This window comes from Salvelinus fontinalis, chromosome 34, assembly GCF_029448725.1.
Source record: "Salvelinus fontinalis isolate EN_2023a chromosome 34, ASM2944872v1, whole genome shotgun sequence".
Lineage (NCBI taxonomy): Eukaryota > Metazoa > Chordata > Actinopteri > Salmoniformes > Salmonidae > Salvelinus > Salvelinus fontinalis.
Genome location: NC_074698.1, coordinates 12,853,373 through 12,924,881, shown reverse-complemented (window position 1 = coordinate 12,924,881; position 71,509 = coordinate 12,853,373). Strand labels below are relative to the sequence as shown.

The 71,509-nt window shown below is 42.0% G+C and overlaps 4 protein-coding genes across 9 annotated transcripts; 1 reads left to right on the top strand and 3 right to left on the bottom strand.

The window, feature by feature from the left end:
- Positions 1-27,781: 27,781 nt before the first annotated feature.
- LOC129833168 (ADP-ribosylation factor-like protein 4D) lies at positions 27,782-30,010 on the bottom strand. The gene is made up of 2 exons (XM_055897529.1): positions 29,865-30,010; positions 27,782-29,103 (listed from the first exon to the last, which is right to left on the bottom strand). The coding sequence occupies exon 2, from the start codon at positions 28,958-28,960 to the stop codon at positions 28,355-28,357; it is 606 nt and encodes a 201-aa protein (XP_055753504.1). The 5' UTR covers positions 28,961-29,103; positions 29,865-30,010; the 3' UTR covers positions 27,782-28,354.
- Positions 30,011-34,859: 4,849 nt separating this feature from the next.
- On the bottom strand, positions 34,860-42,800 carry LOC129833167 (transmembrane protein 106B-like). 5 transcript variants are annotated; one of them, XM_055897526.1, is made up of 7 exons: positions 42,713-42,800; positions 41,346-41,556; positions 40,472-40,625; positions 40,185-40,325; positions 40,036-40,079; positions 36,623-36,676; positions 34,860-36,173 (listed from the first exon to the last, which is right to left on the bottom strand). In XM_055897526.1, exons 2-7 carry the CDS (start codon positions 41,552-41,554, stop codon positions 36,056-36,058), a joined length of 720 nt encoding a protein of 239 aa, XP_055753501.1. In that variant the 5' UTR covers positions 41,555-41,556; positions 42,713-42,800; the 3' UTR covers positions 34,860-36,055. The 5 variants fall into 5 exon arrangements, with proteins under 5 accessions (XP_055753501.1, XP_055753502.1, XP_055753499.1 ...); XM_055897527.1 differs by having other exon boundaries at positions 41,346-41,559; positions 42,713-42,765; XM_055897524.1 differs by lacking the exon at positions 42,713-42,800 and adding an exon at positions 42,579-42,706 and having other exon boundaries at positions 41,346-41,559.
- Positions 42,801-43,240: 440 nt separating this feature from the next.
- On the bottom strand, positions 43,241-56,113 carry LOC129833147 (next to BRCA1 gene 1 protein-like). 2 transcript variants are annotated; one of them, XM_055897479.1, is made up of 19 exons: positions 55,862-56,113; positions 52,676-52,738; positions 52,559-52,577; positions 52,442-52,464; positions 52,112-52,297; positions 50,861-50,938; positions 50,512-50,708; positions 50,056-50,181; positions 49,572-49,775; positions 49,197-49,356; positions 48,771-49,040; positions 48,411-48,618; positions 47,999-48,286; positions 47,737-47,904; positions 47,195-47,612; positions 46,991-47,073; positions 46,524-46,599; positions 46,246-46,342; positions 43,241-46,027 (listed from the first exon to the last, which is right to left on the bottom strand). In XM_055897479.1, exons 1-19 carry the CDS (start codon positions 55,961-55,963, stop codon positions 45,854-45,856), a joined length of 2,940 nt encoding a protein of 979 aa, XP_055753454.1. In that variant the 5' UTR covers positions 55,964-56,113; the 3' UTR covers positions 43,241-45,853. The 2 variants fall into 2 exon arrangements, 1 of the variants encoding a protein (XP_055753454.1); XR_008756043.1 differs by having other exon boundaries at positions 45,942-46,027; positions 46,501-46,599.
- An 84-nt stretch (positions 56,114-56,197) lies between these two features.
- Positions 56,198-65,572, top strand: LOC129833164 (proteasome activator complex subunit 3-like). Its single transcript, XM_055897519.1, has 11 exons — positions 56,198-56,459; positions 57,029-57,061; positions 57,276-57,338; positions 59,637-59,741; positions 63,042-63,093; positions 63,340-63,455; positions 63,584-63,652; positions 63,820-63,887; positions 63,994-64,048; positions 64,124-64,210; positions 64,331-65,572. Exons 1-11 carry the CDS (start codon positions 56,415-56,417, stop codon positions 64,409-64,411), a joined length of 774 nt encoding a protein of 257 aa, XP_055753494.1. The 5' UTR covers positions 56,198-56,414; the 3' UTR covers positions 64,412-65,572.
- Positions 65,573-71,509: the final 5,937 nt, after the last annotated feature.

The following is a 71,509-nucleotide window of genomic DNA, read 5'->3' as shown; positions in this document are numbered from 1 at the left end:
ACAAGGCACTGCATCACAGTGCAAGAGACATCACTACAGTCCTTGGTTCAAATCCTGTCACGTTCCTGACCTATTTATGTTAGTTGTTAATTGTGTTAGTTGGTCAGGACGTGAGGTTGGGTGGGCATTCTATGTTTTCTGTTTCTGTGTTGGTTTTGGGTTACCTGGTATGGCTCTTAATTAGAGGCAGGTGTTTGGCGTTCCTCTAATTAAGAGTCATATTTAGGTAGGCGTTGTCACAGTGTTCGTTGTGGGTGATTGTCTTCCGTGTCAGTATGTATGTTCGTACCACACTGGACTGTAGCGTTTGTTTGTTTCGTTTTCGATGTCGTCTGTTTCCTGTACGTAAGTTTATGTTTAGTTATGTAAGTTTATGTTCAGGTTTCGTCAACGTCGTTTTCTTATTTTGTAGTTTTGGAAAGTGTTTTGTGTTTTCGTGTTGCCATCGTGTTATAAATAAAAGATGGCTTATTTCCCGCAAGCTGCGTTTTGGTCTGAAGATCCTTCTCTCCTCACCTCGTCCGAGGATGAGGAGAGCAACAGCCGTTACAAATCCAGAATGTAACACATCTGGTTGTGATTGGGAGTGCCATAGGGCTGGGCACAATTGGCCCAGGGTAGGCCGTCATTGTAAATAAGAATTTATTCTTAACTGACTTGCCTAGTTAAATAAAGATTACATTTTTTTTATTACGTAGGCCTAGTTGTTTGTCAAGGATCAGTTGGAAAACATGTAATTTACCGTGTTGTATGTTGCGTTTAGTTGACCAACTTCAACAGGAAGTCATATCATCAACATACAATTATGTGTTTGCTTGGGTGTTCAGGCAGACCAGGGGCTGTGGTTTGTGGTGGCACAGAGGAAAAGGACAGTCTATCACTGAGACAGACAGGCAGGAGACATGCAAATCAGATGACCTTTAAATGGACCATGATCATATCAAAGATCGAAATGACGTAAATGTTTTTCTCTCTCCACTGGAACTTCTAACAAGCTTCCGTTGTTGATGTGTGACTTAAATACAGATTTCCATAAAAGGGAAAAACATTATAGATTAACTAGAGCACTGTACATGAATAACAGGTACTGTATACCATGAACATTTGCACAGATATGGCAGTTGATAAGCAGGAGCCAAAAATGTGCATTGTAACAATCAGTTTCAAATGTTGGATATTGACTTGTGGTGAGTTTAAACTAAATCAATGGGATTACCAATGGTTCAACTGTGACTGTGAGCATACACCACAAACTTTATCTTCCTCGTACTCCCTAGGGTCAAATCAGTTCAACTCCCCCGGGCACCCATCGCCACCTTCCAAAAAAAGACATTCCCTTCCACTTCCCTCTATTTCATTCTCTTGGCGGTTGCTCCCTTATTGCAGTATTAGCTATATTTAGCCCTGGCTGTCCCCCCAGCATTTAATCTGCCCGTTTCTCTCTCCCTCCCTCCCTCTCTCCGTTGGCTAATTGTGGAGTGGGGATCTGCATGTGGCCTGACTGTGGCGTGATCCTTTGAGCTCTGTCATGGCTGAGACGGAGTTGGTACTCAGAACCTTTAATCAGACTTGTCATGCCAGAGGCTTGGAACTGGAAGGAGCAGTCCAGAAAGTGATGAGGGACTCTTTCTGCAGAGACTTGTTAGAAGGGGTCAAGAAGGGAGTGGAGTGAGTGGTCAATTGGAGGGCGGGGGCACCCCTAATAATAATATAAATAAATCAATTAAAAATTAAGGAAACATTAAGAGCTATATTTGTCAAAAATACGACATATTGGAAAAACATCCCATGGTGTATTGTGCACCAATCAAATTTCGATGGGCTCTATATATAAGGCTCAGCCCCAACTCCCCAGCCTCCAGTCATGTTTTCCTTCCATGACAATGTACATTCTTAATTGACTCCTACACAGTGTCCCTATGACATGTATTCCTTGAGCCCTTTCTGTCCTTGTCCTCCCGGCTCTATGTTTTCCTCCTATCAGGTGCCAGGATTCAGGTGGGGACCCAGGTGACATGTGGTGCTGTGTAGGGTTTAGCTCTGTGATGTCAGAAGCTCAATATGTCAGAAGAAAAGGAGCCCAGGTTGGCTGCAGACAGACCTGCTCTAAATAAAGCTCAGGTCGACCTGCCTGCACGTAGCATTGGTGCTCACATGGTGTCCTTGACAAGTGAAAGGTTGGCATACTGCCTTTAGAGGTATCTTCTTGGCTAATTGGAATGTTCGCTGTATATTTTGCGAATTTTCCACGCGCACGCACGCACGCACGCACGCACGCACGCACACACACACACACACACACACACACACACACACACACACACACACACAGCTTCAATTTGGGTCCTTTTCATTCTAAATATACAGGTCTGAGACTGAGATCCATCAAAAGAGCTTCTTCCTCATCACATTCCATTGTGTGATGCAAACCACAAACGCAAAGAACACCTCGACACCGAGCACACTACACTAACAACATAATTACAGGGTCGTTAATTTGGGTCGCTCGGGTGCGTATACGAAAGACTTTGATAATTGGGCCTTGCGAGCCTGGGATGCTACAGTGGAAGAGTGGAAGACAATGAGGATAGTGTGTGGCCATGTGGGATGGAGAGAAGGAGAGAAAGAGACAGACAGGCGAGTGGGTGACAGACCTGTGGATTCCCTCCCCCCAGGTGACACACAAAGAGGCTGTTGTGGAGGAGTACAAGAGCTCTGTAGTAGGCTGCAATTACATGGAGGACAGAGAGAGACAAAGGAGAGAGAGAGAAGAGGGAGAGAGACAGGGAGAGAGAGAGACAGAGAGAGTGAGAAGGGAGTGAGGGAGTGAGAGAAGGGAGATGTAGAGACAGAGAAGGAGATAGATATTGAGGGGGAGACAGGGACAAGGGGGAGAGGAGGGAAGCAGAGGTGATTGAGAGATAGGATAGGAGAGGTAGAGGGAGAGAGAGAGAAAAGGAGGAGAGGAACAGAGCAATGTAGTGCAGGCTCAGAGATAGAGAGACACAGCTAGGCAGTGAAAGAGACAAATAGGAGAAAATGGTTGAGATGGGAAAATAGCTTTTCAAAGATTTGGAGAGATAAGAAGATGAGGAATAGGGGTATATGGGAGAGAAGACAGAGAGACAGTCCAGTAGCAGACAAATACTAGGCAGCAGGGGACAATCTTCAGCCAAATGCATAGGACCGGGGACAAACACTGTCAAAAATGAAAAGCTTTGTCTTTGTCAATATTAATGATGTTTACCATTTCTTTGATAAATCATTTATCCCTTGTGCTTATGGAATGTGTACAAAATGCATTCTCATTTAAAAAAAAATGTATTTATTGTTTAACAAATATTTTGCTTATTTGACACATTGACAGAGAGAACACATACAAGGCGACATCTGACAAGTACACAGTGAGAAATAGGAGTTACTGTTGACTCAGGCTGTGGTTGTATTTACCCCAGATAAGGGGACATGTATGCACTGGTCCAGACAGTACAAAGACTGAGCACAAACACGTCAGCTGTTGGCTTATAGGTCCATACTGTAAGTCCATACTGTAACAATTGTTTTTTTCTCAGATGAGTCAAGATGATAATGTGATACACAGTAACTAACTGCACATATATAATTTGTCTCAAGTGTCTGTTTATAACCACAGTGTAATCAATACTTAGCTATCTTACTTACCTCTGTTTTTTCTGATAAACCCAGTGCTACTGGATACATAACTCCAAAATACCTATAAAGATTTTATTTTTCACATGCGCCGAATACAACAGGTGTAGTAGACCTTACAGTGAAATGCTTACTTACAAGCCCTTAACCAACAATGCAGTTTTAAGAAAATACCTATAAAAAAGTAAGAGATAAGAAAAACTAATAATTAAGGAGCAGCAGTAAATAACAATAGCGGGGCGATATACAGGTAGTACCAGTACAGAGTCAATGTGCGGGGGCAACGGTGTCGAGGTAATTGAGGTAGTTATGTACATGCAGGTAGGGTTATTAAAGTGGCTATGCATAGATAATAACAGAGAGTAGCAGCAGCGTATGGGGGGGGGGGTGCAAATAGTCTGGGTAGCCACTAGACTTGGTGCTCCGGTACCGCTTGGCGTGCGGTAGCAGAGAGAACAGTCTATGACTAGGCTGGCTGGAGTCTTTGACAATTTTTAGGGCCTTCCTCTGACACCGCCTGGTATAGAGGTCCTGGATGGCAGGAAGCTTGGCCCCGGTGATGTACTGGACCGTACGCACTACCCTCTGTAGTGCCTTGCGGTCGGGAAGAAAGAGCAGTTGCCATACCAGGCAGTGATGCAACCCCTCATGATGCTCTCGATGGTGCAGCTGTAAAACCTTTTGAGGATCTGAGGACCCATGCCAAATCTTTTCAGTCTCCTGAGGGGGAATAGGTTTGTCGTGCCCTCTTCACAACTATCTTGATGTGCTTGGACCATGCTAGTTTGCTGGTGATGTGGACGCCAAGGAAGTTGAAGCTCTCAACCTGCTCCACTACAGCCCCGTCGATAAGAATGGGGGCGTGCTCGGTCCTCCTTTTCCTGTAGGCCACAATTATCTCCTTTGTCTTGATTACGTTGAGGGAGAGGTTGTTGTCCTTGCACCACACGGTCATGTCTCTGACCTCCTCCTTATAGGCTGTCTCGTCGTTGTCGGTGATCAGGCCTACCACTGTTGTGTCATCAGCAAACTTAATGATAGTGTTGAAGTCGTGCCTGGCCGTGCAGTCATGAGTGAACAGAGAGTACAGGAGGGGAGTGAGCACGCACCCCTGAGGGGCCCCCGTGTTGAGGATCAGCGTGGCGGATGTATTGTTACCTACCCTTACCACTTGGGGGCGGCCACTCAGGAAGTCTTGGATCCAGTTGCAGAGGCAGGTGTTTAGTCCCAGGGTCCTTGTCTCAGTGATGAGCTTTGAGGGCACTATGGTGTTGAATGCTGAGCTGTAGTCAATGAATAGCATTCTCACATAGGTGTTCCTTTTGTCCAGGTGGGAAAAGGCAGTGTGGAGTGCAATAGAGATTGTATCATCTGTGGATCTGTTGGTTTGTGTTATGCAAATTGGAGTGGGTCTAGGGTTTCTGGGATAATGGTGTTGATGTGAGCCATGACCAGCCTCTCAAAGCATTTCATGGCTACAGATGTGAGTGCTACGGGTCGGTAGTCATTTAGGCAGGTTACCTTAGTGTTCTTGGGCACAGGGACTATGGTGGTCTGCTTGAAACATGTAGGTATTACAGACTCAGACAGGGAGAGTTTGAAAAGGTCAGTGAAGACACTTGACAGTTGGTCAGCGCATACTCTCTCTCTAGCCTTACATTACAGTATGCAAATATGCATGTACACTTTTATACTACATATCCTCCATAGGCACACACACTGTCATTTGCAGCTGCGCATAAAGATATACTCATACTTTTATGTATACTATAAAGGAGAGCAGGTAGTAGGCTAATGAATAATGTATGTGGAGAAGGATAACATCAGTGGTGGATGTGAGAGGATGTTCTCAGAAGATACTGCCTGGTTCTAGAATGGACAGGGGGAGAAATATGAATTCTAAAGAGGATGGGAAGATCAAAAACATGTCAAAATGAAATGTGTGGAATTCCGATTTTATTACACTGTTCCACTTTTCCTGTCTGCACCACTGATCCACAGGGTGGAAAATCCAAAGTCCAAACCGTCTGGATGATCTCTGAAATGGGAAAAACAGATTCACACTTGATAGGCTAACAACCATATGCAAACTAGCTTTGGTAAGGAAGTCAACAAGGCACTCTCTCCTGAGTTTGTCTGTCTGTCTCGGAGAAAATGTTATTTGCAGATTGTCATAAAAAGAGGGTGAAAAGTACTTTAACATCTATCCCCTGATGACCAGTGTGTGGGATGATAGCCAATGGTTTGTGGAGTCCTGTTTTCCCCCTCAAATCTGTGGTGTGACTCTGGCCATGTGTTCTGACTAGGGCCAGATGGGGTGCTGGGTAATCTTAGGCAAGCGCCTACAAATCTCTCGGGGGTGGAACTAATTAAATTAATGAATTGTATCTAGTGCATATCAGTAGCAACACGATCCCAAAAATAAATGCAAAGAGTGAATTTCTCATACATATAAATTTACAGATGGTGGCAGCTTTGGGATCATGTGGCATTGCATTGTGTGCTTTGAAACCCAGTCCCATAGATACTTCCTAGGGTTTTACCCAAGACACCCTGCACCGCTATTTTTGTCCCAGATCTGGTTCACCTACTCCATTCAAAACTGTAACATTTACAGGCTTATGGGAAGACCTGGCCCTGAGCCTAAATGTTTATGGGCAAGTCTTACCTGATCCAACAACCCAACCTTTAAAGATCCAAAAAAGGGAAAACAATAGTGTCTCCTTATGTCTTCACCAAGCTTATATGTCTCCTTATGTCTTCACCAAGCTTATATGTCTCCTTATGTCTTCACCAAGCTTATATGTCTTCTTATGTTTTCACCAAGCTTATATGTCTCCTTATGTCTTCATCAAGCTTATATGTCTTCTTATGTTTCACCAAGCTTATATGTCTTCTTATGTCTTCACCCAGCTTATATGTCTCCATATGTCTTCACCCAGCTTATATGTCTTCTTGTGTTTTCACCAAGCTTATATGTCTCCTTATGTCTTCACCAAGCTTATATGTCTCCATATGTCTTCACCAAGCTTATATGTCTCCATATGTCTTCACCAAGCTTATATGTCTCCTTATGTCTTCACCAAGCTTATGTCTCCACCAAGCTTATATGTCTCCTTATGTTTTCACCAAGCTTATATGTCTCCTTGTGTTTTCACCAAGCTTATATGTCTCCTTATGTCTTCACCAAGCTTATATGTCTTCTTATGTTTTCACCAAGCTTATATGTCTCCTTATGTCTTCATCAAGCTTATGTGTCTTCTTATGTTTCACCAAGCTTATATGTCTTCTTATGTCTTCACCCAGCTTATATGTCTCCATATGTCTTCACCCAGCTTATATGTCTTCTTGTGTTTTCACCAAGCTTATATGTCTCCTTATGTCTTCACCAAGCTTATATGTCTCCATATGTCTTCACCAAGCTTATATGTCTCCATATGTCTTCACCAAGCTTATATGTCTCCTTATGTCTTCACCAAGCTTATGTCTCCACCAAGCTTATATGTCTCCTTATGTTTTCACCAAGCTTATATGTCTCCTTGTGTTTTCACAAAGCTTATATGTCTCCTTATGTCTTCACCAAGTTTATATGTCTTCTTATGTCTTCACCAAGCTTATATGTCTCCTTATGTCTTCACCAAGCTTATATGTCTCCTTATGTCTTCACCAAGCTTATATGTCTCCATATGTCTTCACCAAGCTTATATGTCTCCATATGTCTTCACCAAGCTTATACGTCTTCACCGAGCTTATATGTCTTCTTATGTCTTCACCGAGCTTATATGTCTTCTTATGTTTTCACCAAGCTTATATGTCTCCTTATGTCTTCACCAAGCTTATATGTCTCCATATGTCTTCACCAAGCTTATATGTCTCCTTATGTCTTCACCAAGCTTATATGTCTCCATATGTCTTCACCAAGCTTATATGTCTCCATATGTCTTCACCAAGCTTATATGTCTCCTTATGTCTTCACCCAGCTTATATGTCTTCTTATGTCTTCACCAAGCTTATATGTCTCCTTATGTCTTCACCAAGCTTATATGTCTCCATATGTCTTCACCAAGCTTATACGTCTTCACCGAGCTTATATGTCTTCTTATGTCTTCACCGAGCTTATATGTCTTCTTATGTTTTCACCAAGCTTATATGTCTCCTTATGTCTTCACCAAGCTTATATGTCTCCATATGTCTTCACCAAGCTTATATGTCTCCTTATGTCTTCACCAAGCTTATATGTCTCCATATGTCTTCACCAAGCTTATATGGCTCCTTATGTCTTCATCAAGCTTATGTGTCTTCTTATGTTTTCACCAAGCTTATATGTCTTCTTATGTCTTCACCAAGCTGAAATGTCTCCTTATGTCTTCACCAAGCTGAAATGTCTCCTTATGTCTTCACCAAGGTGAATCTACGTTAGAATGATCTTTCATGCCACCTTATTGACACATATAAGGAAGAAAACGTGTGTGTGTGCATACTGTACGTATGTCAGCCTATATGAGGAGGCTCGTCTTTACACACATTAGTGCTGGTTCCATTTCAGTCTAACGTATAATGTTCCACAGAAATATGTGGGCAGTAATATTGACTTCATACACTGTTTTCTTTGTCTGAAAAGCTCCTGTGTTCATGGGAGAAACATGGTTGTCATAAAATGTGGCTTTTTATCCTGGATAAAAGAATGCTTTTGCTAATATAATTTACCAAGGTTCTTTTTGTGTGTGTGTATGACAGTCAATTATTTACAGTTCTATGCCAAGCTAAACCAATGTGCAGAAGAACAAATCTTCACATGGTGTTGTTAAGTGACTATTTCTTGTGTAGTCTTTCTCTACTCTATTCTGCCATGTTGTGTTACCATGTCAAGGCTATGACTGTTGTTTTGTCTGGTTCCCCAGCACATCTGGCTGAGCTCAGTTGTTTCAAAATGAGACAGTCAAATAATAATCCAGGCACTCATTGAACGTACCAATGGTAATCAAACCAATAGGTTGGAAAACCAGCAAGGTATTTCAGTGGCATTGCTGCTAAACAGTCTGAGACCTTCATTTCACCCTTCGCAAGATAAGCAGATCTGAGGTGAGATCTCCTCTCTACAGGGGCTGACTGATCCATCTCCCCCTCCTCCTCCGCATGCTCCTCCCCCCTCCTCTTGTGCCACACATGGTTCAGTCTCTCCTGCTGGGGCTGTAATAGCTGTGGTGGCTTAAATACGAAGGGGGACCAGTCCAAGTGTTAACTTTGCTACATGGCACTCACATCTGAAGGAATATTGGATTTTGAGAGAGGCTATCCACTCTCAAGGTATTGTTCTACTTCGAGTGTTGAAATGTAAGGATTATGATCCCCACCATTTAAAAAAAGAACCGTAAGACAGTAAAGAAATCAATTTGGACCATGAAGTGTGACTTCGTGCAACAAAGCAACGTCTGAGATTTAATGGACCAAGAACAACCTCTGTGTGATATCCACTTCTCTGTCCTCAGCTTGTACAAAGAGACCCCAGGGGAAGTGTTTGTCACCAAATCTCATTAAAGTAGTACAGGCACTTGGACAAAGGCAGGACATAAAGTGGAGAAAAGGGGTTGCCATTGCTTGATTGGCAGTAACATTTTGTGACCTCCCTATGCAGCAGGGTCCCTCCCTTTACGACCAGGATTTAGGAGCTCAGTGTCGGCCAGGGTGAGGATGAGGTACATGTTGGGTGGGAATGTTGTGGGTGTCTCCCCATGTCTCCTCTGCGGGGGTTGGCGGACTAATTATCCACACCAAAGGACTCACCAACATCGAAGAGGTCTGTGGATTTATAGTCTGTTGTCACCCTTCTCATCCCTCTTATGTCCGGCTTTTGTTCAGGCTGAGGCTCCCCCACACGTTGATTTAAAGCGTGGGTCTACCACCTCACTCTGAAAGAGAGATATCTTCAAACAGCTCTGTTTATACAATCTGTCTACGCAGCACCTCCAGACACAAACACACAGTGAAAACCTCCAGACTCCCAGACAACACAACTCAGACATACAGCAACATCCAGGGACCACCTTTTCAATATCAACCCTAACACTAAAACTGACCCTCACAAGTCTCCAAACACTAACAAGCACACCCTGTATGAAACCAGTAAAGTTGATGTATTTTTCACAGGAGGAAACCTGTGTGTTGTGTGCAGACTAAACATACAGTAGACAGAACCTTCTGTTGTTGTGAATCAATGTGATAAAATATTCAGCACTGTTGTTTTTATTTTTATCCCTTTTTCTCCCCAATTTTGTGGTATCCATCTCTGCAACTCCTGTACGGACTCGGGAGAGGCGAAGGTCAATAGCCGTGCGTCCCGCGAAACACAGCCCAACCAAGCCGCACTGCTTCTTTGACACAATGCCCGCTCAACCCGGAAGCCAGCCACACCTATGTGTCAGAGGAAACACCGTACACCTGGCGACAGTGTCAGCGTGCATGCACCCAGCCAGCCACAGGAGTTGCTAGAGCACGATGGGACAAGGACATCCCTGCCGGCCAAACCCTCCCCTAACCCGGACGACGCTGGGCCAATTGTTCACCGTCGCCCCATGGACCCAGTCACGGCCGGCTGCGACAGAGCCTGGATTCAAACCAGGATCTCTAGTGGCAAAGCTAGCACTGCGATGCGGTGCGGTGCGGTGTCTTAGACCACTGTGCCACTCAGGAGGCCAGCACTGTTTTTTTTGTTTAGTCTGAGGGTTATCTTAGACGTGAAGAAAGTCAAGTCAGGTCAAACTCAAACCTTTGATATTACATGGGCAGACATGTTTATTAAAGAGAAAGTGCGTTCGGAAAGTTTTCAGACCCTTTGACTTTTTCCACATTTTGTTATGTTACAGCCTTATTCTAAAAATGATTAAATCTTTTTTTTCTTCTCATCAATCTACACACAATACCCCACAATGACAAAACAAAAACAGTTCTTTAGAAAAATGTGCAAATGTATAACAAAATATAAAACTGAAATATCAGTGTTCAGACCCTTCACTCGGTTCTTTGTTGAAGCACTTTTGGCAGCGATTACAGGCAGCGATTACAGCCTTGAGTCTTCTTGGGTCTGTATTTGGGAAGTTTTTCCCCATTCTTCTCTGCAGAGCCTCTCAAGCTCTGTCAGGTTGGATGGGGAGCGTTGCTGCACAGCTATTTTCAGGTCTCTCCAGAGATGTTCAATCGGGTTCAAGTCCGTGCTCTGGCTGGGCCACTCAAGGACATTCAGATCCTTGTCCAAAAACCACTCCTGCGTTGTCTTGGCTGTGTGCTTAAGGTCGTTGTCCTGTTGGAAAGTAAACCTTCACCCCAGTCTGAGGTCCTGAGAGCTCTGGAGCAGGTTTTCATCAAGGATCTCTCTGTACTTTGCTCTGTTCATCTTTCCCCCTATGCTGATTAGTCTCCCAGTCCCTGCCACTGAAAAACATTCCCACAGCATGATGCTGCCACCACCATGCTTCACCGTAGCGATGGTGCCAGGTTTCGTCCAGATGTGACGCTTGGCATTCAGGCCAAAGAGTTCAATCTTGGTTTCATCAGACCAGAGAATCTTGTTTCTCATGCTCTGAGAGTCTTTAGGTGCCTTTTGGCAAAATCCAAGCGGGCTGTCATGTGCCTTATATTGGCTTCCGTCTGGCCACTCTACCATAAAGGCCTGATTGGCGGAGTACTGCAGAGATGGTTGTCCTTCTGGAAGTTTCTCCTATCTCCACAGAGGAACTCTGGAGCTTTGTCAAAGTGACCATCAGGTTCTTGGTCACTTCTCTGACCAAGGCCCTTCTCCCCGGTTGCTCAGTTTGTGGGACCGTATATAGACAAAAAGTTGGATTTCGTAACCTAATAAACTCAGCAACAAAAGAAACGTCCCTTTTTCAGGACCTTGTCTTTCAAAGATAATTCGTAAAAATCCAAATAACTTCACAGATCTTCATTGTAAAGGGTTTAAACACTATTTCCTATGCTTGTTCGATGAACCATAATCAATTAATGAACATGCATCTGTAGAACGGTTGTTAAGACACTAACAGCTTACAGACGGTAGGCAATTAAGGTCACAGTTATGAAAACTTAGGACACTAAAGAGACCTTTCTACTGACTCTGAAAAACACCAAAAGAAAGATGCCCAGGGTCCCTGCTCATCTGCATGAACGTGCCTTAGGCATGCTGCAAGGAGGCATGAGGACTGCAGATGTGGCCAGGGCAATAAATTGCAATGTCCGTACTATGAAACGCCTAAGACAGAGCTACAGAGAGACAAGACGGACAGCTGATCGTCCTCGCAGTGGCAGACCACGTGTAACAACACCTGCACAGGATCGGTACATCCGAACATCACACCTGCGGGACAGGTACAGGATGGCAACAACAACTGCCCGAGTTACACCAGGAACACACAATCCCTCCATCAGTGCTCAGACTGTCCGCAATAGGCTGAGAGAGGCTGGACTGAGGACTTGTAGGCCTGTTGTAAGGCAGGTCCCCACCAGACATCACCGGCAACAACGTCACTTATGGGCACAAACCCACAGTTGCTGGACCAGACAAGAGTGGCAAAAAGTGCTCTTCACTGACGAGTCGCGGTTTTGTCTCACCAGTGGTGATGGTCGGATTTGCGTTTATCGTCGAAGGAATGTACTCTGGAGCGTGATCGATTTGGAGGTGGAGGGTCCGTCATGGTCTGGGGCGGTGTGTCACAGCATCATCGGACTGAGATTATTGTTATTGCAGGCAATCACAACGCTGTGCGTTACAGGGAAGACATCCTCCTCCCTCATGTGGTACCCTTCCTGCAGGCTCATCCTGACATGACCCTCCAGCATGACAATGCCATCAGCCATACTGCTCGTTTTGTGCATGATTTCCTGCAAGACAGGAATGTCAGTGTTCTGCCATGGCCAGCGAAGAGCCCGGATCTCAATCCCATTGAGCACGTCTGGGACATGTTGGATCGGAGGATGAGGCCTAGGGCCATTCCCCCAGAAATGTCCGGGAACTTGCAGGTGCCTTGGTAGAAGAGTGGGGTAACATCTCACGGCAAGAACTGGCAAATCTGGTGCAGTCCATGAGGAGGAGATGCACTGCAGTATTTAATGCAGCTGGTGGCCACACGAGATACTGACTGTAACTTTTTATTTTGACCCCCCTTTGTTCAGGGACACATTATTCCATTTCTGTTAGTCACATGTCTGTGGAACTTGTTCAGTTCATGTCTCAGTTGTTGAATCTTGTTATGTTCATACAAATATTTACACATGTTAAGTTTGCTGGAAAAAAATGCAGTTGACAGTGAGAGGACGTTTATTTTTTTGCTGAGTTTACATCCGATAATAAACACCCACCGAGCTCTGTTGACAGAGCTGTTCAGCTTTATTGCCAAAACTTTTGAGGATTTGACATTTAGTTGACGTTGTTTTCCAAGTTGTTTCCGCAGGTTGCAAATAGCAAAATTAGAATGACTCGAGCTGAATTAAATGTAAAAGGCTTTTAAAATAAAATGCTTGGGGTATGCTACGTACTCCGTTGACATTTCACAGAAAGCAGGTACGCATCCAACCTTTTTATGCGAGTAAAGTGCGTGTCGAATAAAAAAATCTCATGACAGGCCCGATGGAAACATCATTTGTTTTGGAAAACTTTCCAAATGTTGACAAAACAAAATACGGTAGATGCTCCTTTCCAAGAAATATCGAGGGTCTTATTCTGGTGACATGATCATCGATGCTTGACTGCTCTTTGACAAATAAAAAAAATCTTGCTCTTTTGTCCATGATAGTCTTATCATGTAGGCCACATATGTCAGAGTCAAGGCCCGCGGGCCACATCCGGCCCGCGAGAAGGTTTTTTACGGCCCCTGGGATGATCTTGATTTATTATTAGAACCGGCCCGCAGACCGCAGCAAGCCGGCAGCCCGCAGATCTTTTACACGCACCAATACTACATTTCCCACAATGCAACGGTGACGCACCGAGCAGTAGGCTGCTTCATTTCAATATTTATTGGCACAGCAGTCGTCAGCATCACAGTAAAATTAACTTTCAGATACCCATCAAAAATGGCAAAACGGAAGGTGGACACTGAGAACCGGGGGTTTCAAACAAGGTGGGAGTCGGAGTATATGTTCACGGAGGTAGCTGGAAAACCTGTGTGTCTTCTGTGTGGAGAAAGTGTGGCGGTACTGAAAGAGTACAATCTGAGACGACATTATGAAACGAAACACGCGGACAAAAACAAGAATATGGACATGGAACAAAGGCTACAAAAGGCAGAGGAATTAAAACGAGGCCTCAAATCTCGACAGGCTCTGTTCAAAAAAGCCAAATCACAAGGCCAGGCTGCTGTCAAGGCCAGTTTTATTTTGGCAGAAGAGATCGCTAAATCAGCCCGGCCATTTACGGAGGGGGATTTCATCAAAAACTGCATGATTAAAGTTTGTGACGAAGTTTGCCCAGAAAAAAGGCAACTCTTTTTAAATGTGAGTCTGAGCAGAAACACCATTGCCGAGAGAGTAGACCAGTTGTCCATCAATCTAAAAGAGCAGCTTGTGAAAAAGGGAAAAGATTTCATTGCATATTCCTTGGCTGTGGATGAGAGCACCGACATTTCTGACATTGCCCAGTTGTCAATTTTCATCCGCGGAGTGGACTCCAGCCTAAGCGTGACAGAGGAGTTTTTGGCTTTACGTCCTATGCATGGCACAACTACGGGGCATGATTTGTATGAAGAGGTGTCAAGATGTGTAAATGAGATGGAGCTGCCTTGGGAAAAACTCGTGGGTTTGACAACCGACGGAGCACCTGCGATGTGTGGACACAGGAGCGGACTGGTGGCGAAGATACGGGAAAAGATGCAAGAGGAAAACGCGACAGGTGAGCTGACAGCTTATCATTGTATCATACACCAGGAAGCGTTGTGCGGTAAAGCCTTGAAAATGGAGCATGTAATGAGCATCATCACGCGCACAGTTAACTTTATCAGAGCCAAAGGTTTGAATCACCGCCAGTTCAAGGCATTTCTGACGGAGTTAGAAACGGAGCATGGTGATTTGCCTTATCACACAGAGGTGCGATGGCTAAGCCAGGGAAAGGTGCTTCAAAGATGTTTCGAGCTTCGTGAGGAGATTTGTCTGTTCTTGGACAGCAAAGGGAAAGACACAACACAACTCCGAGACGAAATGTTTCTGTGTGAAATGGCTTTTCTGTGTGACAATACGAGTCATCTGAATGCAATGAACTTGCAGCTGCAGGGTCGGGATCATGTCATCTCTGATATGTACAGTACAGTGAAGGCATTTAAAACCAAACTGACTCTGTGGGAGACGCAGATGCGGAAAGAAAATTTGAGCCACTTTCCCAGCTGCCAGACCATGAAAGAGAAGCTCTCTACCAGTGCGTTCCCGAGCGCACAGTTGGCTGATAAAATAGGTATGCTTGCCGCTGACTTTCGACGCAGATTTGCTGACTTTGAAGCACAAAAAAGCAGGTTGGAACTGCTCGGTAACCCATTTGCTGTTGACGTGGAAAGCTCACCACCAAACCTCCAAATGGAGTTGATTGACCTCCAATGCAATGATGCACTGAGGGCAAAATATGCGGCAGTGGGTGCTGCGGAGTTCGCCCGTTTCCTCCCCGACACAATGCCCCAGCTGCGCATCCAGGCTGCTCAAACGTTGTCTATGTTTGGCAGCACATACCTGTGTGAACAACTGTTTTCTTTGATGAACCTGAACAAAACATCACACAGAAGTCGACTTACTGCTGAACACCTCCACTCAATTCTGAGGATTTCCTCAGCTCAGAGCCTTACCCCGAACATTGATGAACTTGTGGAAAAGATGGGACACCACCAAGTATCACCCTCAACCTCAAACAAGTGAACATTACTGTGCAATCACATATTTAGAGTTTTTACTCAGTTCAAGTTTAAAAGTTAAAGTTTAATATTTGTTTTCACTGCATGTTACTTCTCCTTAAACAAAGTGTTGTTTTTGATTAATAGATTTTTGCACTTTATTTTATTGTATTTCAATCCAATTATATTTTAAAAATATTTCAGTTGAGTGGATGATAGAAAATTGCTATTATTGTTTTTTTCTTTGAAGTAAATTTAGCCCACTTTTGCTAAAATAGAAAATATAGGCTACTGATGGTGCCTTGAATACCGGTTTCTTTCATTTAATGTTCATGTTATGGGGATTTTTATATAAAGGAAATTTGTCTTTTGTGTCTGTTGAAAATTAAAGATTACTGACAGAGCCATAAGAAAATATTGCTTTATTTATCTGATCATATTGGAATATATTTGTTAGGTTTTCAGTAGGTTCAATTAGGTTCACTAGACTATATGCGTCATTTAAAAATTTTTCAATGAACATTCGAACAGTCCGGCCCTCGGCTTGTAGCTAAATTTTTTATTTGGCCCTCCGTCCATTTGACTTTGACACCCCTGATGTAGGCTATAGTACGCTCTAGCCAACAGCACGCGCACATGCCAATACCAGAGCGGGCACACTTGCTATATCGCAAAAAAGTGTTGTGAGAAGAGCGTCAGTAGAGTTAAAAATGTGATGGAACACATGGGAATTTAACTACAAAAAGTATTTTTATGTGCACTAAGTCATCATGCACAGGCTTTTATCTGCAACAAGTCCATTTGATGGAAACATCTCTGGTGGGAAAATGTGCATATTGTTTTAATGCAGGTTTTAGAATTTATGCATGAAAATCTGTCGCCTATTGGATGGAAACCTAACTATTGATACACTTGTTTTTGTGAGAAGTTTTTGAAAAAGAACAGGAACTTTGCATTAATATGAACAAATATGAATAAATGTCATTTCTCAAAATCGATATCTTTATACTGTTTTATGTCCTCCAGATTTGATGAGAAAGATGACAAGTTCAGTGGTAGCCCTTAATTCGATGATGACGCCGTGCTATTTTATTAATTTTGACCAGCCTACCAGGGTAAAAACGTCAATACGTTTTGAACAGATTATGATAGAGACGAGGTTTGTACAATCTTAGAGGATCATCATCACAATTACCATCTTATTTTACCATTGGTGAAAATATGCTTTTTTTTATTTTACACCCTAAAAAGTAGCAACAGTTTAATCCAAGAGAGGACAAACATTATTATGAGCTAATGACCTAGGTCTAACCTTGATAAGTTATTTTGTTTTGAACTAAATCTGTTCGTAACCAGGAGCTACTACCAATAATCCATTGTGTTATCATATTGGTTAGTCAAACAGTGCAGAGCGAGAGTACAATGCTGAACATGACAAAATCCCACCACTGAACCCAGCACCCACATTAAAGGTCATGACCTCTGATGATATACAGCCCTGCCCCACAAAAGCAGTAAATGTCTGATGCTTTCAGAGGGTCACTCTTGGTAACCTGCCAGTGGTTTCTGTGGCTACCGAAAGGGAGGATGGTCAGCATTTCGGTGCATTGTCATCCAGAGAGAAACTCCAATGCATCCATCCTCTCTGGCTGCATCTGTCTGTGTCAGTTCAGTGTGTTGGCTATCTTGGTCCATTACATTTCTCCACAGCTTTTCAACACCCCCTTGTCTCGGGTGTTTATTTAAATGTCTATTTCCATTTCACATTCCTAAAAAGGTCCTAACAGACCAAAATAGAGGAGACCAGCAGGGACCAATGCAGCTGTAATTATTCATAATGTTTGTAATTAAGTATGTAAGCCTGTTAGGAGGTTAAGTTTACACTGAATGTACAAAACATTAGGAATACCTTCCTAATATTGAGTAGCGCCCCCTTTTGCCCTCGGAACAGCTTCAATTCGTTGGGGCATGGACTCTACAAGGTGTCGAAAGCGTTCCACAGGGATGCTGGTGTATGTTGACTCCAATGCTTCCCCACAATTGTGTCAAGTTGGCTGGATGTCCTTTTGGTGATGGACCATTCTTAATATCAGTGGCGGTCGGTGCAGTTTAGAATGTGGGAGCAAGATTTTTTTTTAATTATGACCATGGCCTTATTTCTATTACAGCATATTGGATGAATGTCATTCATATTCCATTCCCCCAGCTCAATGTAACATCGATAGGTTTAGGCTACTACATTATACTCACATTTTCCCTATACCCATCATGAGGTTGCTACAACCTAGCCTACGAATTAAAGTTTACAACGTAAGTGCACAGGTCGAGAGAAGATTTGAGTAATCAAGGTGACAGTGACACATTCAATACCGCCTTGCACACTCTTGTCTGCATCTAGCTGATCTAGGGTGGCATCATTAGTTGCAAATTAATGTATTTTAATCCCAGTTTAGTTCCGTTTGCTTCCGTTTAAGAACTGTTTTTTAACAGAATCGGCTAAATGAATACACACCTGATCACCCGCAAACACAGTTCACTTTCATAGCAGCCACATACAAACAGCATGATCACTTTGCTCGTTATATAATTCCTTCTTGCATCTACGCGCTCTCCTCCTCTTACCTTTTCCCTTCGCTTGTGGACTTCATTGCACAACACAACAGCTCTCTGTGACCAGGTGAAGAAACCTTTCCAAGCCAAACCTTCATATCATAACCACTAACAGCTAAACACAGCCTACATCGTTGTCACCATATTAGCTAACTTCATAGTCAACATAGTTACTAAAACTAACGCGTTAGTAAATCCACTATAATCCCGCAGTACAGTGTCGAGCAAGCAGTTTAGCAGTTACACCTGTGGACCCGGTGGCAATAAATTTATAAAATCAAAAGCTTACCTTAACTTGGAAGAGTTCCAATTGGATAGCCATAGTCAGCTAGCTAGCATAGCATCCCCCTCTGTTTTGAGCCGGGTGTTTGAGTAGGCTAAACTAGCTAGCTGCATTTGCTAGCTAAGTAAGTGAAAGTGAAAGTGAAAAAAATACAACAAAATATAGCTAGCTCTCTCTCGATCTCTCTTGTATTTTTTTAAACAATTCATTTGTTCAAAACTGTTCAACTATTGTCTTTCTCTCTCTTCGAGTCAACTGCTCACCACAATATATGCACTGCAGTGCTAGCTAGCTGTAGCTTATGCTTTCAGTACTAGATGAATTCTCTGATCCTTTATTGGGTGGACAACATGTCAGTTCATTCTGCAAGAGCTCTGATAGGTTGGAGGACGTCCTCCGGAAGTTGCCATAATTACTGTGTCAGTCTATGGAAGGTAGTGAGAACTCTGAGCTTCCTAGGTTTTGTATTGAAGTCAATGTACCCAGAGGAGGACAGAAACGAGCTGTCCTCCGGCTACACCATGGTGCTACCCTAAAGAGCGCTGTTGAGGCTACTGTAGACCATTGCAAAAACGTGTGTTTTAATTAATTATTTGGTGACGTGAATATATTTAGTATAGTTTTATCTAAACAGGATAACTTATTTTAATGTTTCACAATTTTATTTTGGTGAAATTTCATTGCGAAGGATGGTCCTCCTCTTAATCCTCTGAGGAACCTACACTGCTTGATACACACAGGAAACTGTTGAGCGTGAAAAAAACAGCAGCGTTGCAGTTCTTGACACACTCAAACTGGTGTGCCTGGCACCTACTACCATACGTATCTTGAATGTATTCTGTGCACAATTATGCAACGGGTGGGTCTAATCGTGAATGCTGATTGGTTAAAACCGAGTTCCAGCCGGTGTCTGTTCCACAAGTTACCACCGGCTATGATATTAAAATGTCTATTTACTCTGTTCTATCTGACTGCGCAATCCACTGTCTCATCATCCCAGCCAAGCAATTTATGAACTCTCCACTATAAAAAGCATCTAAACTTTATCTCACATTTATTTCAGACTAACGTTTGTTTTCAACAGTGGAGATTTGTATAAAGTGCAAGTGCTGTTCAAAGGCACTTAAAGCTTTTGTCCATCATCCTCTGAAAGGCACACATACACAATACACGTCTCAATTGTCTCAAGGCTCAAAAATATTTCTTTAACCTGTTTCCTCCCCTTAACCTACACTGATTAAAGTGGATTTAACAAGTGACATCAATAAGGGATCATAGCTTTCACCTGGATTCACTTGGTCAGTCAATGTTTTGTACACTCAGTGTATATGTTAGAGAATACCCAATGAGGACGGAAACTTCAATTCAGGAGAAATAAGCCAACAAAATGTTTTATGCATTCATATAGTGGAATAGTGTTCTGTAGCTTTCATAGGGCTCTATTCAATCCATATCGCGGAAGTTCAGCATTACAGTGTAATTTAAATTTAAAGGCAATGTTACCGCATTGGTGGAAACTGCATTCACGGTAAACGCTGCATATGTTGGGTTAATCGGACATTACTTTGAAATGTCTATCGCGCAATCTGTAATGCTTCAGCGATACAGATTGAATAGAGCCCATAGCCTTCATATTTCCGGTAATCATTTCAGATATTGGTATGCAGCTGGTATTTTGAGGGCCGTCAATACTTATCAATAATATTACAAAACCAGAAACTTTGAAAGAGCCTTTAAAGGGGAATTTTAAATAGGCTGTATGAATTTGTTTGTAGAGGAAGAGGGTTTACCAGATGGTTGCATGTTAAAATCCCAAGCGGTGCATATTACTGCAGTGCCCTTGAGCAGGGCACGTAACTTGGATTATTTCATTGTGTGCATCGTGCCTTTAAATGGATTACCTGTAAAATGTATGCATATCTGAATAGAACAGAACAGGGGTAGAATGGAAAGAGAAGAAGGATTTGAAGCTTGAAAGGTTATTGGGTCCTTTATAATCAACAACAGTCTCAGACAGACTTGATTATCTTCACATGGAGCGTTTATCATACCCATATTGTTCTTTTAAAGCCTGACTGACATTGGTAATGGTATTATATATGCAGACAATGCAGACAAACTGGATATGCAGACAAACTGGTGATACATTCCTTGAATGTCTGGCATAGAGTGGCACCTTGCTGAGTTATCAAACAGGAGTCAACCTCTACATGCAGGACTGGTGGTGAGGCCTGAAAACTGACTTTTACAGCTGAGGCTCTTAAGTGGAACATACTAAAACCAAATATTGACTAAAATGTGTGATTACTTTGACATGAAAGTCTGTATGTAGTGATTACTCTTCTCTGTATGTTTCACAGGTCAAAGGGCACAGCTCACGCAAAGATGTGGAAAACCAATACTCATTTTCATATGTCCTCTCTCATTCAGAAATTACTCAAACTTTCCCTGGCATGATAGTGTGCCGTAGACTCCATAATGGCGCAAATCGAGAGGTAGAGTGCCCAGGGCCCGGGGTGGTAAACTAATCATCAGTCTACTTGACAGGCAACACCACACTATCAGACCCATCATAGAAAATCCCTGAATAGTTTCAAAACAACATCAGTTTTTTCTCAGGTGAAGTCATCAACTGGAGGGTTTAACAGCTGCTATGGCCCAGCTGAGATCCAGACTGTAACTGTTTGCCCTGCAGTGCTGTGTCCCTGTGTGGTGCTCTGACAGTCTGTTTCCAGAGAGCAGCAAAGCTAAAGGCCAAGGAGAGCCAAGCAGAGCAGAATCTCCAACCTCTGCAGCTCCAATTAAAGCTTTGCTGGACTGTTCAGGCAGACGTCCAAGCCCCAGAGAGTAAAAAAAAAGTTTTGTGTCCTAATACCACCCTCTTCTCCCTTGCTCTCCCCTATCCCGACACCCATCATGGCTGTTAGATAATCCTTACTCCGCTGGGCCAATACTTTATAGTGAAAACAAACTGTGATCAGCTGACTGCCGGGGCTGTGAGGAGCAACGGGGAGAAAAAGCAGAGACACTGTGACTAACAACTGTAAACAGTTACAATCACAGTGACACTGTGGGCTCTGTTAACCTACATAATGTCACTTGTCTGTCATGAGGTACATGGTCAGTGATAGAGAGAAACAATACAGACTTGATCAGTAATAACAAATTGGATACACATAAAGAAGTACTTCATAACAGTACTACAAGTGATGTAACCGCCCCACGTGTTATTCTTCCTTTTCTGTGGGCTTTACACAAAAAGCCCAATTCCATTTAGTTAAACTCTCCATATAGTTCCAGAACTGTACTTCTCGCTTGTGTCACACCACCACCAAAAGACGTCAATTAATTAAATTATCCACTGGCGTGGCAAAATTGTAGAATGGGCTGGACAGAGTTCCCAAAGCGTTTAATGAGAACATTCCTGAGGGTAATAGTGGATGAAGTATCCTGGGAGCGCACAGCTTGGGCTGAGGCTAGAGAGAGACGTTTCACTGGCAGAGAGAGAGAGAGAGAGAGAGAGAGAGAGAGAGAGAGAGAGAGAGACAGAGAGAGACGTTTCACTGGCAGAGAGAGAGAGAGAGAGAGAGAGAGAGAGAGAGAGAGAGAGAGAGAGAGAGAGACGTTTCACTGGCAGAGAGAGAGAGAGAGAGAGAGAGAGAGAGAGAGAGAGAGAGACGTTTCACTGAGAGAGAGAGAGAGAGAGAGAGAGAGAGAGAGACGTTTCACTGAGAGAGAGAGAGAGAGAGAGAGAGAGAGAGAGACTTTTCACTGAGAGAGAGAGAAAGAGAGAGAGAGAGAGAGACGTTTCACTGAGAGAGAGAGAAAGAGAGAGAGAGAGAGAGAGAGAGAGAGAGAGAGAGAGAGAGAGAGAGAGAGAGAGAGAGAGAGAGAGAGACGTTTCACTGGCAGAGAGAGAGAGAGAGAGAGAGAGAGACGTTTCACTGAGAGAGAGAGAGAGAAAGAGAGAGAAAGAGAGAGAGAGAGAGAGAGAGAGAGAGAGAGAGAGAGACGTTTCACTGGCAGAGAGAGAGAGAGAGAGAGAGAGAGAGAGAGAGAGAGAGAGAGAGAGAGAGAGAGAGAGAGAGAGAGAGAGAGAGAGAGAGAGAGAGAGAAAGAAAGAAAGAAAGAAAGAAAGAAAGAAAGAAAGAAAGAAAGAAAGAAAGAAAGAAAGAGAGAATAAAAATGAGAGGAACACATAAACATATTGTTTTGATGCACAAATGCATTCTTATCTCAAGGCCACTGTGGTAAACACCAAGTCAGTCTCTCACTGTCTACCCCACACACATTGACTAACATAGACCACACACTTCCCCACACACATTGACTAACATAGACCACACAGTTTTAGATCTCTACTACCTACATCGAAAAATAACATTGTCCGGAGGCGGAAGGAACATTTTGCAATATGAGTGATAAGCAAGCAAGGACATCTACCCAGAACTAACTGTCAGCATGGAGTGTCTTCACATTGAGAGAGGATCTTTATGGGCCAAACAAGATATCACAGAGGAAAAGAAGCAATAACAGAAAATAGGTATTATATTTGCACTTACAAACCAACGACAGAGTTGTCTATTCATTTAAAAACATATTTGTTTGACCTCTTGTTTTTAATGGAAAACTTTGGTACAGAAAAATACATACTTACCTAAGAACCAAAGTAGGTTTGTACTTTACTGTCCAAACCATTTCATTGTACCCTGGGGTTGTGGGTTACAACAAGACTCATGCTGATTCAGAGCAAGCCCTGAAGCCTGGTTCTAAATGACTACGTTTTTAGCAGATAAGCCACACAGAATCTAGATGAAGTTACACATAGATGCTGATCTAGAGCTAGTTTTTACAATTCCCTTTGATGCCTAACACCAGGATTAGAAGAGGGTAAGCTGATCCGAGATCTGTGTCTATGGGAAAACTTCTACCTGAAGATCGCAGCACAGCGCCAAATAAACAGCATCTGAGTGACGACCGTGTGAGGCAGAGACAAGTCTGTTTAATTGCCTCCTTAACGCCTGAGAGAGTCATGTCTCCCAAGGCACTGTGCTTGTTTCCCAAGCGACCATGTTTGTTGACAGGTCTTAGTTGGGTTTGCTCTGTTCACGTTCGAACATGGAGTAACTGGTTGCAGACATATGGGTGCAATAAGCACAAACACTATGTTGCCACTCATTATTCATCAGTTGTCCTCACTGTCACACAATATTTAACAGTTAACCTGACTTCTAATAACAATGTGATGTTAGCCTTTCAATGTATCACATCTCCTTGCAAGACACCACACCTGGGTTTAAATTCCTAATTATTTAAATTATATTCACATACATATCAAAGTAAGTATTCAGATATTTTTTCTTTGAAAAAAACAAATAGTTGAATATTGGAATGTATTTGGAAATACACTTGGAAAGTATTGGCATGTATTTTCAAACACAAATATGCTATTATTAAAAACTCCCATGCATTTGAACTCAGGTCTGTTTGGTCCTAGGGCTATTTGAAATAAAGTATTTGGAAACAAGTATTTAAAAATATTTTCAAGTAGTAGGCTACTTATAGGAAGCTATTTCAAAAAAAAGCTTTCAAATACTTCAAATAGAATAGTTGATTCGGCACCACATTATTTGGAAATACTCAAAAATACAGAATATAAGTATTTAAATGACAAATACTAAACCCAGGACTACAAGACACACAGATATGTGACCAAGGCCAATCCATGTATGAATATTCCCATTCACCATTCATTATTCCCAATAGCAGGAGGCAGATCACCTTCCAGACACCAGTACAGGAGCTGATTGCACAGAAACCCATTTCAGGTCACATCGTTATAGAGTCACTCATTGGAATTGGCACTTATCTATTGCTCAGTGGTGGTGGGTGTTATTGAAAGTATTATCTGTGTTCCACCAGCATGGCTAAGGTCAGAGATAGTAATGGAGCCGGGTTGACCTCTATGGATGGGCCAGAACAGAAGACATCATTTACCTCCTGGCCCTCAGTGTCAAATAGAGTATTAGGATGTCCAACGCAGAGAGACCCCTGGATCTGCCTATTAACCCCAATAACCTATTAAGGTACAGAGGGAAGATAGGATGTAATGTATGCAAAGAGTGGTTTGTACAGGCAGAATGAGAGATAGTGATTTCTCTTTCACCATGGTTTCATTTAGATTTGCTTTCATAAAATTGCAGATTTCTGATGCTGTCTTCTGTCACTTTTATAAAAAATGGACTACGGTTTAATAAGAGAAGCTACATTTATTGTCCATCATCACATCTTCAAAAGATGAACATCAAAAACATAACAGATGGCTTTGTTTGAGATCACACGTGAAGCTGAACTTGCAAGTGGCGCTAAATCTCCCTTTGTGCACACAAGCACAACCTCAGGTCACTGGAGAGAAACAGAAACACACGAAGAGAGCACTCTGATGGCCCATCTGTTAACCAGCTGTATTCACACAAAAGCAGGGAATATCTCATATGGAAAAGATAGAAGAATATGATTCGTATTTGATTTTCATGATCATTTTCCATATGGGGTATAGTTGGTATCACTACTGTTGGACTGGCTTAAAAATGACTGACGTTGACATCAAGCTTGGGGTTGACCACGTGTTCTCTTGATAAGTGAGTGAATTGGACCATTTCCCTTTCCTGGTAAGCATTCAACATGTAACGAGTACTTGTGGGTGTCAGGGAAAATGTATGGGGTAAAAAAGTACATTATTTTCTTTAGGAATGTAGTGAAGTAAAAGTTGTCAAAAATATAAATAGTTAAGTAAAGTACAGATACCCCAAAGAAACAAATTAAGTAGTACTTTCAGCTCATTGGCTGTCAGACCGGGTATCTCCTTTAGTGCCTGGGGGACAGTGCATAGCCAGTCCTGTGTCACTGCTCAGCTATTCTTTAGAGAGTGGGTGTGAATCACAGGGTTGGTTTGATATAATAGAGCTTCACGCAAGCCTGATAGCTTGCCTCTGCACACCCTTCACTGCTCTGACGCACTAGCTGCAAGCTAAACTATGGGAGCAACAATGCAGAGGGAGAAACTGTCAAATTCTTCTGCTCTTTCTGCTTGACTTGTACACACCCTTACAAAGCATTCCCTGTGAAGTATGTAAAAGTAAACTACTAGACCCACACTTCAGTTCAAGTACACAAATAAGTTGAGTACTTTTTCTCAAGGGTAAAAAAGTCCCTTAGTACAGACTAATTTCCCTGCCTTATTACCTCACAGCTGCTTGGGGAGTGAGAGGTAATGTTCTATTCTGGAAGCACTATCTGTGAGCCAACTTAAATTACCCATAAAGCTAGAGCCTCCCATAGAATGTGGAGATACACATCAGAAACACCCTAAATTACAGCACTGGCCAGGAGGGTGAAATGTAGCGTGCAGGGCATATTTAGGCATCAGGGCCGACAATGTTAGCAGCCAAGCTGGATGACTGTTATTGGCAAACCCAAATGGTGTGGTCTAAGATCTATAAAGCCTAACTTCTAGTGAAAAATGTTTCCTTAACTTCAATTAATGTAGACCTGCTTTACATGGTTTTGGTCTTGCGCCTTGGGAGAGCAGAGCACTTTGATGATGAAATTGCAAAAACACACTAATCAAATAAAAGTTGAATTGCATTAAACTTGGCTACTGTATTTTCTGTGCTGGTTGAGTCAATACTGCTGACTAATCCAGCTCAAGCTGCTGACACACACAGGGAGGTTCTAATCAAGGTAATTGGATTTTGTATCAGTAGAAGTGTATAGTTGGTGGTGAGACTGTGGCCGTGACGGGGAATGGCTTGGTGTTGGTGGGTCCTTCTTACATTCCTGCATGACTTGTCTTCCCAGATCGGCCTGCAGGTCATCCGCACACTATGTTCGGTTTGCTCTTAGCAGAACTCGGATAGGCGAAGTGAACAACTGTCTCATTTACGCGCTGAAAAAATGTGCATGATAACTAGTCTCTCATTGAATGACAACACTTAATTGAAGAATCCTTACCTTTGACCAATCACTGACGAAGGGGCGTAGACTTCAACTAGCCTCAATAAAAAAAAGTGTGCTCAAACAGGCCAACAAAAAAAACTGCCAAACACCAAAACAAACAAAAACATAATATTTGCGCAAACCGTTTCAACTGGGAAGTAAGCTTAAGGGTGAAAATGCCTCCAAAACATAGGTGATGCAGTTGGAATATAACAGCATGGACACAAAACCTAAAAAAGGTAGCAGTACATACCCCCAAAAATGTGAAGTGTGAGAGACAATTCAAAGACAGTGACATTGCATTAATCTGGTCATTAATCCCATTACCTGATAAATAGAATGACCAAAAATAGACTAAAGTGAAGGTTTTCGTGTGCTGGTGTAGGCTCCTAGCCTCCATTATTGATTTGAATTATGTGGTACGTTTGAAGTCAGTCCTGCCCACAGCTTTCCTTTCATATGGCTTTCAAATATTTATACAGGCCAAACTCTGCAGATCCTTGATCCTGTTTCTTAGTATTCTGTGAACACATACAAAAATCAAACAACTTCTACTAAATCCACTGATTTCCACTATACAAGTAATATGTGTCACTTGTTCAAACCTGTAGATTCTCTGAAGAAATACAATATCTGAGAAACCGGTTACATATTAGCACCTGGCAAGAACTAGGTTATTTTCATTGTGGCACTATTGACAAAGTAGTGCACTGTGTCAGGAAGAGTAACTTTACAGGCTCAGGTTTAGAATTGCCTGTGGTTTTTGGGCTACCATTTAACACTGCCCTTTCTCTCACTGGAAGGTGAGCTGTCCTTCAAGAAAACACATTCTAACAACTATTCCCAATTACCTTTGTGAGCCAATTATTCCATTTGTCTGACTAATAAATTCACTGATCAATTAATGACTTAATGGAGCTACCATAGATGTATAAAATGACTGGAAAACTGCCAATGAATGTCCCTAGGAGACTTTGTGCAAATCACTAATTAAATGTCATTGAATACAGGTAAGCAGTTCCTCTTGTGATTGATGCGAAAGCTATAATTGATAAGCCAAAGAGATTGTTTGTTCTTTAAATCATCTCTGCCAGGGTGGGATCCAGCAGGCAGATGTTAAAGGAAAGATTAGTAATTGAAATAGAAACGAGCTGTTGTCTCCTGACTCCAAAGGACACTTTCAATGACGTTAAGAAACACCACCACAAAAGAGCAAAAAGGGAAATTGGACCAAGGACCTATAAGTTATAGGGATCCTTGGTGTTCTGTTGAGAATATCATTAACTGCGCAAACATTTTGATATAACAAGGGCAAACTAACGCTTGGTCAAATGAACAGAAGGAAAGGGGGACTTCCAGATCGTGTCTTCAATAATTTATTCACTTGTAAGTATTACAAAAAAAATATGTACAGAATGTAAAAACATAATGGTTGTAACAACTTCACAACTCACACATTTAAGTCTACCATGACAAGCAAAACTGTGGTGAGAACTTGCATCGTGGCTAGCAGCCTCAGGCCTCGTGCCAGCAGGCATTTCAGTTCCAATGCCATCTGAACAGTGGGATGAAATACTTTTGATCTACAAAAGCGTTGTCTTTTCCAACGGTGAACCACCTTCGTGAAAAAGTGAACTACATGGTAAACTAAATTAGAACTACCATACGTCACTGGACATTTGGACTAGACCGTGTTGGCACCACAACTTGATAAAAAGGAGATGGCAATGTTTATAGAAAAAAAGAGCCACTGTAAAGGGCTGAACGTAGTCCGTGCTGTGTCCAACGTATAGTATAACAGGTCCATTTCACGGTCCTCTGGACTGGCCCTCACAGATTCCAGAAGCAGATCCGTCAGGGCACAAAATTCCAAGGAACACCAACAAGGTCCATTCTGCAGGTGAAGCGCCTTTCGGAAGCTCAGACGCACAGCTCATCTCTTCTTCTTACTGTGTCTGAGCAGCTTCTTCCTCTTTAGGATCATTTCATATAATTTCTCCAGGCCGGGTTGGAGCCCCTGGCCGTTCAGCGCGCTGCATCCCTGGGTGTGGTGCAGTGTGGAGTTGCTAAGCTCATGGAGGGCCAAGGCCTTCTCCACCTCCACAGCAGAGACTGCAGAGTCCAAGTCCTGCTTGTTGGCAAGCACCAGAATTGGTACTCCCTGGTTCTCTGCCGAGCGACTGATGCGGTGGATCTCCACCTTGGCCTCCTCCATGCGCTCAGTCTCTGCAGCATCCACAACAAACACCAGGCCATCGGTGCGACGCGTGTATGACTTCCACAGAGGCCGCAGCTTCTCCTGACCGCCCACGTCCCACACCTGGAAGGTGGTGGTGGCCCGCGAGCTTCCAACTGCTACTTTAATCCGTTCAGTGTTGAAGCCCTTTGTGGGGATGGTCTCCACAAACTCCCGGAGCTTTAGTCTGTACAGCAGGGAGGTCTTTCCTGCAGAGTCCAGGCCGATGACGACCACATGCAGAGACTGGAAGTTGGGGAGGAAAGGAGTGTTGGGGGCCATCTCTGTTAGCTGGTTGCCCATTTTGGCTGGTTGTCTGGTCCTGATAGTGAGGTGGCAGACTAGTCAGGGAGGTGGGGGGTGTCTCCAGAGAGATGAAGTATTCACACCTACTTCAAAGGCAGCAGCTGCAGACCAGGAGGCAGACAACCGGACTCAATGATGACCTTGTAAAATGAAGGAAACGGGCAAGATTAGTTATGATTTATGTGGCACCATGGCTGACAATCATTTATACGTTTAGTCTTCTGACTGTGCTTAGGAAGAAAAAAATAAACTGCCCATTTCAGTTAGCCACACTTTTCTCAAAACAACCCTGCATATCTTTCCATAGCAGAAACTGAGTATCAATATGTTATATGGAAATGCAACTGAATTGCCATTACTGTTTGACAACACTGGCTAAAATCCTGTTCACTTTTTTTTTTTACATGGCAATACGAGTAGAGTGTACAGTACACGCATTGTCATACTAGTTTATCGCGCTATCTGCAGAAAAAGGAATTGACCACATTGAAATGTGTTTTGTCAATAAGGCAAAGAATATTCTGGTCCTATGTATGTAACGTTACTTCAGCAAACGTCTCTCCTCGGTCCTGTTGGTTCGTTGCCTATGCGGCTGCATAGTAACGCTAATGTCGCTAACGCAAGCTAGCTAGCTAACCTTAACGCAAAACAATAAACAAATAGTAGATCACTTTAGTGAAGTGTTGGCCGTCTAGGTAGATAGTTGGGTAACAATTCATTAGTTGTAAGAAATTCCAGTGGGGTTAACAAACATTGGCTAGTTACTGTGCTGCACTTGCAATGCTGGCTCTGTCCGTGCGACAAACAATATCTAAAAGTAGTGACACTTAGCGTTATTAGTTACCTAGTTGAACCGAACCAAACAAACTCTGTTAGTTAGAACATTTACACGTAATCTTACCTTTATAGCATGCCTGTATTGAATCAGACAACATAATTCCAACACAGATAAGCACAAATCCACACTGAAGAAGAATTCCAAAAGAAGCTGTGTTACAACCACCAGCGTCCCTCTACTCGAATCTCCAAGCAAGGAATGGAACCAAAGGTGCTGAGCGCGACTGAAGAACACAACCCCCACGAGTGACGTAACGAAAACACTCCCAGTCCCAGCCTCCTCCCTAGAGCAATGAGTTTTAAATGGAAAGTGGTCAGGGGTCAACTTTTGAGCTCTTATCGACAGTTATCAGTCCATTGCTTTTGGAATTATCAAACTAAAGTAATAAACAAAGTAGGATATTGATTATGTGGGTATGCTTAACTTGGTTGGCTGTCTTGGCTGTTTCACCTTTTTTATTCAATTAATTTATTTCACCTTTATTTAACCAGGTAGGCTATACATAATCGTAAACCACTAAACAGTAACCTATTTCATATTCTGACATGAGACGTCATGTTCAGTAGCCCATGAGAACTGTATACCAGCAAAAACCATGGAAATATGAGTATAAAGTAGTTGGGGGTGCCGCTTGAGGTCTTTCTAACCCTGAACAAAGTTGGGGGCAGCAAGGGGACAATGGATCGACTGTGGCAATTTGAATGCTAATGCCTTTGTAGTCTTTTCCTTGAACAGCACCATGATAACACGTCAGTGAATGACCCGCTGGAGTTGGAGTGCCCTGTATTCATAGGGCATGTGTTATGAAACCAGCCAGATCATATCAGCATATCTGGGAGGAATCTAGTTACTATTCTCAGCACAACACTTGCTGGTTGTAGCCTGTCATGAGGGGAGGATGCAAAACTGTGTACAGATTTGAAAATAGAGTGGTTATCAGATGTACCCACAGTGCAGCAAATGGAGGGCAGATATCACACATGGGAGTTAAATGAAAACTCAGAGGGGAATTGAGATTGAGAAATTGTGTCAGCATGTGCAACAATAATTATCTTTCCTGCAGAGCAGGATTCCATGCCGAAGGATCTGCCTCGGAGCAGAACTCAGTAATTACACACAGTCAATGTTCAAATCACTGACAAATTAGCTTTCCAGTGAAGCAAATCAAATAAAAAATACTGTGCTTCTTCTCTCATCGTAAATTCACTCGATCTACGTACGCACACAACACATACATTTTACTGTCATTATCACAAGGGAACAACCTCAATATACAATGGACAATTATTCATTGCCGCTACATTTATAGAGCAGTTGCTATCTTAACAAACAATTGGAAAATGATAAATTGGGTACCAATTAACTTTTAGGACTGAATATATCATGCAGAATATATGTTTCTAAGTAGACTGTCTATGCATCTACTTATGTATTCTCATTGGCAATTACTGTGTTTGCTTTGTATGAAAAGGATAGAAAAACAAATAGGCCTATGTTTTTTAGATTAAAAAAAACATAAAAGCTTTGATCAATTGGAATTTGAATGCAAGAAAAAAGGCCTCCAGACTGTATGAGGATAAAAGAGCTGGTAGCCTAGTGGTTAGAGCGTTGGGCCAGAAACCGAAACCCTGAGCCTGCAAGGTAAAAATCTGTCGTTCTGCCCCTGAACAAGGTAGTTAACCCACTGTTCCTAGGCTGTCATTGTAAATAAGAATTTGTTCTTAACTGACTTGCGTTGTTAAAAAAATGGGGTCTGTTTTACTAAACATGACAGTAGCGCTCTCTACCGACTAATATGGGAAATACATCCATATATTGTGAAGCTTACACCTAAAAGATTCACAGGTGCAAAACGACAATGCATTTGGTAAGTTACCAAACGTGCATTGTACATATTACATGATCAAATGGGTTGGAGATTTCCAGACTCCTCAGGTGAGAATTGTATCTCCAGAGGGTAAACTACTGGGGTGAGTAATTATTGACCTTTATCTATGACGCCACTAACTCAAGGGAACGTTCAGTTGCTAGGTAACTTGCGAGGCAGGTGGGAAACACTTGAAGCTGGAAAATTGAGGTAGTCAACGTCATCATTAGCTACCTGCTTTAGGTTGCTGAAGTCCACCTTGCCTCTGAGGGCAAAACAGCTTTTTTTCTCCAGGGATTGTTGTAAGTGAAAGATCCAATAATGCTTTGTCACTTTTGCATGCTGAATTTAACAGGGTAGATATGTTTTTCCTTGTCAATGTAATATTTAAAGTAGCTGTACTTGCAAATCATTTTATTTTGCTACATTCCTCATTGTATATCTTATTTCAATCGGTTAACCTAGATTAATAATCAACATAGCAGATCCAGTACATCAAGAGGGTCATTTTAATGTCTTACATGATTTTCTTTAATTATTGGCTGTTAGTGTGGTTACTCTAGGTTATATTTATACTATCCAGGGATAGCTATTGCCTTTTTTTTTTAATACACATTCATTGAAACACCTAATGCAGTAGTGTGGAGACAGAGAGGGAATAACATCAATGGCCCCTGATTATATTTAGACAAAGACAAGACATTGTGTTGGGCTGTCATTAATCAGAATTGGTGAAACAGTGATATAGGGGCTTGTTTGTCTATCAGGTTACAGCACTGGCACTGTGGTTTAATGATAGTTAGCTCCACTCTCCCACAGATGCTGGTGTAGGATGTCTGCTATGCATTGGGAAGCCCGGCGCCGACAGACCATGGTGGACCGCAGGATGTCCAGGGCCAAGCAGCAGGTAGGCTACCGTCAGTAGGCTTGTTCCATAATTGATTAACACCGGAGGTGGAAACCAAAGTCGGACATGGACATGCGACACCCATGTGAGGGGTCAACCTCATTTCCTATTATTCATTTTGAAGGTTGTGTCCCTATGGTCATACCTTACGCCTCGGCTGAATGTTTCATGTGTGCCAGCACTGACCGAGAGCCAATGAATAGCCTTGAAATTCAGGAAAACATCCGAATCGCTCACTCCCACCATCAGGTGGCATTAAATGTCATTGGCTTAGGCTTATACATTCAAGCACCTTTTGAAACAGCAGAGCAAGGTGCTACTGTATTCTCATTCAAAGTTAATTGCTGCAACACAGTCCATTATCACTTACAAATAAGTTTGCAAGTTCCTGGTGGTAATTTGGTATTGAGAGCAGGGATCATTGTATAGGATCTCAACTCCACCACATTTTGGATGTTCAACATTGACAGGTATTCAGAACTTCGAGGCCATTAACAGCTGTCTAAATGGAGGGTGTAAAACTGACCCGTCACTTGGGGTGAACTCCTCCCTGTCTGAGGTGTGCAACTGTTTACAAAACTGTGAAGTAATGTTCAACACCCCTAGTTATATGCAAAATATCTCAGGTGCATTTGGTGTTTCTGCTGCATGTCAGGGTGCCTCAAGTAAACAGCATTTACAAGTACCTCTTTTGTTTGTGCAGATGACAAAGGACCCTTCAGAGCCAAGCTCAAAGCCACTGGCAGAGTCTAACGCACCAGCTCAGCAGCCAGGTAATATCTAAATGTTTAATTTGCACCATTTTTGTTGTACCTAAAAGGGTGACAAACTACTAACAAAACCATATTCATTATAAGCCAGACATGCTCATGTTATGTCTCATGACTAGGCCTTTCAGAAAAGGGACTTTTGCATACTTATTTGTACATTTCTGACCCTGCAACCACAACCATCTTCTGACTGTAATTCAGGCAAATAAGGTAATCGCATTTCATAAGCAAACAATTCCATGCCCAGAGGCTTCTGTTTAAGGAGTTATATCTTTGGGCTCATGTTCCAACATGACTTTGCCGTGTGGTCCAGCAAGTAGCCCACAATACCAGAGCCATTAATCCCCAGTTGACTCCAACACTTTGAGAACAATGGAATTACAATTTACTCTCCAAAGCCTTCTATTGGCTCATGAATATCTCTGTAATCTGGTAGCGTCTCACTTGTAGGCACATCAATGATTTCCATTAACTGAGTCAACAACAGCCTATCCCCCAGAGGTGACATAGACACACATCCTCAACACAAACAGAAAACCTCCCATTTAGGAGGAATGCTCAGATCGGAGTGGTCTACACTAGTCAAGTTTCCCAACTCGTCCTGGGGACAACACAGGACCGCAGCCCAAGAGTAACAGATGTTTATGATCTAAACATCAATAATTGAAGCAGGTGTGTTAGTGCTGGTATTGAACAAAAATGTGCGGTCACGTGGGTATCCGGGACTAAAATAGAACCAACTGTCTATACAGTTTGGTAATTTTAATGGCTCTAGCCTGTCCAAACCAAGTCTCCACAGTAGCAGAGGGTGTCACGCTCTACCGTCCTCTCATTAGAATGGGGTCTGTTAAATAATATATGGGGCCATGCTCTGCACTCCTGTGTAGTGGCTCAAATATCACAGATGAGGAGTTATGGGGATTGGAAACCTGAGGTTTTTGGCAGGCAGCCAAGTCTTGGGTTGTGTTCAGTAGAAACAAACTGGAGAAAATGCTTGGATACGAGTTCAGGTAGTGGTAAGGATATTCTGTTTCAAAAATACTTTCCCCTGTTTCAATCTTACTGGATGCAACCCCCAGTGAGTGCCTGTCATGGGAGAGAAAGGACTAAAAGTAATTGCCAGCCCATTGACATGGGTCACGTACAGTTCATTGGCATGGCCACCTGCATTGTGCTATTTTGCAGGTGAATTATCAACTGTGAAACTACAGTCTCAGACAACTGGACCAGTTGACAGGAAGGATAACATGTTCTTAGTAACAGAACAACACTGATTACAACATATCTGTACAAAGTCTTGGAGTACTCTATGAACACTTTTGATGACTTCCTCTCTTGACCGTAGTATCCACTAACATGCCATTATCTTCTCCTTCTTGTCTTCCAGCCGTGAATGAATGTTCACACTGCAAAAACAAGCTCCAGTACAGTGCTAAGATTGACAACAGATACTCAGTGAGTGCATGTGATACACCGTGATAATGCTATGTATTATTGATATACAGTACACAAGATTATAGGAGTGTTTTTATTTCTCAACTTTACAGTCCATACAGTACTCCCAGCAGTGGTGAAGAGCCCATATCCAGTCTTTGGTGAAGAAGACCCATATGGACTGGACCCAACTGTCATCAAGGAAACTTTTTCTATGCAACTTCAGCACCACTTAGTGGCCATTTCAATATACAACATCCTTTAATTATGTGACCAAACAAGGAACATGGAATCACAAATCCTGAGAAAATAGAATACAGTATTGAATCCTTTAAAATGCATAGAATGTTTTTCACTGGTCTGACAAAGGTAGAAACAATGCACTAAAACCCTTAACCCAAAGAATAGAGGAAGTAAATATTAAGAGTATTTGAACAGGGCATAAGAAACATTGCATGATGTTTGCTTTAGTGGAAGAACACAAGGGAGTATAAATTAGTTAGCTTCCCCATTCCAAAAATACCCGAGGTGGCACTACTAGTCCATGTGGATTCCAAACAACCATTTTTCCCCTCACTAATAATCTCATTTCAGTGACACAAAAACCATAGGTGAATTAATATCCAGATCTTGTTATAGCTGATACAATTAGAGATTATGGTTTAACATAGAAATGTGTGGGCAGTAGTCAATCCCATTAGAGTACAAATCAAAGACAGAACTGTAATTTCCATGTGATTCCATAGAAAAGTTCTAAATAGTCTACCAGTCATTATGTGATCAATACTACATAGTTGTATGCATAACTTTAAGAATACTTAAATGGTTTTACCTACTTTACCCAATTAACACACATACAAAAGTAATTTACTTGTTTGTAGAAGTGCACCGACAATCTGTTTTATAGGAAATTATGCAAAAATATAACATCTAAATTAAATTACTCTATCCCACTCAAGTCTTTCAGTTTCTTTGAAGACAAAACAGAGTAGGCTTCAGTAGGATGTAGTGGAAAAAAAGTAACTTTTCACAGCGATGACCCTACTTATAAAACAAGTGCTACAGAGGTGCATAAAAACAACAAACAGAACATTTCAGAGCTTTAATTTTAATTTCAAACTCCACATTTTTGTCATTTCCTTCTTCCCCATAACTTGAGGGAACATTTGCATTAACTATGGCTTTTGACCACACAGTTCTACACAGTTCACCTCCTGGCCTGCTCCTCAGTCTTCCCCTCACCCTTGTCATCCCGCCCCTAATGGAGCCCTTGTTCTCAGGGTGTAGGGTTGATGATGTGGGGTGTTGTGGTGTTAGACCCACAGTCGATGTATTCATACGTGTCCAGGGAAAGCTGCTCAAAGTGGGCCAGGTAGTAGACAGTCATTGACATCCTGAGGGAGGAGGATGGTTACAGATTATACAATTTCTCATCTATTATTTATCAAATGTAATGATCATTTATGTAATTGTACCAGATTTAGGTCAGCCAGCTATTAAGGTTTCCTAACCGTAACCATGAAATAAACTCTCCCTTGAGCCATCACTGTAAAAACTGGGCCATGTTAACAAGCAATGCAGCCCTTTTATATCCCATCCTCAGAGTTTAACCACTAATAAGAAATACATAGGTTAGTCTCTGACCCCATTGGTTTACTAGGTTTAGTCATTAACTATGAAATATTATGGTATACATTTCTTCCCAGTTTCAATAGGATCATTGTTCATTGTTGAATGTATGCATTATAAAATGTTAATCGAATCTAAAATGGATAATCTGTGGGATCAAAGCTACATTTTGGGGGGTGTTTTACCCATACTGACTGACTGGGCACATACTCACTGAAGATGGACAAATAACGTGTGGATCTTGATTGTAGATTTCTTGCAGTAATTGCTGGGAAGAATAAATAGGAGAAAATAATGAATCCCTTCAGGATTTCCTTATAAAAGATATGATTTCAAAAACAACCCACTGGGCTGTTGAATTAGTGCTGTTTCAACGTAATTTGACAACGTATTGTGACGTGAAATCTATGGAAAATACATTGATTTGAAAAAAAGGTCATCAACTGTTTTGAGGGTGAAATTTCAACCACAGGATTATGGATGTCATCATGGTAACCACATTTGAAACATTGTATAAAATGTTGAATTTGTACCTTTAAAACAACATCAGAACTCAACGTTATATCCACTATCAGAAAAAAAACAATAGGCTGGGCAGCACCTCCTACTGAAGAATTCATCCATCTACAGCTACCCTTGAGTCTCCCATCCAGGGTCTTAACCAAGCCCAGCCCAGCTTAGCTATGAGATTTATCATTGACTATTACCAATGTGCTATCGTGACTATTATTATTATTGAGAGATCTCCACTTTAAAACTAAATAAATTCACTGTTGCTATCAAAGTCATTGCAAAGGGTAGGTTTAACAGAGTAAATAAAAATGTGATCATACTTTAGCACTTATCATCAATGATGCTATTTAGTCCTATATCGCATTTGCAAAGTCATCAACAGTTGTTTAAATTCAACCCAGAATTAACCTAAAAAAAGACAATACAATAGGCCTAGTGTTTCAAGCTCTGGTTGACTTCAAACTCAATGAGGAGATGCACCTTCTGCTTGATAGTTCCATCTGTGCCAATGACTTAGTCTGGCTTTAATTCCAAATGTATAATGTGTGTTGGATTTACATCTCCATCTTAAAGGACTAAATAAAATCAAACTTTATTTAAAGTGCATTGAAAGTTTAATTTAATCGTATTCTTTCATTTAGATTTTTGGTTGAGATGGCTTCATAAATACAACATTGTTCATTTGTACACAAACTGGAATTAAAACCAGACTAAGACAGTTGCACAGATGGAACTATCCAAGCAGATGATTAAAACCTTCTTCAAACATCTCGTGTAGGCTTACCCTGGCGTGACATTTTGTAACCATATAAATCTCTCAGACAAGGTGACTCTTATCAATATAGTCGCCTCTATTTACTCTGATTCCAAAACACTAATTAGCATCAAAGTAGACATCATGCAATACTACAATTCCCTGCAAGCTCCTGCGTGTCAGCTCTAGTTGACACATTTGCTAACAAGTAGCGTCAATTTAAAACTTGCACAAGAAAGTTACAAGAATTCAGGTTTAAAAAATGTTGCCAATATATTAATTGCTACATTTAGATTGCCAAATCGAGGATAAACTGTCTCATCCAGATCATCATGGCATTTGTAGTTCTGTATGATATTAGCTGTTAATGTGGCTTAGCGTTTCATTTTTTAGGGGTAAATACAGTTGAATATATTGATATATGTCACCTAGTCCTATAGACTACACGGTTATCAAAAAGATCATGCCAGGGTAAGCCTATACGTAACACAGCCCTTATTTGAAGTGTTTCTAAAATCCCCTATGGGAAAAATGAATGTTGGGGAAACGATTGGAACCATTTCCTTGCTTGACTGCTAAGTTTTATGGGTATTATGACGCATACTGTGGTACTCTATGGGACTAAGCCAGTGGCTCAGATGGAACTAGCCAAGCAGTAGATCCAGGTAACTGCCAAAATAAAGGAAACACTTGCGTAAACAAGGGATAAAAATAATATTGAAAGCAGGTGCTTCCACACAGGTGGAAGCACCTGATCCAGAGTGAATTAAGCAATTAACATTCCCATCATGCTAATGGTCATGTATAAAAATGCTTGGCAGGCCACTATTTTGGCTACGCCCAATAGGATAACAAGTCCCCCATCCACAGGGCACGAGTGGTCACTGTATGGTTTGATGCGCATGAAAACGAGGGGAACCATATGCCATGGCCATATCAGTAAGCAGATCTCAACCCAATTAAAACACTCATGGGAGATTCTGGAGTGCACCTGAGACTGCATTTTCCAACAACAACACACCAAATTATGGTGTCGCATTCCCATAGAGTTTCAGACACTTGTAGAATCTATGCCAAGGTGCATTGAAGCTGTTCTGGCCCAACACCCTATTAAGATGCTTTAGGTTGGTGTTTCCTTTATTTTGGCAGTTACCCAAACCTCTCCTTTAAAATGTTGATATTTGGTTGCGTTGTCAACCAAACAATTCAATTATTACTTTTGTAATACAGTAAATAGCTTAAAGTTAAAGCAATCTTACAAGAGAATGTAACATTCAACCCTAAAATGAGTAACATATCCAAGGCTACATTGAGGATACTGTAACTATACATTTCTTATGTAACCATATAAAAGTCTGCATGTTCAAAAAGCATGCATAGGTCCTCACAGGTCTGTGGAGACCTTCACAATTTCTGTAATCTGTGCAGAATATCAATTGGACCATATACTTTTAATGTAATCTCAACTGCAATCTAGGCCATTTGGTTCTGCTTTTAAAAGAAGTGCAGTGAAAACAATCTGTTTTATCAATAAACAAAATATGACATTACCTTCCCATTTGAACTTTGCTGGGCTTTTAAAATGGTTGAAAGCACAGTGATAGACATTTGAGGTGACGACGACAATCAAAAATCTAATTGTTTTTCCATTGGAATTTGGTTGAAAGCATAGTGATAAAACATTGGAAATTCATCAAACTTCTGGCTGTCTTTTTGAGTGGGTGAATATAGGTTGTAATCTCATTGATCAACATGTTAACCAAATTGTAACCAAGTTGAAATGACATGGTGTGCCCAGTGGGAATGCTTTTGACTACTTTCAGTCCGGAGGCCCTTTCATTTTGTGAATAGGAATTGCTACTGCTAGTGACAATTAGCCTGCAACACATAAAAAAAAGGGAGATGGATTGCACCTGCCAGTGCTCCCAGCTAAGCAGGTTATGCTAGTTTATGTACTTTTGTAGACAAATACTTAATATCTGTTCAAACATTTGATCGTCACGCCTCAAACTTGCTCTAAATACAAAAAAAAACATTTACAGTTTTTCTTTGTCTTTATACATTATTCAAAGCTAGCCAAGAAAAAGGAAGAGAATAACCGTCTGTAGAGCACACAAAATAAATTCTCACATTTACAGCGAATTAGTTACATTACTTTCACATGACAACATGACACAATCAAAATAAGCTTAACTTTACAGCACAACTAAATTAAAAGGACTGCGTCACTATATTGTAAGTGTTTTACCATGGCACTTTGTATAACCAAACAGCCACAAAAGCAGCTTTATGTCTCACTACTGACGCGATGGAAGATTCAGCACCAGCCATAATTTAACCAAGGTTATACTTGTACTTACTTCAGACCCTCCTCCATTAGCGTGACAGGAATCTCAAAGCTAAACTGTCAGGGGAAATAAGAGCGTTAGTGAGTAAAGTAACAATATTTAGAGGCTTTTAGAAGCTAACATCTCTGCAGTATAGCAGTTGGTAGAGGGGAGGTGCTCACCGTTTTGTCCGTGAGTGGTTTGACGGTGGTGACATTTTTCATATCAGCCTTGCCCACAACCGTTTTATCAAAAAGAGCCTGCACTGTCAAGTTGTAGGCCTGAACTGTAAAAAAGTTGTCATTGGTAATATTCAGGATGTTCTGTGATGGGAGAGAGACAAGGCGATTATTACATTCACCTCCAAAAACACACTCCAGTGATGCAGAGGAAGAGGCCAATACTTTTATGGCATAGCCCAGATAGAAACCGACTGTGTGGTATATGAATAAGGCCAATGAGGTCTCACCGTGATGTTCATTTGGACAGTGGTCGGGGTGAAGTAAACATAGACAGACTCGACAGCCCCGGGTGAGAGGATGACACTGCGAGGAAACAAGAAGAAGAGGACGAGCGAGCTGACCAGTAAGCACAGCGTCACCGACACAGTGACATACAATTTCCTGTAAGGAGACATGATATGTATAAGTTGAGTATTGATTGAAGGCCCAGTGTAGTCAATATGTTTTCTTTTCTTTGTTTAATATCATATTGTACAACAGCTGATGAAATTTACACTGTAAAAGTGTGCTTTTTTTGCTGGTTGAAAATGTAATCTACACAGGATCTTCTAATCAGCAAGTTTGCATGGGCAGGAGTTTTAGATTTCCATGGTGACATCACCATGCGGTTAGTAGACCAATAACAAAAAGCTCCAAATCTCTGCAAATAACAGCTAGTTTTCCTCTCTCCAGTCATGCTGCATTCAACTGCTAGTCGGAACTAGAAAACTCTAAAATGTACAACTTGCTAACTGGTTGTTATACACGTGCTGCGTTCAAGGAATCAGCAAATCGGGAGTTCGACTAGCATGTGAACGTGGCATACGACCAAAAGTTTAGAAAGTTTAGCTAAAAAGCTTGTTAATGGAAATCTATTACAGTAAGTTAATTCATTGTTACCCAGAAATGATTGGGGGAAAATGGCTGCATTGCATTGGCCATTTTAACATACCACAAGTGTTTTCATGCAGTATACGCAAAACACACCTTGATACAGATGCCCACTCACGGAACACAATATTACTTTGCACACATCTACACACCATAGACTTAAAAGACCTTCTAAAATGCTGCATGTGGGAAATAAAACAATTGTTGCTGTAAATCTCAACATGGTCGTACGTGTGTCGTGGTTTCAGTCTCTGATCGGAGCAGGGGATCACTGCCACCAATTTGCTCTCCTGACCTCGTGGGATGCGGCCTGTGCCCTGGCAGGTTGGGCAGTCCAGTGTTTCCTCAGAGTGTCTCCTGTTAGAGGTCTTCCTCCTGTCCTGCTGGGGTACGATGGCCTGCTCATCATTCTCACTGGGCTGACTGGAACCAGCTCCCATGCCTGCTAAAGAGACAGTCATATATACAGGTAACTGCCAAAATAATGGAAACACCAACATCAGGTGTCTTAACAGGGCGTTGGGCCACTACGAACCGCTAGTACAGATTCAATGCTCCTTGGTATAGATTCTACAAGTGTATGGAACTCTACTGGAGGGATGCGACACCATTCTTTCACAAGAAATGTCAACATTTGGTGTTCTGTTGATGATGGTTGAAAACGCTGCTCCAGAATCTCCCATAAGTGTTCAATTGTGTTGATTTGGTTACTGAGGCACACACACACAGCGAAACATTTGACTCCCATTCAAAATCCTATTTTCCCTAACCTCAACCCCCCCTAGAAATAACCTTTTTATTTGTGGTGACCTGCAAATAGTCCCCAGTTGGGCAAATTTTTGTTTGTTTACAATTCTTGTGGGACCAGTATAGTTCAGCATGCACTCCTTTGAGACCCCTCTTTCAAAGTCACTGAGCTCTCTTCTTCTAGCCAAAATAATAGGCAATTGGGGATTTTTTATATGACCCTAAGCATGATGGGATGTTAATTGTTCAATTAATTCAGGAACCACACCTGTATGGAAGCTTCTGCTTTCAATATACTTTGTATCCCTCTTTAACGCAAGTGTTTCCTATAATGTTAGTTGCTTCACATCAATATAAATGATACTTTACTATTTGATATTTGTGACGACAAAGGATTATATTTTATGTATGTATGTGCTTTGCTGTCTTGGTGGATTTCACAATGGAGATTATTTTAAATGCATACAATTAGACGATGTATAACTTCGCAGACACCATAAGTATGAACCAATTAGATCGAAGTCGGCATTGTCCATACATCAAACAACATTTTATGTGAATTAAGACAATTTAGCAAATAACCGATGGCGAACGTCAGTTTTAATCTAAACAGAAATTTGACTACGCTTTTATAACACTCCGCATACAAGTCTTGTGACTAGTTTCGTTTCTCTGCCACCCCTGAAGAAAACAACTTGTTTCACTGTGTTTACTTGCCTTGTTTATGGGGTGTTACGATTTATAAAGACGGCGCCGTCAACAAGATGATCTGTAATCTAACTCCACACAATACGCCTCACAGCAGTCGTGAAAATGGTCTAATATTCGTTTTATGTTGGTCACATACTCACTGAGCAGTGGCGCAATGTCCTATCCAGATGAGGGTGGCGCAACGTAATTTTGCTGCCACCTACAGGAAAGAATTAAAGCGGCTATTTGTAACTTTTTGGGGAACCCGACCAAACTCACAAAGATGAGTTCTAGATCTGTATTTTCATTGAAAGGAAGTCTAAGAAGCGGTAGATGTGTTCTATTTTTATGCTTCCCGTGATTACGTTTTATTTTCGAGTCTTTTACTTTCAGTTTTGTACACCAGCTTCAAACAGCTGCAAATACAATATTTTTAGTTATGGAAAATATTTCAGTGGTTTAGAGGGTACAATTATTATTTACACTGTACTTGCTCGTTTAGTCAAACTGAAAATAAGCAAATGTTAGCAACCATAAAATGTCGGAACAATTTCTGCATAGTGGAATCTTTTATAGGTTGCCTACTCAATGTTTTAAAACGAAGTCAAATAAATACATTGATTCCTGGGTATTTTTTTTGTGCATTTTAAATATTTTTATTTCGCCTTTAAAAAAAAAGAACTGACATCTAAGTGTAGTGACTTTTATTAGAGACAAGATATTTGTACATCACAGGTAGCCTATGTCTTTTAATTGCCTGGAAACCCAACATTTAATTGTATTAAATTCTAGGTCGGCAGAAACGAGCGTTTGAATCAGGAAAGTTTGCTTTCACGATCTCTACAAGCCAGAATGTTGAATAAAATTATATTTTTACGTACTTTACCGGTTGTTTTTGTGGTTGGTCCTTTTGGTGGAAGGAATGTCTGACAATATCCACAGGAAAGTATCATTTCATTCATATTTCTATCACCTGAAGCACGAGCAAAACCATGTAAACACGTGCACGAGCTCGGCAAGTAATGCATGTATTTTTATCATGTGTGCATGCCGGTAAATTACATTAAAATATAATTTTATTCAACATTCAGGTTTGTAGAGGTCGTGAGTATAAACTTTTCCTGGATCAAATTCTAAATTCTGCCGACCTAGAATTCAATGCAATTCAACGTCAGGGTTCCAGGTAAGTCTTAAGTGCAACACAGAAAGAGTTCAGACAATCTGCACATTATCCCTCCCCAAAAAACGTTTGGGAGTTCTCATTCTTCACCCTCTATGAAACTTTCCTGCCCATATATGGAAGGTATGAATGTTTCAAGTACATGTATGTAGACATTTATGAATCGCACTGTTTCTGACCTCCATTAACCTGCCATAATTTCTGACATATATTTTTCCACTGTGGGAAAAGATTACTTTAATTTAAAAGACCACAATACTTATTGTCCTTGAATTCAGTTTCTCCTTGACACCCTAAAAGTTGACTCATAAGTGGCAATAAATCATATACCATAACCTGGTAGGACTGTACATTTTAGTCATTTAGCAGACACTTATCCTTTGGTAAGACCCTAACCCTAAGAACCATTAAGACTACACTATATCAAAATAGGGTCGATTCAAAGGGTTTTTGTATTAATGATTTTTACCAATATCCATTTGCTACATTACATGACTGGCCACTAAGTGTTAATTCTTTTTCACAATGCTCACAACCCTGTCAAGTTCCCCTTAGTGTACAAGACTTAAGCAAACCTTTGCAGTATCTTTTCTTCAAATATAAACATATTAGAACAGTGGAAATTCAAGCACAATGACATGAGAACGCTTCAACCAGAAGAACACAGGCAAATCTTCCGTTACATTTCCAAAACAGCCCTCAAGCAATCAACTCTAAAACAAAAAATATTTTAACAACAAAGATTACCTCCTAGGATCACCTGAAACACATTAGCATTTTCATATTGGAAAATAATAAAAGCATTTCAAACTTGTTACATACTGCTTGATTTCAGTTTAAGTTTTGAAAGAACTTGAAGTACATTTAAAAAAAAGAATGATACCAAGTGGAACGAGTCAATGCTTTTGATATATCATGATCACCAGGCCCCCTGTATGGTTCTGAAAAGAACCCCCCTCCCTCTGAGGACAATATAGAGCAGATTGAAGACATTTTGTAAAGGAGGTTAATTCATTTCTTGATAAAATCCCTTCAACAGGATCTTAAAAATGATAACATCCTTCACTTCTTGAGCAGCTAGTCTTTTGGGTTTGCATCAATATTTATGTCTTCCATGTGCAACAAAAAAATCATTTGTATATTATATTTACATGATTTTTATTTTTAAACCCAAATATACTCCTAGTTAAGAATGATGATTAATATGCCCTCTCAAAATGGAATTAAATGGAGTGCATCAATGTAATGGTCCTCATTTCAAAAATACTTCATGTGTACACAATTACGCACAAATACCCATAGCATGTTGCCAGCCATGGCACGACATCACAGAAAGCAGGGGAATGATTATCTTCAATCAATAAGACACGCATCATGTCTACAGTACGCTGATACTTTGAACAGTTAAGCTGAGAAAGGTTTAAGCATGTGGGTGTGTGTGTGTGTTTAATTGCTGTGATCTGAATGAAGCATAGCGTTATCCAACACTGACAGTCATTCCCACTTGGAACGAGGACCTGACATGTCCACTATTCAAACATTCTATGAAGTTGATTAACGTCATACAATGTTGACTATTGCCACAGCTTATAGAAGAAGTAAGTCCTATATGGTTCTGGCTCTCTGTGATAAATACTACACCCAACACCCCTTCAGCTAAGCTTACACCTTTTCCTGTAACTCTTGTTGAATATACCTGGTCTATGGCTGCATATTCAGCCTGTATTCCAATCTATGACTTCTAGGGTGAGTATACTGTTTAACAGGAATGGCTTGGCGATAGCAACTTGTGATATGTTTGCCATTTGTTACCACAGCAATGAAGGTGTTCTCCTGGAAAGAGTAGCCCACCTCATCCACCCCCCTTCAGTCTCCCCCTTTCCTATGCAAAAGCCAACAGGCAGAAACGGCCATGTTAAATTAATCTACATACATACATACTGTAGCTATTTGATAGTCTAAATATCCCAAAGTCCGTGGGAATGTCTCTAGGTCATAATCAGGATACCTCCTGTCAACTTGGTCCAAATCTAAAAAGAGTAAGAAGAGACAAGAGGTCAAGGCATCAGAGGTTAAACCCATGACGCCACCCCAGCTCCTCCTCCTCCTCCTGCCTCTCTCCTCAGTAGCGGGTGGAGTACCAGTCATTGTCGGTCATCTGGACCAGTTCGTTGACCACGTCCAGCAGGTTGTAGTTGTGTTTCTTCAGCAGCCGCTGGTTGAGCGGCCGGTCACCAAAGCCCATCTCCACCAGCACCCCCATCATGGTGTCCTGGGTGGCTCCATCCACTGGGGGCTGCAGGAAGGACAGTATACTGTTTAAAATACACCTCCTAGATACTAACGACTCTGATAGTCAGTAATGACATGTTAAAGTAGCCTCATAATGGTGGCATTCCAGTTCAATGTCTCAACCACCATGTTGATATGATATAGCAATCCTCTGAGATTGCAAAAAGGATGACCTTGAATGCCATCATTAACAGCACTGTAGGAAGTGAACGGAGGACTGACCTGCACTGGGCCAGGCTGCCCAGTGAACAGAGCCTTGTAGGCGGATGCTGCGACAGACAGGGCTCCTTTCACCAGGCCTCCAGTGATGCCTGGGTGCCTAGAAGGAACAAGACAGACAGAGAGGGCCAGGGAGTGAGTCTTACTGACACCATTTTGTTTCTGGTCAGCCAACACTAACATCATTAAATTGACATTCCACTTTAACAAATCTCTTTAACAAGAGAGATCTAGGAAAATATTAGCATCTGAACTGACTGAGTTGCACATCAGGGTCCCACCTAGGGTCTTCGGAGTTGTCTTCTGAGTCACCAGAAGCAGATGGGCTGTCTGGTTGGCTGTCTGGCTGCTTGGAACCTTTCAGACACAACCACAGAGATGACTGGTTGGTTATGTTCTGGGAAAAGGATATACCGGTATGCTCATATGGATAAGTTGTAGAGCTCTAGAGGGGAGTGTATAGAAGGTGCTCTTTGACAAGAATGACTCTCCAAGCAGACCTCTACTCCATAGCCATTGATCTAGTACTTAGTACTTGTGTTTGTTAGAACCAAGCAGACATTGTACTTTGGATATTACCGCTGAATGATCAGACAGCAAAAAGGCACTGCAGCAAGCAGAAAACATTATTACTGTTAGGGCATTGTCGTCAGTTAGGCCCAACTGCCTTTATGTGACGAGCAAAAACGCTTTGTTTCCTTTAGTTGCTAGAACTACTGTTCAGTATGTGACCGTGTGTATTCCTTACCATCCTCTGACTCTCCCTGCTGGTAGACCTCAGTCCTGTCCAGGGACTCTGCTGCTGCCTCGGTCTGATCATTGCTGTCTAGGCTGAAGACAACACCAACAATATACATCTACATTTTGGAACATCTCAGCAATTTAGCACTGTCAAAATGTGTAATAGCACTGTAAACCTATTTCCAAGCACTGCTGGCCCATGGTTTCTCACCTGGGTGTAAGAGCTGAGTTGAGCCGAGGGGGTGCCACCACCACAGGGGTTAGGGGCACGGCGTCCAACGTCTGGGAGGTGCACAGCATATCGTTGGCACTGCTGGAGCCTGAAACTGTCTCTTCTGCTTCATCGTGCTCCCCCTCGGGAGTGGTACGGCCCTGGCGGTCGGGATCTGTGGGCGTGTCGGGGGCGTCGCCAGGCTGGGAGAGGGCGGAGCTGTACATGGACTCTCCCAGCGGGCGGCTGGTGTCGAAGCAGTCAGGGAGGATGATGATGTAATCCTCGGATGAGGCCGAGGAGGAACGGCTGCGGGCGCCCCTGTTCCCCTCTGTCAACTCTCCTTTATCTTCGCCCTTGTCTTCGTCCCCGCTGGCGTCCACGCAGATGCTCTCGATGTCTGACTCCAGTCCCTCATCTGCAAACGGTCAAACTATTTAATTGTTGTTTTTTACCTGACAACAGGGCCCAGATTTGAGCTCATGTGGTATTTATCAACCAATCAACTAATTGAAAATAGAAGGATAAGTTGGGCCAATCACCTGGCATCATCAGCTCTGGTATAGCCAGCTGGGGTGGTGCTAGGGCTGTGAGAGGGGCCACATGGGATATGTCCCGGGTTTTCTCCAACCTCGCCTCCAAACGCTTATCAACACCTTTCCCTTTAAGACAAGAGGAGGCGGAGCCACCTTGGGCTGCTGGGCGGACCACTGTGAAGATCAGGGAAAGTAATTTGTTATATGTTATGGCCCTTAATCTGGTATTAACATAGGCTTCATATGGAACTAATTAATAAAAACTCACCTTTGCCGGGACAGTTCCCATGCAGGGGTGTGTGGTCTGGGGCCTCCTCCAGTGTGAGCGAGCGCATCACCGTCTCACACACAAACTGAGTCCCGCTCATATCCTCCTCTCCCTCCTCCTGGGCTGGAACCCGGCCCCCCTCCGCCCCTGGCCCCAGGCCCTGAGACGGCTGGATGCTTGTGACTCCCTGGGCCTGATGGGCCTCTGCTTCCTCCTGGATCAACCCCAGGGTGGGCTTCTCCTGCAGGGGACCGTCATGGGGCAGTGGGGATATGCACGGGGTCATATCTGTGTGGAAGAGAGAGAGAGAATGAGAGAGAAATTCAGAAAAGAGACAGAGAGACCTTAAGTGCAGTCAACTGATTAGGAACACCCTGCAGATTTAGCATGTGAATAGCAATGGAAGGCTTACCTGCCGGGGTGTTGTTGGGCACGCTCTCTATTTCCTGAACAATGTTGATGTCCAGCAGCTCAAAGGAGAGTAAATCCTGGGCTGTGAGCAGGTCCACAGAGGGAATGTAGTATTCTCGTTCGTCTTGGTCCACTGACATGAGTGCTTGATCCCTAGAGGATGCAGTACAAGTCTTCCCATCCTTATCTGTGGAGAGGGGGTTCTTCCCCTGTAGAGCACCAGCAGATCGAAATATATGTTACCCAGACAGAATACATACTTAACTGAGATTACTACCATCTTTTCCAGAGAACTACAGCATTGTATAGCAGTTTGGGATTGGCCACTGAGAACTAAAGTCAAGAGGGTGGGTGGACTTGCCTGAGGGGTGACGCAGGGCGACACCAGCACGCCATCTGCCATCACGGCTGCAGGGGCCAGGGGGTCCACCACAATGCTGCACCAGACGCGAGGGCCAAACTGCTCCCCACCGTGTGCCAGACGCCAGTGGGAGGTGTATGAGCCTTCCAGGGCTGGGGCGCATAGGGCCACGCTTACCACGCCCACCTGACCTGGCTGCAAGAAAGGCACAGCCACCTCACGCCAGCGGTCGCCCGACGCCACCGCCAGATTCCCCCACATGAACTTCAGCTGAGAAGGAGATGGGGGTAGAGAGAGAAATAGACTGTCAATGTTATGCCTAACTCTCATCGTTGTGTCCTCCTTTCTGCTAAGAGTACTGTGGCTGTCAATGGTAACCTCAGATAATGTGCATATCCCAGGTGCATCCTCATCCCATAATAGTACCTTGGTCTCAGAGCTCCAGCTCACGCTGCCAGTGTTTCTCATCTTCCAGTACTTGATGAACTTGGTGCCCGGGCGAAGACGAGTCCCATCAGGCAGGTTCTCATCCAGGAACAGGGCCGTCATGGCTGGCACCACCAGAGGGCAGGGCCGCTTGGGACGCCTGGGGGACAAAGCGCCAAAATACACTATTAAACCACAGAACATCTCTACAAAGCACAACTCTCGCTGTCCTTTCCCTCCTTTTGACAGCAGTCTAATTACAGAGACAAGACCTGTGTCTCTCACTGATTTGGCCTTAAGATACTGCTTGCAAGGTTTGGTATTCTGTGTATCTCCTTTCATCTAATTCTGGTCAACTGTCCCTTTAAGACGTACTCTGGGCTGTTGGCCTGGGTGGCCCTGGGTTGGAGCAGGACGGGGGAGGAGCTCCCGTCGCCAGCGGCACTCCACTGCAGGCCCCTCCTTTCCATCTTCAGCTGCTTCCTGATCTCCTTTACCTCCGCCTTCAGCTGACGCTTCTCAGCCTTCAGACGCTGCTTCTCCGCCTTACGGAAGCTCCGGTCCCCTCGCCGGTAGAACCTGGGGACAAGGTAGGGAAGGGGAGAATGCAAGGGTTTCTGATTGGCCATCATATGACAGATACAGTTCTGACAACTTTCTGATGACAATGATCATTGTAGGATTGAAAATTCCAAACACAAAACAACCCCAAAATTGGAGAGTCATTTCTCATATCAAACCATAGCAGCCCCATAAACAATAATTAATTAACATTGGCACCCCATAAGCATTAAATGAGGTTCCAAAAAGTGAATATGTAACTGTTACAATATGTAATATTTTCCAACACTGGTCTTACCTGCTGTGGTCTGGGGCTGGTGAACCGTGCTCAGGGATGGAAAGGGGTGTTCTGGCTCTCACCAGGTTGTGGCTGGGGTCATGGGAGAAGCTGCAGGGCTCACACAGTGTGCATGACGTACACACACTGGGAAAAAGAAACCAGACATTCAGGGAGCAGCACACCAAACAAAGGGCCTTCTGATTATTTTAAACTGATCGTCTTAGGTTTCGCATACTGAAGAAATGGAAACGACAACTGATCGAAGGAATACGTTTGTTTTGGAGAAACACAATGTATGTTGGAGGCCCTAAATTAAAAGTATGTGGGAGTAGGCTATTTACAAAAACATGTAAGAAAATATCTGATTACATTGGTGTTTATTTACCTTAACTCACATTTTAACTAATTCACATTTGTCAATGTCCTCCCTAGTCTCTCTCAGAGAGACCTCTCTTCTCCTCCTCCCCTTCTCACCTGCACTGGTATCCTCCCCCAGCGGTCTGGCCCCGGCAGCTGCTGCAGGCAGGGGTGGAACTAGGACCCCCAGGCAGGGTGGAGGAGGTCACCTCAGGGATCTGGGCCTCAGCCCCAATGGGCTTGTGGATGCAGCACTGGCCCGAGAACTCCCGACAGATCTTCTCCACTGCCTCCCTCACTACTTGGTCTTTGAACTGGATGACAAGAGTTTGGGTTACTGGTTAGCTTAATTTCATCTATAAAATATACACATACAACCATATACATGTCAAGGTTAAGTGGTATGATTCTAAATAGTACATTCATTGACAATAAAACCACAGTAATTTCCAAGTCATCTCCTCACCTTCTCCATGTAAGATGTAAACCATGCTGGAGGTGTCTTATCTTCCTCTTTGGTCCCCTTTAGTTCTTTCATGATCACCTTGGAAACCAAAGTAGAAACACATTGGTGAGAAATCAGACAAATATTTATTTTAGGACACGCAATGACTTAGTTTGGTCTTTACTTTTATTAAATGAATACCTAATGACACAAAAGCTCATTCAATTTGAAAGAATTTGCTATATAAAAGTAATAGTGCTGCGCGATTAGTACTTTGAGGTCAGTTCGGTTTGGTTTTGGTTCGATTTTAAAAAACAACATTAAATACACTATGCATTATGTGGGTTGAATGCTGTAACACAGAATAAAGCAACTAATAAAAATCCCATGATGGTAGTGACTGCCCATTACTGCTTATCAACCATCATTTATTCACTGTACATTAATCAAATATTTCAGTTGTTGTTTATATTACATTTGTTTTATTTGATTACTTTATTATTTCAAGTCATCTCTTCTCTATAGAGCTGCTGCCTATGCAGTCTGACAAAATCTAAAAATGTAGTTCCTCAAAGTAAATAAGGCATACTTTTGTGACTGCTAAATAGCAACTACCAATCACTTAGACTGTGTATTTTCTGGTAGATACCCCACGAAGCAACAGTTGCTCTCTATATCACCTCACGCAATGGACCTTGGTCATTGTAGTTAAATACCGCATTTTATGCGCTAACCCATGTAGAATATTGGCCTGTTGGAATCTACAACTCCCTACTACATCACACAGTTCAGGCTGGATCTAATTTATCTCTAGAAAAACTATGAGATGTGCGCATTGAGCTCACAGGAAAAAAATGAACGAAATGGAATTCAAATATATATATTTTAAAAATTATTCTTATTTTTTTTTTTTACACCTTTATTTAACCATTCAAGTCAGTTAATAACAAATTCTTATATTACAATGACAGCCTACGCCGGCCAAACCCTCCCCTAACCCAGACGACGCTGGGCCAATTGTGCGCCGCTCTATGGGACTCATGATCACGGCCAGTTGTGATACAGCCAGGGATCGAACCCGGGTCTGTAGTGACGCCTCTAGCACTGCGAGGCAGTGCCTTACACCGCTGCACCACTTGGTCCCTATAATTTAACCAACATTGGTCAATTAGTTGTTTAAAAACCGAAACATAACCAAAATGTTGGTTAATCGCTCAGCACTATTAAGTAGGAAGTATACAGTAGTGTGTATATCTATAGCTCTGTCCTTACCATGCCCTGTTCGGGGACAGCAGCCTGGACCTTCCGGCTCACCACTTGAGCCAGGGTTGGGCAGTGCTGTGGGGGACGGAACCCTTTCTTGGGCTCCCCTCCACTGGCCTTGGCCGGCACACGCGTGGGCTGACCCCTGGTCTCATACACATTCATGTGCAACCGGTTCCCTTGCCTGGATGCACTCTGATGAAATCAACATAGAGGAATGATGGTTAATGTATTCCTTTGTTACTTGAAGGCGTATTTTGGATCCTGCCTCTTCACTTGAAACTTTTGTCATCATAAGGCCTAAGCAGGGACAGGAGTCAGATTTAAGTTACCACCTACCTTTAATGCCTCCTCATACTCCACTAGAAGAGGAAAAATATCATTATTGGACATTTTACATTGAACAACTAATTCATATTATGTTTGGTACAAAAAAAAATTTGTTTTACTACTCACTTTGGCTGTTTATGGATACCTGAAACAAAACGGAAATGTATTGCAACAACATTGTAATAGCATTGTATTACCATTCCCAACAAATTAACATTGCCGTAACTCTTTGCTCTCACTCACCTCCTCATTCTCCTCATCAAAATAAGTAACTTGTAGATTACACAGGCCAAAGGACCTTTTCACCTGTAGACAAAAGACACAATCTATAAACCAACCAGTGTATTACATGATTTAGCAAGCTGTTTCTCAGACAAAGGACAGGCGCCTCCAAATGACATAAAAATTATCCTTTCAAGAAGAGCCAAAAATCAGTCATGTTATCACGGTTATATTTATGCTATGCCGTAGTATCCCTTATTTGCTCATTGAATGAACAAGCAGGGCTATGATGTAGCATATGATGTCTGAAAGGAAAATTGATCGGTCTCCTTGAAGGCAATGCCATGGCAACATGGAGACACAATGGCAATTTCAATGAGGATGAACTCCGTGACTGGTGACTGGACAGCGGAGTGACAATGGAGTCTGAGCTTGCTGCTGCCAGGAGAGTCAGAGGAAAACAGTCTCATAAGCTCTCCACATAGGAAAAACAACAACTGGCATCCACCATTCAGTCTTGCACTCACTGAAATTAAGATTTCCCATTTTACTGTGGGAAGAGAGAGAATGCAGCCCATTGCAAGATATTTTATTGGCTTGCTTTGGAAAGTGACACATCTTGGCACAAGGGGATGTTGTCAGATGAGGTGGCTTGGCTCAAATGTTTATTTTGACATCATGTGGCAGGGCTGTTAAACGCTGGAGTGAGAGACGGAAGCCTCAAGTATCATAAGCCAGACTCGCCCTCGAATCAATACCCTCCACATACTGACGTCAAATAGAGTACAGTACTAACATGAACCAAGCTATCATAGGAGAGTAATATGTTCTGTTATTGTATTCATGAAAAGGAAATGAGAACCGCAGAGAACTAGCAACATTAACTGTAGCATGCAGTGTAGCCCTCTATCTCAATAGCCTGACTGTTGTCAATAAAGTGTCACTGGGGTAAATATGAATTAATCCCAAAATGATGCAACTGAATAATAGATGATAATGGGGCATTTAAAAAATGTTTTTTTATTTAACTAGGCAAGACAGTTAAGAACAAATTATTATTTACAATGATGGCCTACCAAAAGGCCTCCTGCGGGGGAGGGGGCTGGGATTATGTAAATGTTTTATTTAAAAAAATATGAAATTAAAATAGGACAAAACACACATCACGACAAGAGAGACAACACAACACTACATAAAGAGAGACCTAAGACAACAACATAGCATGGCAGCAACACATGACAACTAGAGGTTGACGATTAATCGGAATGACCGATTAATTAGGGCCGATTTCAAGTTTTCATAACAATCGGTAATCGGCATTTTTGGATGCCGATTACATTGCACTCCACAAGGAGACTGTGTGGCAGGCTGACTACCTGTTATGCGAGTGCAGCAAGGAGCCAAGGTAAGGTGCTAGCTAGCATTAAACATATCTTATAAAAAACAATCAATCTTAACATAATCACTAGTTAACTACACATGGTTGATGATATTACTAGTTTATCTAGCTTGTCCTGCGTTGCATATAATCGATGCGGTGCCTGTTAACTTTTATTGAATCACAGCCTACTTTGCCAAACGGGTGATTGAACAAGCGCATTCGTGAAAAAAGCACTGTCGTTGCACCAATGTGTACCTAACCATAAACATCAATGCCTTTCTTAAAATCAATACACAAGTATATATTTTTAAACCTGCATATTTAGTTAATATTGCCTGCTAACATGAATTTCTTTTAACTAGGGAAATCGTGTCACTTCTCTTGCGTTCTGTGCAAGCAGAGTCAGGGTATATGCAGCAGTTTGGGCCGCCTGGCTCGTTGCGAACTGTGTGAAGACCATTTCTTCCAAACAAAGACCATACTTAATTTGCCAGAATTGTACATAATTATGACATAACATTGAAGGTTGTGCCATGTAACAGCAATATTTAGACTTAGGGATGCCACCCATTAGATAAAATATGAAACGGTTCCGTATTTCACTGAAAGAATAAACGTTTTGTTTTCTAAATTATAGTTTCCGGTTTTGACCATATTAATGACCTAAGGCTTGTATTTCTGTGTGTTATTATATTATAATTAAGTCTAGGATTTGATAGAGCAGTCTGACTGAGCGGTGGTAGGCAGCAGCAGGCTCGTAAGCATTCATTCAAACAGCACTTTCCTGCATTTGCCAGCAGCTCTTCACTGTGCTTCACGCATTGCGCTGTTTATGACTTCAAGCCTATCAACTCCCGAGATTAGGCTGGCAATAATAAAGTGCCTATTAGAACATCCAATAGTCAAAGGTATATGAAATACAAATGGTATAGAGAGAAACAGTCCTGTAATAACTACAACCTAAAACCTCTAACCTTGGAAGTCTCATGTTAAAAGGAACCACCAGCTTTCATATGTTCTCATGTTCTGAGCAAGGAACTTAAACCATTTTTACATGGCACATATTGCACTTTTACTTTCTTCTCCAACACTTTGTTTTTGCATTATTTAAACCAAATTGAACATGTTTCATTATTTATTTGAGGCTAAATTGATTTTTATTTATGTATTTTATTAAGTTAAAATAAGTGTTCATTCAGTAGTGTTGTAATTGTCATTATTACAGAGACAACAATAAATCACGCAAAGCAGCCACAACTGTCAGTAAGTGTGTCCATGAGTAGATAGGTTCTGCTTGTAGTCTATTTTGACAGCCACGGCTTCAAGCGCTCATCCCAAGAATGTCACTGGTCTTCCTTACTGTTGTTGTTACCATTGACATGGTTACGACGCATGTATACTCATCTACGTGGATGCCCTCTGCAGGGCAGGCTCCAAATTAATTTCTAATGTATCTTCAGCAAAATGTAGGCCTATTGTAATATATCCACTTTTATTAATAGCAGCGCCTCTTATTTTAGCATTGCTCGATATTATGTTGTTGCGACTGGGATGTTGTTGTAGTACTGATTTCCTGGTCGTTTAGATCGGTAGCTACTGTACCTACTAGCTAACATTAGGCCCTAATTGTTAAATACTGGATTGTCATAGCTAGAACAATGTTTTCAACTACAGGGTATCAATCATTTATACAAGGTATACAACATTTAGCAAATAAACGGCCGGCGATCGATGGTTGATAGCTTTAGCTTCAGTAACAGCCTACCGTAAAGGTATGCCAAGGTGAATGCTGCTATGAAAATACCAGCATCGTTATCCTTGCTTACCATGGCCTCCATTGACTCCCAACTCTTCGTCTCGGAACCTGACAGAAGAAAATTCTTCGCATTCCCCCTGAAATTCACCTTCAAATTGATGTAGAAGTCCATTGCTTCTTGTTTCTATGAATTAAAACATATCAAGGAAAACAAAAACGAATCACTTTTGCCCAGATAAATACAGACAGCCTGCCTTTATGGTATGTGACTTATCCGGATGAGGCGTCTTTTCTGTTTACATCATCAGCTATGTAAACACACCCATATGATCACGTGACAGAAACGCATATTTGAATCAATGCTGCGCAAAAAATAAACACTGACACACAGTTAATGTAATACATGGACGTAACTTTTGTTTATCAGTATATAATCTTAAATTGTAAAATAATCAACGAGAAACATAGCTAGTGATGCATTTTTTTTGGTCCACGTGGTTGTTTTAGGAGTCGCATATTGTCCACGTCATAACTTGATTTCGAAGCAGTGTGCGGCAAAGCAACAACGAGCCACTTAAAACCGTTTTTTTGTTTATATCAGTTAATTTGATTTATTTCAAATTATGTCTTCAAAAGGCATTAAGGTAGACAACGACCTCAAAACAAAGGTAATGTTTTCACAATTTCTTTGACGCAGAAGTTGAGTAATTGAGAATGTTTGCCAGGCCTAGCTAGGGAGGTTAGCTACATTTTGCTCATTGCTTATAGTAGCTAGCTACGTTATTAGCACAGCACAACATCATCTATGAATGTTCAATTAGACAATCTGAGCTCAGTCAAGTGGTGTTGTTTATCTATCCTGTTGAGACTGGACAGTACTGATTAGTTTGTTTGTCTACCGTATCCCGCATCACACATTTAAGCACGCGGGCTGTCTTTTTCTGCAGAAATGGCAACGTTAGCTAGTTACGTTAGTAACTAGATATTTCCCATTTAATCTGTTGTAACACTAACAGTTCTCGGGGAGAGCGATAACATTAGCATATGTACAAATTTAACTAGATAGGTCGTCTACTAGCTACAGATAAAGACACGACGGGGGGGAAAAAATGGTTGTAAGAACAGCTGCTTCCATCAAATGGCACGTGGTGTTATTGGACGGTCATTCAACATGGTTTTACTTTCACTCACATGTCATAAGATGTGTTCGAATATGATTATTATTATTTTCTCATAGGTTGACGCCTTCAGAGAGCGGATCACGGGTGAGGTAGGTATCAATATTATGTCAACATGTTCCTATTTTAGACTTTTGATGGTCCTAGTCTTCTATTTCACAAATTTTACATACCACAAAAAAACCACACAACTATCAATCAAAAACCACACAACTGTTTGTAGTCATGTATTTACTGATGCTGGTGCACAGGTGATCATTGATTTTTTTTTTTTATATAATAAAAAAAACTTTGTTCTTTTACTAGGCTGAAAACCTGGTCGCAGACTTTTTCCCCAAAAAGTTGCTGGAACTTGACAGCTTTCTGAAGGTAATTCATATTCTAATAACAGAGATTCTATTGTTGTACATTTCATTGTCAAAATAGAACATAGGTTAATCCAGAGACCTTTAAATACTGTGTCACAGCTGACATGTGTTCTCAGCTGTGATGTGTTGACCTTGTTGTCCTGGCACCACCCATGTTGCACTGCCAGGGCAACAACCTCTCCCTAATCAGCAAGGCGAAGGAGCTGATCATGGACTACATGAAAGTAGGGCTGAGCACGCCGCCATCGACGTGGCTGTAGTGAAGTGGGTTGAGAGCCTGAAGTTCCTGTGTCCGTATCACTAGTTAACATAGTCCACACTAGAGCTGGGACGATAAAGCGAAAATGATCAACACCAATCACAAGAATTTTGCCGATATCAATCATTACGATAAGTAGCCTATACTAGTGAAATTTGAAGTTAAATACACTTGCTGATTCTTAATGGAACAGTTGATGGCTACAACCATCAAACAGGTAGTACATAAAAAAAAAGAATAAAACTGTAGTGCACATTAATGTTATTGCATCAATTCAGGCAATTTATTGCGCTATGGATTTTTGTCCATATCACCCAGCTCTAGTCCATATGTAACAGTTTAGCTTCCGTCCCTTTCTACGCCCCTACGTGGGCTCGAATCAGGGACCCTCTGCACACACAGACAACAGCCACCTTCGAAGCATCGCTCCGCAAAATCCGCGGCCCTTGCAGTGCAAGGGGAACAACTACTTCAAGGTCTCAGAGTGAGTGACGTCACCGATTGAACCGCTATTAGCACGCACCCCTCTAACTAGCTAGCCATTTCACATCAGTTACACACACCGACACAGTTGTGAGGAAGGCACGACACTGCCTCTTTCCCATTTAGGAGGCTGAAAATATTTGGCATGGGCCCTCGGATACTCAAAGTTCTACAGCTGCACTATTGAGAGCATCTTGGCTGGCTGCCTCACTGCTTAGTATGGCAACGGCTTGGCAACCGACCGCAAGCACTGGGTCGTATGCACTACCTTCCAGGGCCTCAATACCAGGCGGTGTCAGGAAGGCCCTAAAAATTGTCAAGTACTCCAGCCACCCAAGTCATAGACTGTTCTCTCAGCTACCGCACGGCAAACGATACCGATGCACCAAGTCTGGAACCAACAGAACCCTGAACAGATTCTACCGCCAAACCATAAGATTGTTAAATAGTTAACCAAATGGATGCATTGAACCTTTTGCACTTTCTTTTGACTCATCACATATACCGATGCTACTGTTTTATCTATCCTGTTGCCTAGTCACTTTACCCCTACGTATATGTACAGTTGAAGTCGGAAGTTTACATACACCTTAGCCAAATGCATTTAAACTCAGTTTTTCACAATTCCTGACATTTAATCTAGTAAAAATTCCCTGTCTTCGGTCAGTTAGGATCACCACTTTATTTTAAGAATGTGGAATGTCTGAATAATAGTAGAGAGAATGATTGATTCACATTCACAGTGAGTCAAAAGTTTACATACTAATTGTGAGTATTTGGTAGCATTGCCTTTAAATTGTTTAACTTGGGTCAAACGTTTCAGATAGCCTTACACAAATTTCCCACAATAAGTTGGATGAATTTTGGCCCATTCCTCATGACCGAACCAGACTTGTGGAAGTCTACACATTTTTTTTCTGAGGTCTTTGATGATTTCTATTAATTTTCCCATGATGTCAAGCAGATAGGCACTGAGTGGTGATTGTGATGGTGTGCCTTGAAATACATCCACAGGTACACCTCCAATTGACTCAAATTGTGTCAATTAGCCTATTAGCCTATCAGAAGCTTCTAAAGCCATGACATAATTTTCTGGAATTTTCCAAGCTGTTTAAATGCACAGTCAACTTAGTGTATGTAAACTTCTGACCCTCTGGAATTGTGATGCAGTGAGTTAGAAGTGAAATAATCTGTCTAAACAATTGTTGTAAAAATTACTTGTCATTCACAAAGTAGATGTCCTAACTGACTTGCCAAAACTATAGTTTGTTAACAAGAAATTTGTGGAGTGGTTGAAAAACGAGTTTTAATGACTCCAACCTAAGTGTATGTAAACTTCCGACTTCAACTGTACATATCTACCTCGTACCCCTGCACATCGAGTCGGTATATCCAAGTTATCGTTACCCATTGTGTAATTATTCCACGCGTTATTATTTTTCAAATTCCCTCTGCATTTTTGGGAACGTCCCGTAAGCATTTAACTGTTAGTCTACACCTGTTGTTTACGAAGCATGTGACGAATACACTTTGACTTGATTTCTTCATCCTTTCCAGGAGCCCATTTTGAATGTCGCAGACCTGAAAGAGATCCACTCAGAGATAAACGTCAAAGTACCAGACCCAATCATTCTCAACAATAGCCATGATGGAGTAGATGTGGTAAGTTCATGGATTCTCATTTGCATTAAATCAGTATCATGAAAGTGTATACATTCAATACCAAACAAGATTTTGTCAATTACATTTTTTTATTTAACGAGGCAAGTCAGTTAAAATTCATATTTACAATGACGGCCTAGGAACAGTGGGTTAAACTGCCTTGTTCAGGGGCAGAACGACATTTTTACCTTGTCAGCTCGGGGATTTGATCTAGCAACCTTTCGGTTACTGGCCCAACGGTCTAACCACTAGGCTACCTGCTGCCCCCATGGTTACAGGTAACACACCTGATTTAGCAAATCGGAACTTGATTGAAGACACGGGCACCCTCATAGATATCATCCTGACCAACCTTCCCTCTAAATACACCTCTGCTCTCTTCAACCAGGATCTCAGCGATCACTGCCTCATTGCCTGTGTCCGTAATGGGTCTGCGGTCAAACAACCACCCCTCACCCTAAAACACTTCAGCGAGCAGGCCTTTCTAATCGACCTGGCCCGGGTATCCTGGAAGGATATTGACTTCATTCCGTCAGTAGAGGATGCCTGGTTATTCTTTAAAAGTGCTTTCCTAACCATCTTAAATAAGCATGCCCGTTCAAATAATTTAGAACCAGGAACAGATCTAGCCCTTGGTTCACTCTGGACCTGACTGCCCTTGACCAGCACAAAAACATCCTGTGGCGTACTGAATTAGCATTGAATAACCCCTGCGATATGCAACTTTTTGTTAGGGAAGTTAGGAACCAATATACACAGGCAGTTAGGAAAGCAAAGGTTAGCTTTTTCAAACAAAAAATGGCATCCTGTAGCACAAACTCCAAAAGGTTCTGGGACACTGTAAAGTCCATGGAGAATAAGAGCACCTCCTCCCAGCTGCCCACTGCACTGAGGCTAGGAAAGACTGTCACCACCGAATTTTTAAATCTATGATAATTGAGTTTCAATAAGCATTTTTCTACGGCTGGCCATGCTTTCCACCTGGCTACCCCTACCCCGGTCAATAGCCTTGCACCCCCCCACAGCAACTTGCCCAAGCCTCCCACATTTCTCCTTCACCCAAATCCAGATAGCTGATGTTCTGAAAGCTGCAAACTCTGGACCACTACAAACCAGCCGGGCTAGACAATCTGGACCCTCTCTTTCTAAAATTATCCGCCGCAATTGTTGCAACCCCTATTACTAGCCTGTTCAAGCTCTTTCATGTCGTCTGAGATCCCCAAAGATTGGAAAGCTGCCACAGTCATCCCCCTCTTCAAATGGGGAGACACTCTAGACCCAAACTGTTACAGACCTATATCTATCCTACCCTGCCTTTCTATGGTCTTCGAAAGCCAAGTTAACAAACAGATCACTGACCATTTCAAATCCCACCGTACCTTCTCCGCTATGCAATCTGGTTTCTGAGCTGGTCATGGGTGCACCTCAGCCACGCTCAAGGTCCTAAACGATATCATACCGCCATCGATAAAAGACAATCCTGTGCAGCCGTATTCATCGACCTGGCCAAGGCCTTCGACTCTGTCAATCACCACATTCGTATCGGCAGACTCAACAGCCTTGGTTTCTCAAATGACTGCCTCGCCTGGTTCACCAACTACTTCTCAGACAGAGTTCAGTGTGTCAAATCGGAGGGCCTGTTGTCCAGACCTCTGGCAGTCTCTATGGGGGTGCCACAGGGTTCAATCCTCGGGCCGACTCTTTTCTCTGTATACATCAATAATGTTGCTCTTGCTGCTGGTGATTATCTGATCCACCTCTATGCAGATGACACCATTCTGTATACTTCTGACCCTTCTTTGGACACTGTTAACTAGCCTCCAGACGAGCTTCAATGCCATACAACTCCTTCCATGGCCTCCAACTGCTCCTAAATGCTAGTAAAACTAAATGCATGCTCGTCAACCGATCGCTGCCCGCACCTGCCCGCCGGTCCAGCATCACTACTCTGGGCGGTTCTGACTTCTGAGAATATGTGGAAAACTACAAATACCTAGGTATCTGGTTAGACTGTGAACTCACATTAAGCATCTTCAATCCAAAGTTAAATCTAGAATTGGCTTCTTATTTTGCAACAAAGCATCCTTCACTCATGCTGCCAAACATACCCTCGTAAAACTGACTATCCTACCGATCCTTGACTTCGTCAGTGTCATTTACAAAATTGCCTCCAACACTCAGCAAATTGGATGTAGTCTATCACAGTGTCGTCCGTTTTGTCACCAAAGCTCCATATACCACCCACCACAGCGACCTGTTGGCTGGCCCTCGCTTCATATTTGTCACCAAACCCACTGGCTCCAGGTCATCTAAGTCTTTGCTAGGTAAAACTCTGCCTTATCTCAGTTCACTGGTCAACATAGCAGCACCCACCTGTAGCACGCCCTCCGGCAGGTATATCTCACTGGTTACCCCCAAAGCCAATTCATCCTTTGGCTGCCTTTCCTTCCAGTTCTCTGCTGCCAATGACTGGAACGAATTGCAAAAATCACTGAAGCTGGAGACTCATATCGCCCTCACTAGCTTTAAGCATCAGCTGTCAGAACAGCTCACAGATTGCACCTGTACATAGCCCATCTGTAAATAGCCCATCCAATTACCTCATCCCCATGTTTTTTTTGTTGTTGCTCCTTTGCACCCCAGTATCTCTACTTGCACATTCATCTTCTGCACATCTATCACTCCAGTGTTTAATTGCTAAATTGTAATTACTTTGCCACTACGGCCTTACCTCCCTAATCTTACCTCATTTGCACACTGTATAAAGATTTTTTTCTATTGTGTTATTGACTACGTTTGTTTATTCCATGTGTAACTCTTTTGGGTCGCACTGCTTTGCTTTATCTTGGCCAGGTCGCAGTTGTAAATGAGAATCTCAACTGGCCTACCTGGTTAAATAAAGGTGAAATAAAATGTAAAATCTATGAAAAGTAGAATTAGGTGTGTTACTGCATGGCTGGAACAAAGGCCTGCACCCACAGTTAGCTAGCATTTGTTTATATTGGCGCTGCCTAACAACTTCATTAGTCTGATCAGAAGGGTATGTTCCACATCTGAAAGAGACTACCCTGAACAAAGTGGAGGATAGCCAACACCAGTATTCTCTCACTCATTTTAACATAACACTGTGAAGGAATGTTAATGAGACATAAACAGAATGGCTCATTGACTCTCAGCAGGTCACTGTGCTCAATGCACTTGACCATTACTGTTTGAGGGAGAAAAATGTGGAACCCCTTTGATCAAGGGAGACCTGTAACAGAAGTAATGCCTATGTTAACGCAAGGTTAATGTTTATAGCAAAATTCCAGAAAACGGAAAATGGAAGATGGACTAGATGATAACTGTCAAGGTAAACCCTACTGCTTGTTGTCATGCCATTTAATACTTGCATAATATGTCTGATGGCATTGCTGTACTGTAAAATACGCTTGTTGATATCTCTTAATGTCTGTAAATGCCAACTTATGCCAGAACCAGTCATCTTCAATACATTTCTTGGTAGAAGAGAATAGTAGACTACACTTGACTGATTTGCAGTATTCTATATTAGCTAGAAGCTGCTTGGATGTTTGACCTCTCAATCCCACCTCTCTAGATGGCCCCAAGGTCTTTGTCATGCCAGGGGGGATGATAAAAAGCAACGGCCAGCTGGTGGACCTGATTGAAAGAGTCAAGCCAGAAATAAGAACCCTCATAGAGAAATGCAACACGGTATGTACCCACAAACACAGCCATTTTTCTTTGAGGGATTTATTTGATTGCTTTTTGAGGGCTCTCCCACTGAATTGCTTAGTGGAGATCTACTGTTGAGAAATGTCTCGTTTGTATGTCTCTCTCAGGTCAAAATGTGGGTCCAGCTCTTAATCCCCAGAATAGAGGATGGTAACAACTTTGGTGTATCCATCCAGGTATTATACTTTCCCATCAATATGAGTGCAGAGACATGCACATTCACATGTCTAGCTTCTGGTCTACTTTCCAAACATGAACAAATCTCCAACACTAGGGGGCAGTAATTGCGCTCTTTTGCCTTTCTGTCAGATGATGCTGGTCTTGTTGTGGTTTCTGTCCACAGGAGGAAACTGTTGCTGAGCTCAGGACTGTGGAAGGAGAGGCAGCCTCTTACCTGGACCAAATTTCCAGGTATGCCACAGTATACACTACCTTGTGTTTTTATTTACTTCACAAAAATCCCTTATGACTCTATAACACGGTTCCTTGGACTGTCTCAAACATTTGTTTTCAACAGGTATTACATCACCAGAGCGAAGCTAGTCTCAAAAATTACAAAGTACCCTCATGTGGTAAGTGTTAACTGCATACTGTTTACATCCAATCTGCTGCCCCGAGTCTCTTGTTGACCAGCTGTCTGTCTGCAGGAGGACTACCAGCGCACGGTGACTGAAATAGACGAGAAGGAATACATCAGCCTCAAGATCATTGTGTCAGAGCTGAGGAATCAATATGTGAGCAATACATGTACACCGTTCTGGCTCTGTTCAACAATGTATCAATGTTATGTTAGCCTGTCATGTTCTGGTGCAGATATTTGTTTACCGTAATAACCAAACCCCATCCGCTTGCAGGTGACATTACATGACATGATCCTGAAAAACATAGAGAAGATCAAGAGGCCACGAAGCAGCAACAATGAAGCCCTCTACTGAATACTCCATTTCTCCGCATCCTCTTCTCACCAACTCCTAGTAACAGCCACATTGGCAGTATTTAGATAGGCAGCCCAATTCTGATATTTCTTTTCACTAGTCTTTTGACCAATCAGATAAGCTCTGATGTGATTGGACAAAAGACCAATTAATTAGTGGAAATAAGCTCCAAATTGGGTTGCCTGTGTGAATGCAGCCATTGACTAACAGGGGCTTTGTTCTGGACTATTATCATCAATTCCCTCAAGGTGGACTTTGAAAGAACCTCCTTAGACATGTTCTGAAACATCCATGTTTCCAGGACTTGTGAGAAGGTTGTACCTTGATTATGAATTTTTCTCCATGTCGACCAATCAAGCGGGCTTGAACTGAACTCAAACATGGCCAGCCTCCAAGGTTGGTAGGAGGTCAGATGAAACTTTTTGTGTCCTTGTTTGTGTGTATGTCTTGTCTGGAAACCATCATGGGAGTTTCACAGGTATACTTTGTCTGTTTTATCTTTAGTTTGTTTTTAAGGAATTATTTTGAGGATTCTGAAGTGCTTGGTGGTAACTATAATTAGCTGTATGTGAGATTGAGCATTCCCACACACTCACCTTGACAGTCTGCATTTTAGCTGTAGTGTAGCTTGCAGTCCTGTCAGTTATTTTTATTTTTTACTTAAGGGACTACTCACAAGTACATTGAAGGACTATGGTCTGTTTACAGCACAATATGTAATGTCCATCCATTCCCACTCTGATCTTGGAGTTTCAATTGTGTTAAAAGCCAGATCTGTAATGTTCTCATATCCCAGATGCTACGTGATGAGAGAAGTGTCTTTACTGTATCTCTCCCTTAACAGTAATTTTGTTTTAAGAATAAATATTTTTTACTTAATACAAATTCTTGAGAGAATGACATGGTTTCTCACCTATTGTATATGCTGCAACTGTTGGTGTGTCTCAAAGAGCTTGTGTAGTTGAATTCAAGCCTTGCTGTGAAAATGATTAACCTCCGGATGAGGGGGCAAAATACTTATTAATAGCTAGGTTTCTATCTAATTTGCTATGTATTTTCATACAAATGTGATCAAATCTGCATTTTAAAAACATGTGCATTTCCCCACCAGAGGTGTTTCCATCAGACACTTTTTTTGTGGATAAAAGGCTGCGTGATGAAGTTTCGTGTACTGAGTAAAGGTCAATGTGTTTATGGCATTTTCAGCTCTACCGATTTTAGTTTGTAGCGCAGTGTTTGCCCAATCTGGTTCGCATACTCTCTAGACAAGTTTGTTGATGGTGTACACAGGTTAGGTTATATAAGAGCAAGATAATTTGTTAATTGGCAGCTAAGCACTGATCATGTCACTAGCATACGAATTAAGACCCTCGATTTTTTTGATTTTTTTTATTATTGGAAAGGAGCATCAAACTCATCACTGCACTTTCAGCACCCTGTACTGTAGACAACTGCATGCTTTACCAAGTTGCAGTGGGAGAACCACACATCATAGCAACGTGTGACTGCAAATTTACCTCAACATGATGATTATTCTATCAAATTGAGTAAGACATTTCACTACAATTCGTCACAATTTTACCGGCACAAAGATCCCACCATGTCGAGCGAACAAATTGTAAACATTTACAAAATTGTAAGAACACATCCTGTTTCTATCACACCTGTCGATGTATTTTTATGCTGCAGGCCTTTACTCGCATAACTTGATGGATACATGGTTATAGGGTAACATTAATCTACTACAGCAGTATTCAACTCTTACCCTAAGAGGTCTGGAACCTGCTGGTTTTTTGTTATTGATCATTAATTGCACCCAGGTCTAAATCAGTCCCTGATTAGAGGGGAACAATTGAAGAAAAAAAGCATTGGCTTTGAGGTCCAGAGTTGAGTTTGAGGGCACTACACTATGCACTCGAGTAGTGGTGATAGGGAAGTGCACCCAAGAGGTAATGTATAACAGGCTAAATAATGGGAAATAATCTAGAATTGGCTGCTGGTTGGTCATGGGCAGGGTTGTGTAGGTTACTTTCTAAATGTAACCTGCACTTTCGAAGTAATGTAATTTTGGGATTACCCAAACTCGGTAACGTATGATTAATTTCAGTTTCTTTTGGATTACTTTCCCCTTAAGAGGCAATAGAAGAAGATGAAAAGGACCCCTCAAACCCATTTGGTGTGTCATAGTGGTCTCTGACTTGTAGTTAGACTCACTCAGGTGGCACAAACTTAAACTTGAGTATCGGTGTACACATCACTGACAAACGGAAATTGTCCACCCCCACTGACAGTGTGGTGAAGAAGGCGTAACAGCGCCTCTTCAACCTCAGGAGGCTAACGAAATTTGGCTTAACTCAAAACCCTCACACACTTTTATAGATACAGCCCGACAGGATGCTCTCAATTGGGTATCACCGCCTGGTACAGCAACAGCACTGCCCACAACCACAAAGCTCTCCAGAGGGTGGTGTGGTCTGCCCAATGCATTACCGGGGGCAAACTTCCCGACCTCCTGGACACCTACAGCACCCGATGAGATAGGAAGGCCAAAAAGATCATCAAGGACACCAACCACCCGAGCCACTGCCTGTTCACCCCGTTATCATCCAGAAGGTGAGGTCAGTACAGGTGCATCAAAGCTGGGACCGAGAGACTGAAACACAGCTTCTATCTCAAGGCCATCAGACTGCTAAACAGACATCACTAGCACATCAGGGAGTGGCAGCCTATAGACATATATTAGGAATCACTGGCCACTTTAATGTCTATATCTGGCATTACTCCTCTCATATGTGTAAACTATACTCTATACTATTCTACGGTATCTTAGTCACTTTAATTGTTTGTAAATATTGCATCACCCATCTCATATGTATATACTGTACTCTTTACTATGCCACAGTATTTTAGTCCAAAGCTGCTCTGACATATGTATATATATATATATATTCTTAATCCATTCCTTACTTAGATTTACCTGCATTTTGGGTACATGTTGTGAAACTGTTAAATATTACTTGTTAGATATTACTGCACTGTCGGAGCTAGAAGCACAAGCATTTAGCTAAACCCGCAATAACATCTGCTAAACACGTGTATGTGACGAATAAAATTGGATTTTAAATAATAATCAATTTTTTTAAGTATCTAATCTGTTTACAATATTTTTGCTGGTAAAATAACTGATTGGTTAGCTTTTTTGTAATCTGTTTTTTGTAATAACTCCCCAACCCTGGTCACGGATGTGATATGAAATGTTCGTATATAGTGAGAGTTTAGAGAGACGACGAGTCATCGGCACATGACATGACTGTATACAGAACAGTAGCATTAGTGCCTGCTAAGATTGATTGTGCTCTTATATTTGATACAGTTGGTTCTTAAAGGTAAGCCTTGTCAGGGGTTACATCTGATCCTGACCTGAACAATGTTCCAATACATCCCATACAGCTGTAAATCCAATCCTGTGATGTGAATGTTGTTAATGAACTCTTAAAGGGAATGTTTGGTGTGGTCTGGCCATCTCAGATAAGATGTGCACCTCTCATAATATGTACAACTGACAATCGTTCCTTTACCGCTTTCTTCAGACCTCCCCTGCAAAATGGTCGCTCAAGGAATGTATTCGTTATTCAAATGGATATTGATAGTCCTTGGCATTGCCTCAGTGATGGGGAACATTGTTCTAATATGGCTTAATACGAGAGATGTGACAGCAGGGCAACAATTCCTTGCTCAACCTCTCCACTCTATAACGGGTGAACACAACAATCGCAGCGTTGTTTTTGCTGACCCATCAGCTGAGGAATATTGTCAAGTACGCAACTACATGAGCACAATTCCAGACATAAACATTTCGTACTATCCACAAACTATGCCCTTTGATGATTACTTTAATCAACCTTTCTCTGCCAAAGAAAGTGGATACGCTGCTCTACCTGGATGACAATGGACCCAAGCCGGTAAGAGAGCCGAGGAGGGAGGTTTTCCATGGCACCCTTGGGTACATTAAAGACAGTGGTGGCAAAGTACCCAATTGTCATACTTGAGTAAATGTAAAGATACTGTACCTTAATAGAAAATTACTCAAGGAAAAGTGAAAGTCACCCAGTAAAATACTACTTGAGTCAAAGTCTAAAAGCATTTGGTTTTAAATATAATTAAGTATCGAAAGTAAATGTAATTGCTAAAATACACGTAAGTATCAAATGTAAAAGTACAATCATAAATAATTTCACATTCCTTTTATTAAGCAAACCAGACTGCACCATTTTTTTGTTTTTAAAATGAAAGAATAAGCGTTTGTGTTTAGTGAGTCCGCCAGGGATGTTCTCTTGAGAAGTGCGTGAATTGGACCACTTTCCTGTTCTGCTTAGCATTCAAAATGGAACGAGTACTTTTGGATGTCAGGGAAAATGTATAGAGTAAAAACTACATGATTTTCTTTAGGAATGTAGTGAAGTAAAAGTTGTCATATGCACACCAAAAAACTACTTAAGTAGAACTTTAACGTATTTGTACTTAAGTACTTTACACCACTGATTAAATAATATTTGGTGGGACCTCTTCCCAACCCTACTTACCATCGAGATGTCACGTTTGAGAGGTATAAAACCGAGTTACACTTTGCACACTTTTAATCTCAGTTGTTTAGTTATTTTCAGGGTTTGGTAGATTGCTAAATTTGAATTTTGGTGTTAAACCCCTTGCCTCTTACGAGAGTATGCATCGTGGAGTCAAGTCAGGGACAGAGGGTTCCGTCGTAATTATGAGGGGTTGTATGTTCACCCTATACGATTTGAATTTCAACTCAATCACGAGAGCACAAATCAGTTTCAATGCGTGTGAGGAAGTTGCTTCATCACGGCCGGTACTTCAATAGTGTGCTGGATCTTAAACAACAATATTACGCAGGGACAGGCTTCCAACTATATTATGTTCAAGGTAAACGCCTCAGGGTCAAAATAACAATGACATATACACTACATGACAAAGTATGTGGACACCTGCTCCTCGAACATCTCATTCCAAAATCATAGGTATTAATATGGAGTTGGTCCCCCCATTGCTACTATAACAGCCTCCACTCTTCTGGGAAGGCTTTCCACTAGATGTTGGAACATTGCTGCAGGGACTTTCTTCCATTCAGAGCATTAGTGAGGTCGGGCACTGATGTTGGGTGATTAGGCCTGGCTCGAAGTTGGCGTTCCAATTCATCCCAAAGGTGTTCGATGGGGTTGAGGTCAGGGCTATGTGCAGACCAGTCAGGTTCTTCCACACTGATCTCAACAAACCATTTCTGTATGGATTTCGCTTTGTGCACAGGGGCATTGTCATGCTGAAACAGAAAAAGGCCTTTCCCAAACTTTTGCCACAAAGTTGGAAGCACAGAATCGTCTAGAATGTCATTGTATGCTGTTGTGTTTAGATTTCCCTAGACTGGAACTAGCACGAACCATGAAAAACAGCCTCAGACCATTATTCCTCCTCCACCAAACTTTACAGTCGGCACTATGCATTCGGCACGTAGCTTTCTCCTGGCATCCGTCAAACCCAGATTCATCCGTCAGACTGCCAGATGGTGAAGCGTGATTCATCACGCCAGAGAACGCGTTTCCACTGCTCCAGAGTCCAATGGTGGCAAGCTTTACGCCACTCCAGCCGATGCTTGGCATTGCCCATGGTGATCATAATCTTGGTGTGGCTGCATGACCATGGAAACCCATTTCATGAAGCTCCCGACGAACAGTTATTGTGCTGACGTTGCCTCCAGAGGCAGTTTGGAACTCGGAAGTGAGTGTTGTAACCGAGGAAAGAAAACGTTTATGCGATATGCACTTCAGCACTCGGCAGTCCTGTTCTGTGAGCTTGTGTGGCCTACCACTTCGCACCTTAGCTGTTGTTGCTCCTTACATTTCCACTTCACAATAACAACACTTACAGTTGATCGGGTCAACTTTAGCAGGGCATAAATTTGACAAACTGACTTGTTGGAAAGGTCGCATCCTATGATGTCAGCACGTTGAAAGTCACTGAGCTCTTCAGTAAGGCCATTCTACTGCCAATGTTTGTCTATGGCAATTGCATGGCTCTGTGCTCTATTTTATACACCTGTCAGCAACGGGTGTGGCTGAAATAGCCAAATTCAAATTTGAAGAGGTGTCCACATACTTATATATAGTGTATCAAACCGCCTGGCGGAGCACATTTTTTGAAATTTGTGCTTTTTAGACTTTTTACATTTTAACTATTTATTTTCGTATCCCTGCTCTTCATGGTCTCTACTAACAGGAATGGTGCAATATTTATGCCTCACCAACTGAGTGTCTGCCTTTTATCCCATGTCTTTGGTGACTGATTGAGTTTTCTTACAGCCCTCTGAGTGGGCAAAGTTAATGCCACTACTGATGCAGGAGGGCTAGGGAAGTTGACCAATCAGGTTCAAGTGAAGCTGTTTTCATATCCATTTCTAAATCGACTTCTTTTGAGCCTAAATTTAAGAAAATTGGCATGAAATTGTAGAATGGGATCCTCCTGCAGCTTAGAATGCTTAGCATATTATAATATAGATAATGTAGCTAGATATATGAATGTGTATTTAACAAATCAAATATCCACATAGTTCTGCAGATAGGCCGGTATAGTCAAAGTGATCTACAATTCTTGGTTTTCTTGTATAAACAGACATTGAATTTGCTACAACTTATCGGAGTTCCTCCTGAGATGCAAATTGTTGTGTTTCCCTGGAATTCAACATCTGAAAGTTGTCACAAGGGAGAGAGGACTCATCGGAGAATGACAATGAGTGGGCCATGTAGCTCGTGCACTGGCCAGGAATAAATTAGTGAATTATAGAAACATATCTCAGTAAATCTAAGTCGAATGGCAGGAAGGTCAAAGGCTGGAAAATGTATAGGTCAGGGTGGGGGTGGGAGCCACAACAAAAAATCTGAAATCATCACGAGGGGCCCCAGTGGCTCGCAGGTCTCCATACCCACATCGATACCCACACATGCAGCCTAGCGTTTTGGGGGCCCTAAGCAAAACATATATATTTTATAATTATGAATTGTGTTGTTGTATTGGATCAATAGAACA

Excerpts from the sequence above, each read along its gene's own strand:
- LOC129833168 (XM_055897529.1), bottom strand. The coding sequence starts at position 28,960 with ATGGGCAACCAGCTAACAGAGATGGCCCCCAACACTCCTTTCCTCCCC.
- LOC129833167 (XM_055897526.1), bottom strand. The coding sequence starts at position 41,554 with ATGGGAGCTGGTTCCAGTCAGCCCAGTGAGAATGATGAGCAGGCCATC. Across the intron at positions 40,626-41,345 it reads AGACTGAAACCACGACACAC|GAAATTGTATGTCACTGTGT; the intron begins GTACGACCATGT and ends GTCTCCTTACAG. Across the intron at positions 40,080-40,184 it reads AACCACTCACGGACAAAACG|TTTAGCTTTGAGATTCCTGT; the intron begins GTGAGCACCTCC and ends TTCCCCTGACAG.
- LOC129833147 (XM_055897479.1), bottom strand. The coding sequence starts at position 55,963 with ATGGACTTCTACATCAATTTGAAGGTGAATTTCAGGGGGAATGCGAAG. Across the intron at positions 50,182-50,511 it reads GGGGGAGGATACCAGTGCAG|TGTGTGTACGTCATGCACAC; the intron begins GTGAGAAGGGGA and ends TCTTTTTCCCAG. Across the intron at positions 49,357-49,571 it reads ACCCAGGCCAACAGCCCAGA|GCGTCCCAAGCGGCCCTGCC; the intron begins GTACGTCTTAAA and ends TTTGTCCCCCAG.
- LOC129833164 (XM_055897519.1), top strand. The coding sequence starts at position 56,415 with ATGTCTTCAAAAGGCATTAAGGTAGACAACGACCTCAAAACAAAG. Across the intron at positions 59,742-63,041 it reads GCCATGATGGAGTAGATGTG|CAAAATTCCAGAAAACGGAA; the intron begins GTAAGTTCATGG and ends TAATGTTTATAG. Across the intron at positions 63,094-63,339 it reads ACTAGATGATAACTGTCAAG|ATGGCCCCAAGGTCTTTGTC; the intron begins GTAAACCCTACT and ends CCACCTCTCTAG.